General features: G+C 42.9%; 1 pseudogene; it reads right to left on the minus strand.

Annotated features, from left to right (window-relative positions):
- Nucleotides 1–2,203: 2,203 nt before the first annotated feature.
- On the minus strand, nt 2,204–51,855 carry LOC145343364 (NADH dehydrogenase [ubiquinone] iron-sulfur protein 3, mitochondrial-like; annotated as a pseudogene).
- Nucleotides 51,856–72,089: the final 20,234 nt, after the last annotated feature.

A 72,089-nucleotide genomic window follows, 5' to 3' on the forward strand; every position in this document is an offset into this window, starting at 1 on the left:
CATTACTGTGGGTACGGTACGAACTTAGAAACCAACCTCAGAAACATAGTCACGGGGCCTAAGGAATAATGAAATTAAAGGCAATAAGCCAATCTGGAAGGAGGCCAGCGTTGAGGCCACACCACTATAGTGGCAGAGAGCAATAGTTGCAAATTGCAATTGAGTTCTTCTCCTGAGACAGCAGGGGAGGTCCACTGGATTTCAGTGAGATCCAGGCGACAGCTGTCAAGCTCAAAGTCAGAAATTTCAATGCTCGCGTCTCGTCACCAATCATTTAAATGCCCCCCATTTCCAGTAAACATGCCAGGCGTACATTAAAGTCACATCCAGATGCAAGCAGAGGTCAAGGAAATAGTCGTTCTCCAAGTCGTTATGATGCTTCAGGTTTGCAGCCATGAACTGAGTTAAGGTCATGGTAGGTGGAAAACTAGATCAAGGGGTCTGAGAATGCATGTGCTAGATATAGAAAGAGAAGTTTGTGTTATTGTTCAGCAAGATCAAGAGTTGTACTCAGTCAGAGAACAAGAAAAACAACACATAGAAGATAAGTATAAAATGGGTGAAGATATAATTCTAGCACCCACAATAAGAACAAAAATAAATAATTCACAATTAACTTCCATCATTCATACAGTTACAGCCATATCCATAACCTTGAAAGGAGTGTACAGAAAATCTACCACATTCCCTTATGCAAAAAAGTACATGAATAATGTGATTCCAATCATATTATTCCAGGCTAGAGTTATTATTACAGTGCAGTACAATGATACATTCTATTACTTTTCATTGGTAGTAGTAAGAGGGAACAGAGTCTCCTCGATGGGAAGGAATTAGCTTTGGAAGGTAAGGCTAAACTGGGATCAGTGAGAGTATGCCCAACATTGAGGAAGTGCTATGTGAGCACAAAGTTGTCTCTGAGCAAGGAAGACCAAAAAAAATTATCAGTCAGTACTAAATTAGAGTAAATCAGCAGATATTCTCTCAAGATTTCCCATGGCGACTGATTAATTTTAGGTCACTGAATTACTTTACAGATGCCAATGTACACAAAAGAAATTAAAGAAGAAATTCATAAGGATGTGGTGCTCAGTGAAGTGTTCAATTGCATTGCAAATGGCTGGCCCAAAGAATATGACAAAAACAAATTGTGGGATAATTTCACATATAGAAATGAATTGACTGCAGATCAAGGCTCTCTCTAATGGGGTTTTATGTGTATTTATTCACTAAGATTTATATAGAGATTATAAGAGGAATTTCATCAAGAACACACGGATATATTTTGTAATGGATGCAATAGCAAGCTGCTACCTAAAGGTAGGTAGAGATATTGAATTGTGCTGAAAAGTTGTGAAATATGCTTGTGAATGAGAAATGATTGAACAAAGGTTATTTTAATTCCATGGTCAAACACAAGAAAACTGTAGGAACAAGTACGTGTCAATTTCTTTGACGTGAAAGGGAAAGGGTACTTTGTTTTGATCAATACCTGTAGCAAGTGGATAAATTTTGAGTCAATGCCCAAAGCCACAAATGCCAAAACTATTGAAATCTTGAGAAATTGATTTGCAATTTATGGGTTGCCAGAAGTGTTCATGTCAGACAATGGTTTACATCAGAACAGTTTGAAATATTTCTGAGTTAGAACGGAATCAAACATACTCTAATACAACTGTATCACCCAGTATCAAATAGTGCGACTAAATGAAGTGTACAGAGTGCGGACAAGTATTTGCTAGGTGACAAGCCAGGCAGTAATTTCCGTGACAACTTTCTGTGGTCTTACAGAATAACACCACAATCTACAGCAGGTTGTTCACCTTATGAGTTAGTGTTTACAACCCCTGGATAAGGATGAAATTGCTTAAACCTGATGTCAAGCCAAAGTGAAGACAAGTCATGATACCTGAGGCAGGAAACTACAGAGTTCAGTGCTGGTCAGAAGGTCATGGTGAAAATTCGCTGAGGTGTAAAGGAACCAGCTATATTTACATATCCAGTGAATACTGGAGACAGACTTCATCAGTATCATGAAAAAAGTAGAAACTGGAAGCAGGATTGGGCCATTTGGCTCCTTGCGCCTGCTCCACCATTCATTATGGTCATGGCTGATCCTCATATAGACCATTTGTATGAAAGAGGAAATCTGATAAATGGAGAACATGCTAAATCTCCTATTGTTCAAATTCCTCCTCCAACCTCAAACAGAATCAGAATGAATACAAAAGTCATAATGAAACTGGAAGTTTGCCAGTGGTATCGAATCCATCAGTAACATGAAGTGAGTGAGTGTTTTTGACTGAAACGAATCCATGAACTTCACTGTTTCAATCATTAAATGAGGTTGGTAGTCAAAGTTCATCACTGAAACAGTTAGAAATGTTGAGAAAGCAGAAACAAGCGAATATACATGGAATATGAAGAAATGCAGACAGACACAGAAAGAAGCCAGCTAGGTTAATTTAAAGTACGTACAAAGGAAGGATGCAATTGTTATTTGTTTTATTTTTTGTGAAATGATGATATTTTTGTTAAATCTATACCAGTATTAAGAAAAACCTTTTTTTGTATTTGAATTACTCTGGTGGGATTGGTCATATATTTTTTGCTTGCGATTACAGTAACAAGAAACATACAACCTAATGTGTTAAATCTTCAGATATTGGTGTGGTCATATTATATTTTGGGAACTCACATAGATGTATATTCAAATGTAAAACGGTACATGTTTTTTCAATAAGGAGGGCAGCACGGTGGCGCAGTGGTTAGCACTGCTACCTCACAGAACCAGGGATCTGGATTCAATTCTAGTCTCGGGTCATAGTCTGTGTGGAGCTTGCACATTTACCCCATGTCTGCATAGGTTTCCTCCAGGTGCTCTGGTTTCCTCCCACACTCAAAAGACGTGTGGGTTAAGTTGATTGGCCATGCTGAATTGCCTCTCAGTGTCAGGGCGATTAGCAGGGTAAATACGTGGGGTTACGGGGATAGGGCCTGGGTGGGATTGTTGTTGGTGCAGACTCAGTGGGCCAAATGGCCTCCTTCTACACTGTAAGGATTCTATGATTTCAAAATCCGAGCATTTTGTCATATTGATCCCACTGCTACCTTTGGGGAGATATAAATATAATTTATTCACTAATGGCTGCCTGCAACTGAACATGGATACTTATTTTTTTCCCAGGCAAGGCCAGAATTCATTTCTCATCCCTAACTTCCATTGTTGGTGAATTACTTTCTTGAACTGCTGCATGTGGTGAAGGTACACCCACAGTATCATTGGGGAGGAAGGTCTAGGGCTTTGATTTTGTGACAGTGAAGGAACAACAATATATTTCCAAATCAGGATGGTGCATAACTTAGAGAGGAACTTGCAGATGATAGTGTTCTCATCCATTTGCTGCATTTATCCTTCTAGAATTGAGACGGGAGGGGCCAGAACATTTTGTCCTTAACTCATTTCCATAATAACTATCTTCTGTCTATCCTTCATTGACCATCTGACTACCTTAATCGTTTTAAGCAACTCTTAAATATCCCTTAAATTGTCTCTACCGAAGAGTGTTTAGTTCTAGTCTATGCCACATTCCAACATAATTAAATTCCTTTTACCCAGCTTCATTTTGTTGTGTTTCCAAGTTCAATATATCTTCCCTGAGTGCCCAAGGTGAAAAACAATACTCAGAAAAAGGGTCCAACTGAAGTTTGATGTAATGATAATATATTTTCCACCCTTTTTAATCCACCCCTCTTGAGATAAGGTCAGTCGGTCCATAAAACTTTCATTAGTTTTACGTTCAACAGGCGCTACCCCACCTTGTACTCATAGGGCTGCTAGCTGGTGTCTTTTTGGAAGGTTCATGCACCACGTCATACACCTGACTCACTTCCTGGAACATGGCTGTGCTTCTTTCAAAAGCAACACTGTGCAGCAGGCAATATATAATCACGATTCTGCTGATCTACTCTGCTTTACACTGCGAGGTACTACACACAACAGCCTGAATATCAGAATGTTGTTAGGAGACAAAAAGACCAGCAACCAAACCAGAATATTAACTTCCCCTTCAGCTGTTCCCACAAATTAATTGTTGGGTTAAGAATTTACCTCTTAAGTTAACAACAGCATGCAGATCCATTTCTGTTTTGGCTTTTGTGTCCCCTGAATGTTCATCGCATGTTAACTCTTCTGTTAAAAATGCAGATATTGTCTACGGGTACTTATATTACTGGAAGCAATATTACTTTCTTCTTTGGCACTTGAGTGTCAAAATTGGTGTGTCTTCCTGAGTGATGCTATATGCCACCACTCCACTCATGCATCAACATGCAAAGTGAATATTTGTATAATTGCGATGAATGGATAACTACTGTTGGTCTCTGGAAGCAATCATTCTATCTCAATTGAGGAGTCTGTTCCACTTGCCCTCCTTAAGCATGCAGTGAGGATGTTTCTCCACTGGAAATCTGGTTCTTGGAGTCAATTTGTGTCCTTATTAAGGTCTTCTACATTCTCCCTGCTTAGATTCAAGCACATGGTACATCACTATACTGAAAATGCATAAGACAAATACTTATGGATTCTCTGGACCAGTTTTCTTTGTTGATCTTCATACTTCAAAATACCTGATGCAATAACTAATACTGACTTCTTTTTTAAGTAATGAATTTCCTAATCTGCACAATGATGGAAATCTGTCAGATCCTTTCCTAGTCTAAAGCACAAGTTTTCAAAGATTTCACAGATAATTGGATTACTGATCAAATGTACGATTTCATTTTGTATTTGATTACAAACAAAGACATTATTCCTGCTGCTCCATCAAAATGAATACGTTTTCCTCAATGAATGAACCATTTGCCTGGCAGTGTGTTTTAAGTTTAGAGCAGCTGTTTCAAGTAATGGGTTACTGTCTAATACAATTTTCACAGAGGGTGTCAATACCTGTATGGGTCACACGCAGGAATGAATGAAAATAATGGCATTATTCACTGATTAGAATAGGAAAATTTGATGCAATTCAGAAAGAATCTCCAGTAAATTTGAAATCTCATGTTAAGGCTGAAAAGCTGAACTCATTTTAAAGATACCTGGATCTGTTCCTGAAATGCTGTTACCTGCAAGGCTACTAACCAGGTGCTGGAAAGTGGGATCAGGATGAACAACTAGTTTTTTTTTTCTGTTTTTAGGCTGGCACAGACACAATGGCTGAATGGTCTTCTTCTGTGTTCAAAGTAGCAATTCACAAGCAGAACTTTTATTAACCCAGCCTGTGCATGAATGAGCATTCCAGGGTGTTTTTGAGGAGTGTGACTACAGGTTTGGTGTCCACAAGTTAATGCCAAAATCTAATATTCCTACCAATTAATGTGCAATTAGCATGTACTGGTTAACACGCAAAGTATATTAAACCTCTTCACAAGATCCCTTATTTTCAATTACGCTTCTGCAACCTTTGAAATGACTGAATCTGACAGCATGCACACAGTAATGACAAATGGTCCACCCATCAGATATTTACACCTCTTCCTCCATAACAAGGTAGACATGGGGGCCACATCACTGACAATCTTTGTAGGAGCTTATCATCTTAGCCCATCAAGGTTTCTGACTGATAACAACATACAAAGAGCTCTGAACCCATCCATTTTCAAGCCTCGTGGCTTTTCATCATCAATTTATGAAGATGTAACTGAATGTGTTGCAATAATCCAAATGTCAAACTGTTTTCTAGAATAGTATGGATCCCCCCACCCCCCACCAAGGGTAATGAATTTTAAACTAAGGAATATTTGGGTTCACGTGAAATCGGTTACTGATCAGAAATGTATAACATTTGCATTTTTCAGATTTTTATAAATAAATATTTCAAACTGAGAATGAAATTGCTGTTTCTAAAAGGCTTCTCAGGTAGATAATTAACGTGATATTTTCAAGGATCTTTTGATTCGGAATCATCGGGTCCACTTAGGAGTGGGCTTTGTGAATTGGATCATTTCACAGCTCACAAGCATTCCTCACCGATCTGTGACTTTACCCAGTGTTTTTGTCTTTTCTTGTGGGGTTTATGTTCAGGTGCAGAGGTAGGCTGTTAAGGAGGTCAATCGGGGCTCTTGGCCACAGCAGCGTGGCTCCTAGTATAGCTTGAAGGCTTACTAAACCTCACCTGTCACTTCCCCCCACCATCCGCCTCCCCTTCCAGGCATCCCAATGTATTTCCCATGCCCACTCACTCTGCCATACACAACCCACAGATTCCCTTCAATACAAAAAATATTGTACATTGCATGTTGCGTGGGCGGGGTGGGGTGGGTAGTGGGGATTGGAATAAACCTCTAACCATCAAATAAAAGCTTCCATCAAAAACACAGGCAACGATATTGAACTCAGTTTTGCTGCCCTTGGGAATGGCAACAGGGGCTTAAGATTCAGCAAAACCCTGGAGATCATGGATTACGTTGGCGAGATCATGACTTCCGATTCGCCGCCCTCGCCACCAGTGACATGATCACATTCACACCCATAATATAGTGGCACAGTGTTTAGTACTGCTGTCTTACAGCGCTAGAGCCCCGGGTTCGATTCCTGGTTTGGGTCACTGTCTGTGTGGAGTTTGCACGTTGTCCCTGTGTCTGTGTGGGTTTCCTCCAGGTGCTCTGCTTTCCTCCTGCTGTCCAAAGCTATGCGGGTTAGGTGAATCGCCCATGCTAAATTCTCCCTCAGTGTAGCCAAACAGGCACCAGAGTGTGGTGACTGAGGGATTTTCACTGCAACTTCATTGCAGTGTTAATGTAAGTCTACTTCTGACTAATAAATAAACTTTAAAACTTTAATGGGTGTGAAACTGTTTAAAATACATGTTAATGTATTTACATAACACTAACCATCCCCTCACCATATATTGACCACACCCACCACATATACAAACTCTTTTGATGTCATATCACGTTGACACGGTTTACAACAGGTTCACCCAGAAATGAGGGGATCCCCCAGAGGCGTATAGCCCCCAGTTGAGAGGAACACAGCTAGGCAGTGGCCCACCAGCAATGCTGCATGGCAAAGGTTGTCACCATGCCAATTTTCGCTGCCAACCTGTGGCAAAGGGCAGTGCCAGGGATGGATGTCAATGGGACCCTCATAGGGGAGGGGGAGATTCATTTATTTGTGGAGCAGGTGCGAAAGCTGGGGATGTTGGTGATGGCTGTTGAGTAGGGTTGGGGGATGGGTGCTGGCATTGACTGTGTTGGTGGGGGATTGAAAGAAGGGGTCTGATGTATGGCGGGGGGGAGGGAGGACGCCGGCACTGATTATGTGGTTGTGAGGAAGGGTTCCAATGTTTGGGGGTGGGGGGGGGGCGGGGGGGGGGGCGGGGGGGGGCAGGACGATGGTCTGCCAGCACTGACTGCTAGAGCGGGTGGGGTGGGGATGGGAAAAAGTGCTGGTCCTGCTCAGAAAGACAAGGTGGGAATTGTTGTTTGGTCTGATTGAGACACTCCTTAACTATAGCACTCCGATCTCAGTACAGCTGGACTTTGTTGACACGCTGAGACCCTGCCTCTCCCCACTTGATAGCATGAAATATGCCTGCTTGTTTTTTTGTGTGGCAGACAATGATATGATCTGGGAAAGAAGACCTGTTGCTTTTTCTGGAGATAAATACACCGTTTTTCACATTGGAATCAGCACTCTGCCATATTTTGGTAAGATTTCGCCCATAATTATTTATACTGAGAAAAAGTAATGGATCCATGAGAAGAAACCTCCTATTCTTTTGTATCAACAAACTGGGAATAAGATCAAAGGCACAATCTCTTATTGCAGCTTCTTAAAAAAATGTCATTCATTCTCAGACGGATGGACCAACTACTGCTCTGAAACCCCTTAGAGCTTGAAGCTCAGCCAAGTTTTATGATGGCTTCAGCTGTCCAAACTATAGAGTAGTCTCTGAGATGGAAGTAACAGAAGTAGTTCATTTTCATTTCAAATCAGAGTGTCTGTGAATCAATGGATAGTGGCACGTGGTTCAATTTTTTTTAATCCAGAAATTCAGCTGGGGACCTGAGTTCAAATCCCGTATGTCCGGCAATGGAATTTGAATTCAATTTTTAAAAATTCTCGAATTAAGAACCTACTGATTACCATGAAACAACTGTCAATTGTCCGAAAAACCCATCTGGTTCACTAATGTCCTTTAGGGAAGGAAATCTGCTATTTATAACTGGTCTGGCCTACATGTGACTCCAGAGCTACCTCAATGTGGTTAACTCTCAAATGCCTACTGAAATGGAGGGCAATTATGGAAGGGCAATAAATGCTGGCCAGCCAACGATGCCTATGTCCCGCAAATAAATAAAAAAGTAATCTTACTCCATTTAAATGGCAGGGCACTTTGTAACATTTTTCACTGCTTTATTTATCTTTCTCATTGGAGAAGTACTGATGCATGTGAACAATTACACAATGCTGGTCAATATAAGGGTTAACTTATCTTTGCAGGACAGATGATTCACTGCATTAAAAACACATCTACATTGCAACACAGCACCTAATAGTGACATTTGAAGGTGTGAATGCAGTGTGAATACATTTTAGAGTGTTCCAGACTCACAGCAGGCTTTCCATCTTTTAAACAAACTCTCAAATCTGGTATGCTTTTAGCGGGATTTGAAATCCCTGCATCAGTAAGCAAAACAAGTTTTTAAATGGTGACATCAGATACAGCAGTGGCAGGTGTGTCTTTTGCACTTTAGACATTCCTGACTGGCAAAAACTCCAGAGGGAAATGGCATGGGATCAGCAGTATGAAAAAAAGGGTGGCACAGTGGCACCGTGGTTAGTATTGCTGTCTCACAATGCCAGGGACCTGGATTCAATTCCGACCGCGGGTGACTGTCTGTGTGGTGTTTGTACATTCTCCCAGTGTCTGGGTGGGTTTTCTCCCGCAGTCCAAAAGTTGTGAGAGTTCGGTTGATTGGCCACGGTAAATTGACCCTCAGTGTCAGGGGGATTAACAAGTTCAATACGTGGGGGTTGCAGTAATAGGGCCTGGGTCAGATTGTTGACAGTGCAGACTCAATGGGCTGAGTGGCCTCCTTCTGCACTGTAGGGATTCTGTGAAAGATTAGATTTTGTCCAAATAATTTCAAAATGCAATGATTTGTGCAGCTCAATGCCACCGAGGTAAACATTCAGCCAATAATGTCCATCATAAAAAAAAACTTGATTTATGGTTTCAAAAATGTTAACAAGAAAACCATTTATCATTATTCCGCCCAAAATACCCCTTTCCATTTCCTCCCTTTCCATCTCATGGACACCAAATGGCTGGTATATCCGAATAAACTTAGAATAAACTGTATTTAACAAATCAATTTTGGCATCAGTATTGTGTGTGCACTCCTCGGCTTTACTCTGAGTCATAATAGAGCGTGAGCTGGAAAAGCTACTTCCTCCCGAGTGTATTTAAGATGGTTCTGAGATACATCGTGAGGATAGAATATACAGAAAGTTATCTTGTATCAAATAGTCTTCCAGTTGACCTGGAAATCTTTCAAGAAAAATAGGTGGATGATAGAAGTGGGGAAATAATGTTCACTGAAACTGAAGTATTTCACCCTGTGCTAACATGGCCATTTATCTAATTTGTGTAGAGAATGCATGGAAGATGCTATGTTGCTATTTACTGAATAACGGGATTCATAATTACCAATAGTGTGCCAATTACTTAAATTACCCAAAAATGGGAGATGAAGCCATACGAATAAATAAAAATGACAAGCACACCTTTCTAATGCAGGAGAGACTCATTGATTTTTAGTGTTTGATATCAGTAATTGGTGATAGAATAGCGCCTATCTGACCAGATCAAATACCTGGGCAACAATGTAGGATGTTTTGCTTGATGAAAGAGACAATTCATGTTCAATTGAGTGATATTTCTCCTCACTTTCAGAGATTTTGGCTGTTTCCAAATATCCCTAATTGGAATTTGCCATTTATCATTTATGGGAAAATAAATTACATCCTTTTTTTAAATTTAGTCAAACCAGGAAATTAGATAACACAAGGAAGTACTTAAATGAAAGCTTCCTGATGAATTTGCTGTGATAAAATGATCAAAGCTTTTTCCTCGTCTTTCTAGAGGACTAAATATTTCACATATACAGCTGCTGTGCTATCACGGAATGCATATTGTATCAAGTCAGTGCTGATAAAATATTCACTGCTGAGCTCCAAATGATCCTGATTTGTCCTGTAATAATTCAATTGGAATTGTTTTGCTCCTTCACCACCCTCTCAGACAGAAACAGGCAATGATGGCTTGACATGAGTCTGAATTTTTGCTAAATTTTTTATTTTTCACCACTAGTCTGTGCCATTGTATTGAAAATCTGTACATCTTCTAGCGTCTGTTCATTACAGCAAACTTAGTTAATATTTATGCGGCTTTCAGTTCATTCAAATCTCACCTGCATATTTTTGGCAAAAACGAATAGTTCGAGAGAGGAGCTTAACTAGTCTGATGTCACTTCATCTCAAAAAACATTTCTGTACGCCAGGTTCAAAGATGGTTTTGAATTTGAAATGGATTATTCTGGTGGCTGCCTGAGCATTTTCCATTTTTAAAACAATGAAAACTACTACACCCAAAATCAGTGTGTCTTAATAATGCTCATCACACAGTGAGCGGGGAAGAGGGTGGGGGTACAGGACACTTTCAATGATGCACAATCATTTTCCAATGGGACCTAATTATGATTTTTCAGTGTTGTTATTTCGGGAATGTAATCAGATTTTTCCTTTACATTCCAGATTGTATCTGCAATTCCCAAACAGTTTGGTTGTTAATTTTGTTTTGTGTGGGCCAAGGGGATAAAATGCATTGAGTGGAATTATAAGTATAGTTTGCTAAATGCTGAGCTTGTTCTGCTTGAGTCTATGTTACCTCACTTACTCATGTCTACTGTTCATTCCTCGACATCTCTGATTTAACGACACCAGGTTACGTCCTGGAGAAGGATGCACATATATTCTGCCTTCATTTATTTTGAAGACAATGAACGTGCCAGCACTAATATTACAGATCCCCTCTCTTCCCATCCCCTATCAGCTGCCAGTTCAGCTTTTCTTACTTCCCAGTATCTGCATACTGGTCATTTTCTAGTAAATTACAAGAGTTCTTGTAGCTATGGGAATACTGAATTCACCAGCATCCAAACTAGAGCTGTCAATAGGAGACGAGAAGGTCAGTTTATCGTTTTAAATAACGACTATGCTGTTGCAAAGAAGAATATAATTAATTGAAGCCATCCTGGACAAAGCCTGTGGCCAAGCACCTGAACAATGTATATTGTTACGAAGATACGTGGGGCCAGATTTTCAAAGCATCGCAGGGTCGGGACCCAGTGTGGCTGTGATTTCAAAATCACAGTCCTGGAGATTGCAAATTATAAACTGTCCTGAGACAAAGATCCCTCAAGGGGAAGGGAATGGCAAACCCATTTGCCTCCCATGAACTGTTCATTAAGCTTCTAAGCAGCTTGATTAGGGACCCGTCAAGAGAAGAATGGAGTTTTGGCCTTCTCTTGCTGTTTGGTGCATGTGAGTTGTTAGGTTTGCTGCAGGGCCAACTAAAATTCATGTGAATTGTAATTGTTTTTCACAGATTGACTTGTCCCAGTGTGGGCACTAGGGTTTTTTTTTTGCATTGACTGCTGACCCTGAAAGGAGCTGCTTGTAATCTTCAGCAAGGCAGCAGAAATCCCCACAATGGCTCTTCTCTGTCTTTGCTGCTTCTCCCAGGCAGGCAGCACCCAGTTCCTGCAGGCATTTGATGCCACTAACTGGACACCAAGCTCATCTCCTACCCAATTAGACCATTTGGACAGCACGGTGGCACAGTGGTTAGCACTGGTGTCTCACAGCTTGGGTACTGTCTGTGAGGAGTCCGCACGTTCTCCCCACGTCTGTGTGGTTTTCCTCCGGGTGTTCCAGTTTCCTCTCACACTCCAAAGAAATACTGGTGAGATGCATTTGCCATGTTAAATTCAGTGTACCTGAACAGGCGCCAGAGTGTGGCGACTGGGCAATTTTAACATTAACCTCATTGCAGTGTTAATGTAAGCCTACTTGTGACTAATAAATGAACTTCTGAATTTTAAAAGTGTTGAGACAGTGGCACAGCTGAGACATGGGGCAGGGTCCACACTTGCCCCGAAACTGGAAAATCCTGCTCGAGGTCAATGGATCTTTCCATGGTTCACCCCACACCAATTCCCATGTTGGGCGGAATGGGAAATGGACTTGGGACTCAGGATTCACCGGGTGTTAGGCTTCCGACCCTGCATTGAAAACCCAGCCCCTGATTTCTAACACTGATGGATTTGTGACATTGCTTCTCTTTCTTACAGTGTACTTTGATTAAGGTCACACTATTGCAATGAGATTGTGACATGCAACACTTCTATGTAATTATTTTTTACAACAAAAAAAGTGGGAGCCATCATTCAAATTGTGTTTCCTGTACTGTGGCCAATGTTGAATGGTGTCACAAGGGAATCACAGGGGCATAGTCAGAACTGATGAGGTTATACAGGAAAGGAAACAACATATTTGGTCCAAGATGTGGATCTTAAGGAGGATCATAAAGATGGAGGGAAGTGGAGAAACAGTAAGATTCAGTGAGGCAGGTATCAAAACAGAAGCTGGCATCTCAGGAGGAAGATAGTTTGGGGGGTTTTATGCAGTTAAAGGAAGTTATAGAAAAATTTAGGGCAAAGCCTTAAAGGGATTTAAGCACTGTGACAATACTGTACCTTTTAGAAATATATTTGTGTCATGTTTCTTGTGCAAGGTTTTTTTAAAATCAGTTCTATTCACCCAGTGCCACTTTGTCTATAACCAACAGGCCACATGTTGATACTGCAGAAACAGAATTGCTCCAAATTGCTGGAATGTTTGCTTTAATCTGGGCTAATGCAATGTTGCTATTTCCATGTTTCCCCTCGAGTCTTTTAAAGCAGGGTTTAATTAGGTTGATTGACAGGAAAAATCATGTGACTGGGCAGGACTAGGCTTACAGAGAGAAACAAGCACAGTTGCTGTTTGGATCTTTACAGATCAGTAGCTTGCACTCTCTGAAGTGGCACTGCCCACTGGCACCCTGGCAGTGTCCACCAGAAGACAGTGCCAAGGAGGAGGGCCTGAAGGATGTGGAGCATGAATGGGGGCTCATGAAGGGCAGCATTAAGAAGGCAGTGCTTAAAGCAGGGCATTACGAGGCATTCACTGGGAGGCCCCATTTCCCTGATGCCAGTAATCTATGCTTGGGGTAGGAAGGGATGATTGGGGAGGGAGGAGAACAGACAATGAGGAGGGAGGGGGGAAAATCAATGTCCATGAGGGGAGGGAAGGTGATCTTCAATTTCGCTTTGAGTCCAGGTTGCCCTTTAAAAAAGGCACCTGATCTCTACGAAGCGAGCTTGCTGGCGGGTTTAGGCCCCACCAGTTTTGCCATCCAAACTGACACTGAGTATAATTTACCAATTGCAGGAGAAAGGTGCACATATAGTATAGTGTGGGGAAATGTTAGCTACTTCGATAGCAAGGATGAAAACTAGGATACTTTGGAGAAGTGGTAGACTAGTAAACATTGGCAGAAGCATTTGATTGCCCTTGTACAATAAACACAAAGTAGCATTCAGGTACAGCAATAATTAGGGAGGCATATTGTATGTTTTCCTTAATTGCAAGAGCACTGGACTAGAAGAGACAACAGAAATCTTGTCACAATTATTTGTGGCCTTGGTAAGGCCACACCTAGAGAATCAAGTACACTTTTGGTGTCCTTGCCCAAGAAAGAATGTATTTGCATTATAGGCAATCCCAGATACGATGTGGAGATGCTGGCATTGAACTGGGGTATACACAGTGAGAAGTCTCAACACCAGATTAAAGTCCAACGGGTTTATTTGATAGCACAAGCCCACAAGCTTTCAGAGTTCTACTCCTTCGTCAGGTGAGTGGGAGTTTTGTTCACAAACAGGGCATATAAGGACACAAACTCAATTTACAAAATAATGGTTGGAATGCGAGTCTTTACAATACCCATCTCTTCAGCCTGTGCTTAACCCTCTCTCCACTCACATTATAGGTAATCAAGTTTTAAAAGTACAGACAAAGACTCACATTCCAACATTATCTCATAAATTGAGTTTGTATCTGTGTACCCTGTTTGTGAACACAACTCCCACTCACCTGATGTAGGGGCAGTGCTCCGAAAGCTTGTGGCTTGTGCTACCAAATAAACCTGTTGGACTTTAACCTTGTATCGTTAGACTTCTCAGTGTGCTATCCTCGATAGCCAGTCCCAGAACTGCAGTCTTATCTCATGAACCTTTATTTACAGAGACACACGTTACAACTATGTTCCCAACAAACACAGTTTCAGTCTGTCCCACTATATATGAGCTGACGCAAATTCCCAATGAATGCCCATGTCCTGAATACAATTAATTAAACACCGTCTTCAGTCACAATTAACACATTAGGTAGATGCAGTAGGTCAGTGCAATATATGGTCCAGGGATTGACTCCAGCAAAGAATGAGCTGTTCTATGAGGAGACATTGAGCCGGCTGGGCCCATACTTTTTTCTTGAGTATAGAAGAACGAGTAGTGATCTCATGGAAACCATCAACATTTTTAAGGGGATTCAAAGGATAGAGGCGGATAAGCTGTTTCCTTGGCTGAAGCATCGAAAAGCATCAAATCTTAGCATAAGGCTTCAACCATTTAGGACTGAGATCAGGAGAAAGATTGTGAATCTTCGGATTTCTCTAGCCCAGAAGGCTGTGGATGCTCAATCGGTGAGAATAATCAAGACTGAGATCAAAAGATTGGGATAGGGTGGAGGACGGCTTGTGGGGGGGGGGGGGGGGGGAGCGGTTTGGTGATGGGAGAGTGGAGTTCCCCTCATGTTCAACCATGTTCCTACTGAAGCTGTGTACAGTTTTAATAGCCAGAGTAAAATGAAATATAAAATAACTAGAGAGAAGACAGAAAAGATTTTCAAAGATTATTTTCCTACTGCAAGGCTCTGAAGATTTTTTTGCTACCCATGCTGATTATCGGGATGAAGTGGAAATGGTTGAGATGTGTCCTGGTCCCTCCACATCATTGCTATAATTAAAAAAGCCCACCAAACACCTTTACTTTCTCAGGAGGCTAAGGAAATTTGGCACATCTTGGAAAGGAAGAGATGAAGTGTGACCTACAGGACTTCAAAGTTATTGGAGATCTTGACAGAGCAAAACTAGAGGCCGTCAATATAAAATAATCGTCAAATGATCAAATAGGCAGTTCAAAAGAAATGGTATTGCCTAAAGAATGTGACACATGTTATCACAATGAGCAGTTGGGGTGAATATTATAAATGCATTTAAGGGGAGGATGGATAAGTTTATGGGGGAGATGAGAATGGAGGGTTATGCTGATAGAATTAGATGTGAAAGGAAAGGATGGATTTCAAGTGGACCTTAAATACTGTAATGGACTGATTGGGTGGAATAGCCTGTTCCCCTTCAAAATTAATGTATATAGATATCAATATATACGGCATGGATATTTCACACGTACTTTCCGAATGCACTAAGTTGTAAGGAAGATGGTGACGTTTTCAGAAAGTTAACATGATGAAGCAGTGCAACTCAGACAGCAACTTGGCATTTAACCTGACATCTGCCTCACACCTGCAGTGTAAGCAACGCCAAGTCCCACTGATGTGAGCATTATTTTGACTCAATGAAATTTCACATTATAACTACTGCCTACTGCACTGCAGAATGAGCGAGGAATAAGGACACCATGCTAACCATGAGGACAAGGCAGCAATATTTTATGATCATCTAAATTTTAAAATACAGCACAAGAGAACAAGAGGCCCAATCAAGTTAGGCCTGAAACACATTTTGTTGCTTGGGTCATCATGTTTACATGAGAAGTAGGCCAGATCTGTTCACACTGGAGAGTGTAATATTTCATTTCAGACACCCAGTATTTGTGGCAGGTGTTCCCAGATCAAGTATAACATTGCCAGCTAATGATTAAAGCATATTTCACATTGCCAAATGACATATTTCTTTTTTCTTCTTCATATCCAATTGTTATTTTTGCAAATGGAAACAAACAACGTACTTGAGACCCTGTGACTTTTTTTGCTACCCATACTGATTATCCGGATGAAGTGGAAACGGTCGAGATCTTCAAGTTTCTAGGTGTCCAGATCTGTCCTGGTCCCTCCACATCGATGCTATAATTAAGAAAGCCCACCAACATCTTTACTTTCTCAGGGGCTAAGGAAATTTGTCATCAATTTTTACAGATACATCATAGAAATTATACTTTCTTGTTGTATCACAGCTCGGTATGGTTCCTGCTCTATCCAAGACCGCAAGAAACTACAAAGGGTCATGAACAAAGCCCAGCCCATTAGGCAAACCAGCCTCCCAAAAAATGACTCTGTCTATACTTTTTGCTATTGAGGAAAGCAACCAGCATAATCAAGAACCCCAAGCACCCTGGACATACTGTCTTTCATCTTCTTCAGTCAGGAGAAAGGTATAAAAGTCTGAGGTCACGTATTAACCAACTTAAGAACAACTTCTTCCTTGCTACCATCAGACTCTTGAATGGACCTAACTCGCACTCAGTTGATGTTTCTCTACACCCTAGCTATGACTGGAACAGTACATTCTGCACTCTCTCCTTCCTTTTCCTATGTATGTTATGCTTTGTCTGTATAGAGCGCACATACATGTGACAATAATAAATCAAAACAAATAAAATCATCTTCACTAGGTTGCCAATTTAATATTAAATAGGAGCAAATGAGGAATGGTCTGATATCAATCATGGATAACTTCAGCTCACATACTGATTTTCAGAGAATATGAAGTAAAATTATATTTAATCTGCTTGCCAAGTGTTTGGATGTAAAAGAGTTTTGAACATACTTTGTTCCAGATACCAACAGCTGACAACTTAAACAGAAGGGTGTTTTTTTCATACACTCCTCTGAAGTGCTGAAACACTTAGAAATTCCAATTGATGCAAATCCGACAGAAAATGTCGAGCAACATTCCTCAAATTATAATTCGTGTAGGTAATAATGTACTTCTTTCTCACACATTAGAGACCCACAATGGGGCACTGCCCAAAATTACACTCCACAATAAGATTCTCTTTGAAGCAATCATGTTTTCCACGCAAACATACTGATCGGAGAGGGAAAACAAGAACTGCCTCTAATAATTTAGCAAAGATTGGATGGCACCAAGCTTCAACATGTCACTCTTTCATCTCTCAGTATTTTCTTTCTGCTGCCTACAAGGAATTCCTTCCATCTTTTTAGGTAGTTTCAGCCTTGTTCTCAAAATAATCCAACTCCATTGTAAATAATAACTTTAATCCTGCCTGATCTAGCAGCCACATGCAGAACCATATCAGAATCACTGATGTGAAGTGGAAAGATCACACTAGTGCAGGATGCTGAGGTTGATGTAAGAAATGAGAGAGGTCTTTGTAATCTAACATAACTGACATTTGACCTGTTAATGTTTGATGCTGACAGCAGAAGCAAACATGAGGAAGATTTGCATTTCCAAGCATAAATGCCTCTTCTTTTGATGAGCACAAATATTTGCCAAAAAATATTTGACAAAATCTTACCTAAAAAGGGGCAGAGTTCTGGTGTGGAAAACAGAGTTTCCCATGGCTCGCACCAGTGTCTTTTTGGACCGACTCTTTTGCCTCATGAGGAATAATTTTTATGCCCTTGCGTGTTCCATCTGATTTGCCCAACCCACAACAACTTAACTGCTCCAAGCTCTGGGGAGTTCCATCTAAACGGCTTCCCAGCACTAGCTCCACAACAACTGCAGGGGATGGCAGCAAAGAAGCCCACACTGCTCGGTTCAGAGGGAGCCTCACCAGGATGTTGGATGGACTGGAGGGAGGTGGGACATAGTCTCCTCCCGCTCCAGGAGATGGCCTTGTGGGAGGGTCACCACCCCCGCCTGAGATGCAGCAGCAGCAGTCCTGGTCACTGCAAGGCCACTCTAGAAGAGGTTTGGCCAGCAATGTCAGAAGATGATGAATGATTGCCTTCCTGCATACTGTTCACACCCCAACCTTTTCTCTCATTCAGCCACCTTGGTCTTCGTCAACAACAAGCACCAGGTCCCCTCTTCTCTCCCACAATCACCATGTTCCCCCAGTCGCAGCAATGCTCCTCACATTCCAGCTCCCACTCAAGCCTCATGCCTGCCACACCTCATCACCATCTTAATTGTCAACACTCCCACCTTTATTCTCTCATCAGTTTCATGGCAGAACAAACTTAACCAAAACAGGCATGAGTGGGCATAGCCAGCTGGAAACATGTCTGAGCTAAGAACCCTCGCACGTTTTGAGGAGCATGCTTGGGAGGAAGAAGACTGTGCCTGCACTGCTGGTGAAATGGGGGCAGCAGAGAAACATGAGAATCTCGTCATTCCTCAAGACTCAAGGGAGTAATCAGTGTTCCCTCTATAGCCCCTATAATGCACTGATGTCATGTCCCTTCTCTTGCAGGCTGGCCAGCAGAACAGGCCAGGCCCCTTAGCACCCCCTGGACATATTGGACTCCAGCAGCCCAGAGGCCTTGCCGGGAAAGATTTGTTCCATCGAGGAAAACACCTGCTCCCCGTGAATGGGCAACAATCGTGTTAGCCTTGCTGGTGGAACCAGAGGCAATTATGGCCCCCTGTGGAGGCTGAGGGCAAGAGGGGGTTACCCCTCGGGCAGTTCCAACCTGGCACCTCAACACTGCCAGCCCAGACCTGGGCAATGCCCAGTGAGCATGTTGGCACTGGGCAGTGCTGGGCCTGGGCATGTGGGAGGCTGAAGAGGTTCAGGCCTTTGGGGGCAGGGCATAAAGGGAAAGGCCATGAAGGGGTATGAATGGGGTGGTCCAACAGGGGGGTGAGGGGGGAGCCCACTGCCATTCTGGAATGGGATTGGATCGGAGGGTGGAGGGATAGAATCAGTTTGGTGGGGGTGGTTGGTTCAGGCTGCCTGCAGCAGCAGAGGCCTGACAGTTCTCTCTCTCTGGCTGTCTATCAGACCCCTGCTGCTATGATTGTGCATGCATCACATCAGAGGTCTGCACATGTGCAGTAGCTTCCTCTACAGGCTAGCTCGCGAATGAGCCCAGCCCACTGCTTACAGCAGCTTGAAAATATGGGCCAGATTATTTCTATGACTAAATGCATAAGATTGATCATGAAAACTCGCCTAGACAGACAGATCAGGAACTCTCCCATTTTCATGGTAGCAGGACACTTAGAAAAACATCACGTAAAATTCTGCCCATAGTATCTCATTGGTGAACTTCTTTCATGCTTGAATCACATTCCGTCTTTTCCCTTTACATTATTCTGCTTTTTCTAGTCCTCCTTCCTACCTTCATTACGTACTGCCTTCTGTTCTTGAGTCTACACATTTCCCACATCTCCTTTTGTTTGATCACTGTTTTTTCACCATAATGCCAGAATCTCTCTGGGTTAAGTATTACCAAAAAATGGCACTGTTGCTTCTGGCGAGAAAACCAATGTGATGCTCTCCAACAAAACAGTCAGTTTACTCTCCACATATTTAAAGCACTCTGTCAAGAAAAATCAAGACAGCATGTTTCACATCATCATACAGGGGAGGGGAGGGGCTTGAACACACTGATAAAACTCAGCTGCACAAAGATCAGGATATCATCTCTAAAGGGCATCTGATCATAACCTGTACAAACCTCTGGCCCAGTTGACCATGGAGGTCTCAGAGGCTCTCCTCCCTACCACTGTTCAGTCAGCCCCTTCTCCTCCTGCTGTTTCCTCTGATCTTCTATCCCTATTCATGTCCTTACGCCTAAAAAAACTTAGCTCAGTTTTGTGAAGGATTTAATTTGCATGCAAAATACCTCAATCTTTTGAGCTAATTTGAATGATTTTGAGTGAAAATCCAGCACAAGCTAGTGGAAAATCTACTCCAGTATAACAAACACAAAGTTCTTGAATAATTGAAACAATAATTACAGAAAAATCTAATCAAGCAGGATGTTCTGTGGCATAGTTAAAAATTTACGAAATACTCATTTCCAAACCAAAATATTCAACCACAGTAGAAGACTTTATTTAGATTTGTAACATAAATGAAAATGTCACTAATTGTTCCAATTACATTAGCTCCTCTCCTGTCAAGACTCCAAAAGGACCCCCTATATCCACGATACACTGTTTCACTCCTCTATCACCCCAACACTTCACCCCCTTCCCATGCAATTGCTGGGGGTGTACTCCCGTCCTTTTACCTCCTTCCTCCTCACTTTCCAAATCTCAATCACCATCTTCCAAGCAAAGCAGCAATTTCATTACAATCCTTTTGACTTATTCCCCTGTACCTGCTGCTCACAATGTGGTCACCACAGACTGAGAACTGCTTTGCACAAGACCTCTGCACAAGTTCGTAATCATGAACCCAACCTTCCTGTCACTTGCTATTTCAATTTACCACACTGCTCCCATACTCACATCTCTGTCCTCAGCCTGTTGGTATGTGTCGGTGAAGCCCAAGCAAGCTGGAAGAACAGCACCTCATCTTCCAAATATACTCTTTCCAACCTCCTGGACTGAACATTGAGTTCAAAAACATCAGACCAAAAATCTGTCATACATTTTGTTACTACCACAATGTCCCTGTTGCCCTCAACTCCCCAGTGTGCATCTTGTTCTCATGTTTTTGTTTGCGGGCGCTCATCTCTACTTTGCTATTCAGACATTCTGCTATGTTGCTTTAAGACAGTGTTGACCTTTATTCTGCTGTTAACACCTACTCTGGGCTAACATTTTGTGTCTTTATTAGTATCGTTACTATTCATTTTGCCTTCCATCCTATTACATATTTGTCCCATGACCGCTAATCTGTCCCTGACTTCAATTTTGCTGCGCCTGACCCACTCCACTTTTTTTTAACAGCATAAAGCCCATCACATTTCAACCTCTCTTCAGTTCCAAAGAAGTCATATCTGGCTAAAAAAAACCTTGGAGCTGATTTCACAAGAAAACTTCAAAGTGTCCAACTAGAGTGAAAATGAGAGTTTCAGGTCCATTTGTTAAACAAGTCTTTACTCCCAATCTTTTGCATTTAGTACGTGAAATGACGGGCTAGACTGTTTCCAGCTACTCAAAGCAGTGGGCAGGGCTTAACCCACCAGCCAGCTTTATCAAGCTGTAGAGGAAGATATGGTGCATGTGCAGAACTCTGTGGCTGCACATGCACAATTGCAACAGCAGAGGTCACACAGATAGAGAGAAAGAAATCTGTCAGGCCTCTGCTGCTGGACCTCCCGCCTCTCTCTCCCCCGCTACCACCCCCCCCCCCCCAAACTATCACAGGGGCCCGCAGCCAATCACAAGCCCCACACTGCTTGAAAATACTACCTCCACTGCCCCCCTGCTACCCACCCCCCACCAATAGCAATGCAGGGCAGTAGCAGACCCCCTCCCTCCCTCACCAATCGCGATGCAAAGCAGCAGTGGGCCCACCATCCCTCTCCGATCAGGTTGCCCCAGCTTGGCCCTGCCACCTTCGTGCCCCCCATTGGCTCCATCTCGTTCAGGCCCTGCCCCAGCAATGCCAAAGACAATGCCAAGGTGTCTGATGGGCAGTGCTAAAGTGCCCATTGGGCATTGCCAAGGTGCCAGGCTGACAATGCCAAGGTGTCAGATCGGCACTGCCAAAGGGGTGCCCCTCCTTTGTCCTCAACCTCTCCAGGGTCGCCTCTCACCAGAAATAGGTGAGATGATGATCACACAGGATATCTGGTGCCAGTAACATCATCCCGCCCCAGTAAAATTGCAACCATTAACTCTGTTTCTCTCTCTCCACTGATGTTGCCAGAGCTGTTGAGTTTTTCCAGCACTTTTGCTATTATTTCAGATCTCCAGCACCTGCAGTACTTTGCTTTTATCATTATACCATCAATTCTTTCAGCATACCCAGCAAAATAAAACATCCATTAACATTAATTTCAGATATATAGATCAAATTAAGTCAGAAATGAGAGAAGCCCCGACTACCAGAGGGTGGCGAGTGAGTGGAATCGGCTGCCGTTGGTGGTGGTGGAGGCGAACTCATTGGGGTCTTTTAAGAGACTTCTGGATGAGTACATGGGATTTAATGGGATTGAGGGTTATAGGTAGGCCTAGTAGGTAGGGATATGATCAGCGCAACTTGTGGGCCAAGGGCCTGTTTGTGCTGTGGTTTTCTATGTTCTTGTACCAGGCTGGGCCCTTTGCTCCTGTGCGGCTGGAGTTCTCCAGTCTTCTGCGCCCAGCTACTGCTGCTAACGAGAGTGAAGAATTTGGCGTTTAGCCAAATCTTCATTCTCAGCAGTGGGACCAAAGAATCCCAGCTTGGATCTTTTCATTTTGGTGCTGAATGGATGGACAGGGTAATTGGATGAAACACCCACAGATCCATATTTTAGCCATGGAAAATTGCATACAGCTTATGAGATGCCATATGCCTAGTCCTGCCTCATAGAAAGGGAAATGTTTTTTGCTAACCTGGACCATTCACAAATCACAGTCCCACAAATTGCCATTCAGTGGCCTGCAAATCACATGAAAAGTTTGATGAGCCCCTGAAATGAGCGAGCCATCCTATTAGTGGCGATGGGACTAAACAATGAGGCTGTGAAAACTGTTTTCATCTTGTCAGGGAGTTATCGAGACAGAACAATCAGATACCAGTCCTTAGGGGGGAAAATGCACAAAGAATTGGTAAAACAGATCACAAAGAGGTCAGATGGAAGACATGAAATAGAAACAAACATTCAAGGAGAAGAGTACAGAGTCAGAACAGATAATCATTCATTAACAGTTTGAAGATACTGAATAAAAATGCATTGCTAGCATAATGCAAAATGCCCTGAGTAATTATTCGACAATATTGCAAGAATCTACAGCCTCAATCTGTTTAGTAGGAGAAGTGGAACATTTTGTGCAGATGGTAGGATGGCAAGAGTTGATCAATTATATCCTCCTTGCAGTCTTCACTAGTGTGAGTGCAATGCATCATTTTGTGCACCACTGTATATATTTTGCTGAGTTTTTTTTTGCAGTACACAAAGCAGTTTACTCAGGATGCATTTATATCCATGTCTTCCTGTATGGAATGCTAACGGTGTGGGGGATTTTTCTCTGCTGCTTTCAGGGGACAGGATTGATGGCGGGGGACAGACAACTGACCCCGCACCCCACCTGGAGTCCCAAAAGGGATCTTACACCAGGCCCAGCCTGGTAGTCAGAGCTTCTCTCATTTCTGACTTCATTTGATCCAGATATCTGAAATTAATGTTAATAGATTTCTTTTTTTGTTGAGTATGCAAAAAGCAGGATTTCCAGTTGTGCTTGTTTTAGTCTCCTACCAGTGATTTAATGGTTTTCCCCATTTGACTATATTCAAATATCACTATTCAGTCTTTACACATGAGAGCCAATCCCCCACTGTTATGCTGTCAATGCGTGCCCTCACGCTGATGTGAATCACAACAGGTCTCCCATGACATGCATCTGACAAGCAGAATTTGCCTGAGGCACACAGGTAAGTATGGCTCATAGAGGGGAGATGGCCATCCCTGAGCAGTGCCCTGGGGGCAGTACGAGGGGTTGTTCAATCGAATGGGGGCTGTTGGATCGGTGAGTATTCTGTGGGCAGAGTTCCTTGGGACGGCCTCCATGTCCACGGTGGTTGGCGCGGGGGGTGAGGGGCAGTGTGGGGGGTCTTCCTTGCTGGTGTGATCGGTGGAGGGGACAGAGTTCTGAGTTGGCGGTGGGTTGCATTTGGCAGGGGGGGTCCAGGAAGAGTTTCTATATTCCTTCTTTTTAAAAACGGCACCCAAATCTTTTAAAAACCAAGGCTGCTGATAGGACAGGCTTGAGCAAAGCTTGCCCCACCAGTGTGATCTCTGTGGGTTAGATCCCTTAACTTTGTTTTTGATTAAGTGGCAAAAAGTAAAAGTATATTTATTAGTCACAGGTAAGACTTACATTAACACTGCAATCAAGTTACTGTGAAATTCCCCTAGTCGTTATAGTCCGGCACCTGTTCAGGTCAATGCACCTAACCAGCACATCTTTTAGAATGTCAGAGGACCTGGAGGAAACCCACACAGACATGGGGAGAACATGCAAACTCCACACAGACACTGACCCAAGCCAGGAATTGAACCCAGGTCCCTGGCACTGTGAAACAGCAATTCTAACCACTGTGTACTGAGGAAACTGTACTTCCAGCCAGTGGCTTCCATTCTGGTCTTTCCTGCCCACTGTGCCATTCTGTAGAAAAATGAGAAAACTTCACCTATTGCCTCTGAAAATGGCATGGAGACGTCAATTGCCTCAACTGAGTGGATGGACTGGAGAGGCTGGGCTTGTTCTCCTTAGAGAAGAGCAGGTTAAGTGGAAATTCATTAGAAGTGTTCAAAATCATGAGGGGACTGGGCAGAGTTGATGGGGAGAAAAAGCTTGACCAATGGTCAAGAACCAGTGGACACCAGGTTGATTGACAAATCAAGCAACAATGACATGAAGAAAAAGCTTTTGAGTACAAGTGGTCTGTGGAAGGTGGTAGTGACCACTTGAATTGTGGTTTTCAGGAGGGAGTTGGGTATGCACCTGAAGAAACACAGCTTTCAGGCTGTGGAGAAAGGGTGGGGGAGTGAGACCAGCAGCATTTCCTCTTGCAGAACGCTACCATACACATGAGGGACTGAGCTGCCTCAGTTTGTGCTGCAGCCATTCTGTGAATCTATGGGACATTTGTCAGTTCCCACTATTTCTTCTTTTTACAAATGTCACGTAGATTAATAACAATGCCACCCGAGTTGGGCAACATCCAAGATGTCAGTATAAGTAGCGTGAAACTGTGACCACCACGGCACCACAAATGACATGAAGTAATGTTGGCAGTGCCGACAGGAATTAATTAATACCGTCCCTATCCTGCCATATCAGTGCTGCTAATGGAGGATCAAAATACAATGATTGATTTATGCTGCACTGAACTCCACTGGCTCCGCAAATGATGGTGCTTGTACAATTTTCCTGCAGTATCACACTAATAAATAAATAGTCCCTGGTACCTGACACAAGCTGCAAATTAATATATGGTTACTCTGCAAAATAAAACAAAGCGGAAATCAAATTTAAGCTCACAAAGCCACAGAGGGAGCACTATGATTTAGTTCAAGGCCAAAATAACCAACGGAGTGTGTGCATCATCTTTTTATTTGTAAATACTGACAACTTGATGCATGTTTGCTGGACAGAAAATACAGAACAAAACAGGAAATCTTTCAATCATGTACTTAAGTTCTGTCCCAAATCCTTTTTAAAAAGATAGAATATTAGAGTTGCAGCTGCCAGAACTTTCAGTTGTGTAGTTCCTTTTGTAAAGGATGGACTTAAGTTTCATGCCTGGTTGCCCTCCACGCATCACCTGATAGATATTTACGACAACCAATCCAGTATTTTTTGTCGTGATGCATCCGTTTGTGTCTCAATTAAAATCTTAAATTTAGAAATGGTATTTTCCATTGTAAAAGTAATAAAAAGGTTGCACTAAACTGAGTTTATAATTGCACAGTATATATATGTATAGATATATATATATATATATAGTTTGGAAGGTTGAGTTCATTTTTATTCTTTCATTTAGGCCCCATTCATCCAATGCAGATTGCAGCCTTCATTCTGTCTTATCTGTTCATCTCTAATCTTTGCTGGTCATAGAATCCCTACAGTGCCATTCAGTTCATCAAGCCTGCACCATCAACAATCCCACTCAGGCCCGATCCCCATAACTCCACTTATTTACCCTCTTAATTTACCCTGACACGAAGGGGCAGGTTAGTATGGCCAATCAACCTAACCCTCACATCATTGGAACGTGGGAGGAAACTAGAGCACCTGGAGAAAACCAACACAGATGAGGGGAGAATATGCAAAGTCCACACAGTCACTCGAGCCCAGAATTGAATCTGGGTCCCTGGCATTGTGAGGGAGTGGTGCTGCCATCGTGCCACTGTACTGTCCATGTGGTTACTGCAGAGCAACATGTAGGCATGATATAGTGTCACCTCCTTCTCTGTCATCCCTTTCTTAATTCTAAAAACTCTAGACTGTCACCCCATCAATATTTTTTGTCCAACTATTATCATTTCTTCAAACAGCACGTGCAGCCAATTTCTGTTTGGTTTCTTTTACCTACAGAATGACATGCTGAGCCCTGGATTTTCGGATGTATTTAACTGTACCTAACTTTATCCCAGATGGATATGTGTAACATCTGTCTCCCCATTACTCCCCTGGGCAGGGCGGTGGGGGAAAATGGGACAATGATGGTTGGGCGGGGGGGGGGGGGGGCGGAGAAGGGGCCAAATATCAAAATGGGGGTGGGGGCTTGGAGAGAAGTGCTGACCCTGATCGAGGGTGTGGTTGGAAGCCGCTGAAACCTTTGTGGTGGGCTGTGAGTGAGCTGGGTGGAGAGGTTTATACAGGTTATGATTGGAGCACTCTTTAAAGATGGCACCTGACAATTTGAGCCCTACTCCCATGTCTGGTGGCGTGAAATGTGTTCCCCATGATTTATTTAGTCAGAGTGTGGTAAGATCTGAAGACAAAACCGACTGGAGAGAAACACATGGGTTTTCCGGCCAGAAACAACACAACCATTTTTTGGTAAGACTTAGCCTTAAGAGCCTGGGAAATGTGCTCAATTCATTTCCATTGACTTGAACAACCCTTACATCAATCATACACACACAAAAGTGCATTCACAACAAAGAATGAGAGAATGCACAGGGAAGAACTGAATGGCCACCTCAGATGAGTTTGGAATAAATGCATATTTAACCAGGTGTGAAGGTACCAGGTGGGCACTGTGGCACCTTCCTGTCTCTGCCACCCCATGTCAGTCAAACATGGGAGGGTTCGTGGACAGCTTTCTCACCCTGACACCAATTAAAGCCCCTAAGTGGGTTGAATACCAGTGGCAAGCAGGGAAGACATCATGCTGTAAGCCTGAAAAGCAAACCCTGTGGCACTTAGTGCCTGGGCGGGGAGGTGATGGCCTCGTGGCATTATTGCTGGACTATTAATACAGAAACTCAACTAATGTCTGGGGACCCGGGTTCAAATCCTGCCACGGCAGATGGCGGAATTTGAATTCAACAAAAAAAAAAATCTGGAATTCCAAATGTACTAATGACCATGAAACCATTGTCAAATGTCAGAAAAACCTATTTGGTTCACTAACGTCATGTAGGGAAGGAAATCTTCCATCCTTACCTAGTCTGATCTACATGTGATTCCAGAACCACAGTAATATGGTTGACTCTCAACTGCCCTCAGCCAACTAAGGGTGGGCAATAAGTGCTGGCCAGTCAGCGATGCCCATGGTGTCCCATGAATGAATAATAAGAAAACATCAAGTGACCCAGCATTGGGAAGAGGGAGGCCTACTGTACGCCAACCTACTGCCTTCTCACATTCCTTGCAAGAAAATTACCCAAACAGCCTGGCCCATCCACCACCAGGGATCCTGTGCCAAGCCATGACACTAGTTCAAAGGAGATGTTGGAGAAGGGCACAGATGGTTGCCATGGCTGTTACCAGTACCATCCACCACTGCAGAGATGCACACATTTTTAAAAGTAAAGTTTAAAGTTTATTTTTTAGAAATGCTTACATTAACACTGCAATGAAGTTACTGTGAAATTCCCCTGGTCACCACAATCTAGTACCTGTTTGGGTCAATGCACCTAACCAGCATGTCTTTCAGAATATGGAAGAAAACTTGAGCGCCCAGAGGAAACCCACGCAGGCACAGGAAGAACGTGCAAACTCCACACAGACAGTGACCCAAGGCGAGAATCGAACCCGGGTCTCTGGCACTGTGAAGCAACAGTGCCAACCACTGTGCTACCGTGCCACCCCCGCCCCAGTGGGTATTCTTAGCAGGCAGGCATCAGGGTCACCATCTGATGAGCGCTACACTGCTGCTGATGCAGATCAGGCAGGGGCATGAAGATCCCAGGGGTCTAAAGTCCGAGGTCTGCTGGATCCCGGGAGTCAACAGTATCCCAGCCAGATGTTGTGCCTCTGGGATCGCTTCTCCCTCAGCTGCTTGAGGTACAAAGACAGAGCCAGAAATAGCAGGAAGGGTTGTTAGCAACATTCCTGCAACTGCAAGGATGAGGGGGAGTGCCAAAGCATTCAATCACAGGAGACTGTACCTGCAATCTGAAGCATCGAGGTCACCTCTGCAAAGATGGTGGCTGCAGCGGAGAACCTGGGGCTTGAAGTCAGATCCATGGCGGGAGATGCCTGAAGCATGGCTTAGTCCGTGAGCTCCATGTCGGAGGGCATCAACTGCATGGTGTAGACGCTGGCTGGCATCCAGTGTAGCTGCCCTTCAATTGCATGGAGTGACTCAGGGGGCCAAAAGCACTCAAGGTGGAGGAAGATCTGCTAGTGCACAGCCCAGGGCCTTCCACCCAGAAGATCTTGGGAGGGCCTTGCCCATCTGACTCCCCCCTTTCACTGCCCAGTATCCCTCAGGCTCAGCAGACAGGGTGGCACTACAACACCAGTCTCACCCAAAATTAGGCTGGGACCCTTCATGTTCCAGCCCTTCAGAGAACACCCACCAAGGGCATGTCAGGCATCAGGGCATTATAGACAGAGAAAGATCAACTACAATAATGATTTTAACAATAATAATGACAATGGTGGCTTTAAAGGGCTATCCTGGCTGAGTTAAGCAGGCTGGGATTCTTGATCAACTTATATTTTAAAACGGATGTGGGTTGCTGGGAATCATGACCGGAAGCTTCCTGAATTGACCAAATATAAGAAGTTGTTCAGTTTGAGTTAGAGCTGATGGCAACGAGCTTTTATTGGTTTTATGCGATCTGAACTGAGCATAATGGAGCAGTTTACAAATAATTTAGTTGGCTGTTCGAGCCATGAGATCGATTTCCAGTTACACCATTGGCTGGTTTCCAGAGAATTTTCTGGAAAGTTGAAACATTTTTGAGGATAAAAGACACATGCATCTTTTGTCTGTTGCAATAACTCCTGAGATTAACCATCACAAGAAGAAGTGTGCCCTGTGGAACATCTTCAGAGGCTATGAGGATGGATTCTACATTGGGAATGGACTTGACCATTACGTTCCAACTGCATAGGGTCTATTTTCAGTTAAAGTTCAGTTAGAACTAATGTCCAGTTCAGAGTTAAAGTTAGTAAAGGAGATGAAGTATTGCAATTGTTTGAGTTGGAACTTAAAGTGTTAAATAAAGGAAGCTTGTTAAGAGGATTAAGGGTTGATGCCTGTCCTTGTTTGTCACATCAAACTGGAATGTTTGAAAGAGCTTGAACCAGTGGCCAAATAATAACATCGTATACAGCAAGTCTCCTCCAACCCAAATGTGCATCCTGGGGACAAACCAAGATGCAGTGGGAGGGTATGTAATGTTGAGAAAGTGTAGATGCACAGCATGGGCACAGTGTGAAGTGAGGAACTTGTAGCTCTGCAAACTGCCGTCTGTCCAATTCTGATCCACCATTTTATTAAAGATAACCGATGCTCACCACTTTAAGACTTTAAATTACTTCTTAATGGAATTGTGCTTCTCACCATCGGGACATATTTGGTCTTACAGGGCCGACATGCCCTCCAAGTAATGAGGTCTTCTCAGTGCAACTGTTTCATTCTCAGTGACTGGATTCAGTCATGATGCGGGGGACCTGAGATCTTCACCCCAAATCCCCCTCTTCAGCATAAGGGCAGAAGAAGAATGTATGCGCTCATCCTCGCTCTGACGTGAGCCCAGGGAGTTTGAATGCTGGCATCAGACTGACAGGAGTCAGACATTAGCAATATCTTGCAGGAGAATCATGGATCTTTCCTCACTAATATAGTGCAGGGCTCTACCAGACCTGTCTCAGGAGTGGAAGTGCATCTTCAGAAGTCCAATTCACCACTTGATCACTGAGTGTGTGGCATTGTGTGCCTTGCTGTTCTCTGGAGAATTCTGTGGCCTCTGCATTGGTGTCATCAGCCACACCCTGACGGGATAACCTTTGTCCTCAGGGAGCCTTCCCTGTAGCCTGGGTATCCATCAAAGAGTCTAGGGATCTGGAATTGGCCAAGGATGAAGCTGCCACGTACATTCCCTGGGAATTGGGCACACACATGCATTATGTGCAGCTCATAGTTGTAGACCAGCTGCACATTTAGGGAGAGGAGCTCCTACCTGTAAATGAAGGGGACCCCTGGTGCTGTGGAGCATATAGAGCCACATGGGTGCAGTCAATTGCTCTCTGCACCTGTGGCAAACCTGTTATGTGGCCGAACCTCATGAATCTCTCACCCTGTCTGGCTTGATCCTGATCAAAATGGCTGTCGTCATTTGTCCTGGCACAGACTGTATCCATCACCTCATGGATGTACTTATGGGAGGATGCCTGTAAGATTCCACACAAATCCCCAGTGGAGCCCTGGAAGAATCCCAAGGCACTAAAAGTCAGGGCTGCTCTACCCTTAGTGCAACAGGTGTCCTCCTGGGCTGGGAAGATCACAGTTGGAAATCTTACCACAGCAAATCCCATTTTTGGCCTCTTGTGAGTTTTACCAGCCATTACGGGATTGCTCCCATGGATAACATGGCCACTAGATCATGCGCATTGTTCCATCCAGCTTAGAATTTGTGGTCCTTTGAAGTTCCTTCCTGACTCCTGTTCCTTCAGGAAACAAGGGATTTTCACATTTATTTAGAGGATACAACTGGAGGAGTCTTTTGCATTTCAATGACTCTTTGTAGCCAGCTCTAGGGTCTGACGAGGAAAGATGCCACGTTGTCCGCCCATACTTCCACTTAGAAAAAGGCTTTTAAACTCAATATAAAGATCTGAAGACAGTAATGAACCTTTAAAAACCATTGACCTTAAATCTGTAATCACACAACTCCATGTTTGTGAAAATTATGTTGCTATAAAGTTAGGCATTTGGAAATTGAATTGAAGGGCTAGAAACTCTTTGGTTTCTGCAAGTAGGTCAAAGAAGACAAACATAAAAAGAGTTGCTTCTTATAAAACGCCTACCTGAAAACGAACTGAAGCACCCACTTATGTTAACCTCAATAGCAGCTTTTTATGTCAAGATGCACAACTACTTGCTTCCTTCCTTTTGCGTTGTGATTGAGTGCAAAATATTGTATCAGGAGAACAAATCCTGAAAAGATTTGATTGCTATCAGGTCTCTGAATAATTCTAGAGCGACTGCCATTCAAAGATCATGAATCAGTTCCACTGCTAATAAAAACAAACATTGCATCACTTTTATCCTGGCTGATTCTCATAATTAAACTTCCAAAAATTGATCACAATTTTTACCTTGCTAACTGCACAGTCTTTCCAGCAAAGGAAGGGTAAGTATTTCACAACAGTTGATGAACATCCTATTAATGGAACATATAAATAGGTGCTGCGATCCATTCCGTATATTGTTCATCCTAAGGCTTTATAAAACAGCTCAGAGTAGGTGGCAGTATCACAGGCAGTGTTCTGTGGCAGTCTTGAAATTGATCCCACATGAGAATAGCAGATCTACACAGGAACAGTTCTGTCATACAAAACATTGTATCAAAACTGAAATGCACAACTAAGTATGAATCATCGGGCGTGAGACTGTATCAAATACGCATCTCCAACATCAGCCAATGATAATCAATAAAACTAATGCAATATCTGCAAAACCAGAGAAATGCCTGTGGGCAATTATAGCATGCCGAAATTGCCACCAGGTATTCTAAAAAAAAGAAACAAAAATACAATTTTATATGTTTATTGCACTGCATACTAGAACAATAATCCAAAATTACAATCTCTGTATCCTTCTTCCACTATGATCTTTGTCCCAAATGTGTAATTAGCTGCCAAGTGCAAGTGTGCAATATACAATATAATATATGGTTAAAAATATTGTTCTGCAATTTTTACATAAGTTACTTAGACTAAATTTGTCAGAAACAGACTCAAAGTGAAACATTTTATTTAGAATATTGTTGTTGACAAACAATGAGATTAATGCAAACATAGTTTGAACAGCAAGTGACACCAACTCTTCAGCCGATGTTAACCATATCTGTACATCCTATTCTGCTTAATAGCTGCAGTACCAGGATAGGAAAAACATCTGAATATAGTTATTAAAATCTCTGATCGCTGCAGGATATTACTTTTTTGCAGTTAATTTCAAAGTTTAAATGGTTACTATTTAAAGTCAAAGGAAACAGAGACACATTAAAATCGACCCATTTTGTATACAATATGAAACTAGGTGGCAAGGCAAATATTTCAAACAAGAAACTGGTCAGAGTTGCATAAAAGAACAATGGAAGATGTAATTTTATGCAGAAAGGTTACAGTATGTCACATGTTCACTGGATGAGAGAGAATTAGATGGTGGAATTTGAATTCAATAAAAAAAATCTGGAATTAAGAATTTACTGATGACCATGAAACCATTGTCGGTCGTCAGAAAAACCACCTGATTTACTAATGTCCTTTGGGAACATTACTTTCTCAGATGACTAAGGAAATTTAGTATGTCCACTATGACTCCCACCATCTTTTACAGACGCATGATAGAAAGCATTCTTTCTGGTTGTATCACAGCTTGGTATGTCTCCTGCTCCATCCAAGACTGCAGAAAACTACAAAGGGTCACGAATGAAGCCCAGTCCATCACTCAGTCCAGCCTCCCACCCACTGACACTTTCTGTATTTCCTGCTGCCTTGGAAAAGCAGCCAGCATATACAAAAGACGTAAAGAATCTGAATATTATTGCTTTTTGTGTGATGATCATTTTGGAATGTTTGCAATGTTCTCACAGATTTATGAATAAAGTATGAAAAAAAAAGTAGCCTCTAATTTAAAATTCCACCAGCACCCAATAACCTTTCTTCCATTCCATTTATCAGGAATTGATCTAGACCTGCCTAAAAAAACTCAAAAGCTCTTCTTCCATTGCCTTTTGATGCAGGGAGCTCCAAAGGCTCACTAACCTCAGAGGAAAAAAATCTCATTTATTTCTGAAATGAGCGATCTGTTAGTGACCCCCCCCCACCCCCGCATTCCAGATTCTCCCACAAGAGGAACCATCCTTTACATTTCTCTCAAGACCTTCAGGATCTTATCTGTTTCAACAGAGTTGCCATTTACTCTTCTAAATTCCAAGACAAGCTGGAACCCATCCATTCCAGTTTTAGTGTGGAAAACATTCTATGTCCAATCTTCTGGCCTGCCTCACATCTTTGAGCAATTAGATGCTTTCTCTAGTATCTAGTTCGATACTATCTTGAACTTTTTTTAGTTAACCACGGATGGTGGGATCTCTTCTTGGAATTTTTCTTTGTTGGAATGCATCCACTCTGTATATTCGGAAATATCCCCTTAAATGTCTGCCATTGCATCTCTATTGACCTATCCTATAATCTAAATTGCCAGTTCACTTAGCTAGCCCTGCTTTCATGCCCTCATAATTGCTCTCATTCAAGTTTGAAATATGAATCTTTGATCCACTCTTCTTGCCCTCAAATTGAATGTAAAATTCAATCATATTTTGATCCTTGCTACTGAGGGGTAGTTCAATATGAGGTAATGAATTAATCCTATCTTGCTGCTCGAAACCAGGTCTCACATAACCTGCTCTATGGTTGGCTCCAGAATGTGCTGTTAAGAAACTACCCTAAAAGCTTTCAATGAATTTCTCATTTAGCTTACCTTTGCCCATCTGATTTTTCCAGTTTATATTTAGATTGAAATCCCCCATGATAATTGCCATAGCTTTCTGACAAGTTCCCATCTTTTCTTCTTTGATATCCCATCCTACCATATGGTGACTGTTGGAGTGTCTGTAAACCACTCTCACTAGTGACTTCTTCCTTCTATCATTCCTCATCTCACACAAACCACTTCAATATCCTGATTTCCTGAACTTAGCTCATCTTTCTTTAATGTGCTATATCATTTTTAATTAATTTGATTTGACTTGTCATATGTTTTGGGATCCAGTGAAAAGTATTGTTTCTTGTGCGCTGGACAGACAAAACATACCGTTCATACAGTACATAGAGAAGTCTTGTAGGTATAGATAGGGTGAACAGAATGGACTGTAATGGGCTCTTATCTTTAATTAATAGAGCTCCTCCCACCTCAATTTGTCCTAGATTCCAGTCCTTCCAAAACGTCCAAATGTCACAATACTCAGATCCCAATCAATGTGAGTGTGCAGCCTTGATTCTGTCATGGCTATCAGATCACATCCATTTATCTCTATTCCACCATCAGATCATCTGTTTTGTTCCAAATGCCACATGTATTCAGATACAGAGCCTTAGGTTTTGTCATTTTTATTATTTTTGTAATCCCTAGCCCGATATGCTGGTTTATTCTTTGCACTCTCTGTCCCTTCCTGTCACAGTCTATCATTCCTCATATTAATATCTTTCTCTCTGGCCTTGTCTCTACTCTTTGAAATACCACACTTTCCCAAATTTGATCTGTTGCCTCCACTACTTAGTTTAAAATCCTCTCTGGTTCCCTAAATATGTGGCTTATTTGAATACTTGACTCAGTACAGTTCAGGTGTAGGCCCTCCCAAAGGTACAGACCCCACCTCCTCCGATGCTGCTGCTAGTTCCCCACAAACCTGAACACACTTCTCCCACACCAATCTTTCAGCCGTGCATTCAGTCTAAATGTATTTGCCTGCGGTTCATAAAGGATTATTACATTTAAGACTCTTCTTCTTAATTTAGAGCCTACATCCTCATGCTGAGAATGCAGTATCTTGATCCTTATCCTGTCTATGTCACCTGTACCTATGTGGACCAACCCTTCCTCCTGTTCCCACTCTAAATTCCTTTACCCATGAGCAGATTTCCCAATCTTACACTGTGTAGGCAAAACTGCTTCTGGACTCTCACTCTTTACATCAGAGCAGCATGGTGGCGGAGTGATTGGCACTGCTGTCTCACAGTGCCACGGACCCAGTCTTGGGTGACTTTCTGTGTAGAGTTTGCATGTTCTCCCATGTCTGCATGGGTTTCCTCTGCGTTTCCTTTGGACTGTGGGGTTTTCTTCCATAGTCCGAAGACGTGCAGGTTAGATGGATTGGCCATGCTAAATTGCCCGTCAGTGTCCCAAGGTATGTAGATTAGGTGGATTAGTTGGAGCAAATGCACGGAGTTACGGGGTAGGGCAGGGGAGGGCCTGGGAGTGATGCACTTTCAGAGAGTTGGTGCAGATCCAAATGGGCCAAGTGGCCTCTTTCTGCTCTGTAGAGATTCTATGGTTCTATAGAACAGTATTGCTCCCCCTCACTACATTGTCCAATACTATCATTACATTCCCTTGCTTTTCCCCCGTTTGAATGGCTTCCTACACCTTGGTGCCATTGTCCGTGTGCTCCCTGACACTGCATACCTCACTTTCATCCACACAGACTGAGCACCCCAAATCTGGTTGACAATTGCAAAACCTGAGGCTTCTCCACTCCTGTCTGCTCGGTCCATTTACCTGCCTCACTACCAGTCATATCCTTCTGTCCCCCACCACTGACCAAAGCTGGCAACCCAATTCTAAGAGATGTAGCTGTCCTCTGGAATGCAGTGTCCGGCTATTTTTCCCTCTCCCTGATATTACAGTTCAGCTTCAAGATCAATAATCTTGATCCAGAATTCCTTTACGTGTTTACACTCCCGACAATCGTTGTCTGTCCCGGATTGCCTTAGCATCCAGAAACACTCACATCCCACTGCTGCAATATAACAGCTGCCCTACCATTATTACATGTTATTTAGTTAAGTTAGTTTCATATGGGCTCTCTCTCTCTCTCTCTCTCTCCAAACACTGCACTGCTTTATGGACTCTCAATCTCTGAAAGCTTTGCAGCTTTACGTTCTCTCTCTATATCTCCAAACTCAGGGGGTAATTTTCCCACTCTGCCGCGCTAGTTATTGAGCTCAGCACGATGGGAGAATCTCGCATCCGAGCATGCACGCGATTCCCACAAGCGTTCCCACCACGCGCGCATCTCCCAGCTCCGGATTCCTGGTGTTGTCAGATCCACGCTGGAAACCGGCGGGAACACTAGATAAATAATTTACATCAATTTTTAATGTTATTTCAATATGATTACTGAGCCCAGGACTGAATTCTTTGGGCCTGCTAGCCTCTCCCCCCCCACCCCCCCCCAGAGTGTTTCACTCTAGCAGGGTTTTACAGTAGGTCCCTACTTTCGAGGAACTAGCGGGACGACCCCACTGGAGTGGAGGGGGTCAATCGATGATCCAGGGGATGAGGTGGCAGGGAGGTGGTGACCCAGGCATGGGAACTCTGGCAATGCCAGCCTGGGCCCCTGGCACTGGCCAAGACACAAGGTGCCCATGCCCAGAGGACATCTTGGCACTGCCCATCAGGCATGGGCCAGTGCCAAGGGGGCAGGAGTTATAGGGGCAGACTGTGAGTTAGGGCTTAGGGAGCAATTGGTAGAGGCGGGGGGGGGGCGGAGGTGGGCATGCTGCCTCTCTGCATGGGGATTGATGGAGGCAGGAAGGAGGCCGGCAATTGGTGGGTGGAGTTTCAGCTGGGGAATTGTGCGCCTGTGCAGAGATTTGGGGGGGGGGGGGGGGGGGGGGGCACAGGGGTCAGAGCTGGGCCAGGGAATGGTTGGGTGGCCGCAATTGGGCCATGGGGGTTTGGGGGTGGGGGGGCGGCCCAGCAGGGTCCTGGGCTGGCTAGCAAACAGGAAGATGACAGTTCGGGGCCATTGCACGTACGCTGAGGCCCGCTAGTTTCAGCCTCTCAGGTGGCTATGGACCCCACCCCTGAAATTTAATCATATTCATGCTGGTGGTCTGGGCAGTGCAGAGTATGGGAGACTCTAGCCTGAACTCCCACTGAAAAGAGCAAAGTGACTTACTCCAGTTTTCCCACAAATTTGACACTGAATTTTTTTGGGAGAAACACAACCACTACCCCCCCCCCCGCCATGTTATTTTCTGATGGTCTCAGTCAGTTTCAGAACTTTGTGCCTCTTTTTAGTTCCCTCTTTTTATCTCCAAGCTAGATGCTACTTTATGGTCTCTTTCTCACTCTCTTTTTGAACTCTCTGCTGCTTTGTGCGTTCTCTCTCTCTCTGAACTCCCACTGTATGGATTGATGAAGTGAACTAGTTAGTACACCTGATGGTGGTTGCTGGAACCACTCTAAAAATGCTTAAGTTAGGTTTTATGAATTATATTTGCAGGGCTAGGAGGTCAGTGTGCTTACAAACATGCATTATCACTGGGCTCTCCTCACTAACACCAATCTGCCAACTTGCCTCTATGGATGAACCAGGAGATATTGTTCTTTAGTGGGCTGCCTGTCTCTTCACCAATCCAATAGTCTAGGATTCTCTGTTGACTTGTAGCTAATGAAAGATGGGAAAATTTCTGCTCAGCTTACATTATTTTAACATTCCCATACAGTGAGTGAGATCCAATTTCTATTGTACTCACCTTTCCCACCCCACACTTTTTTTTTTCATTTCTCTTTTTATTTACATGAATTTTTCTTCTGTTTATTTTCATAGGTTAATTTTGTACACCATGCAAGCCAGGTTGGAGATTTACAGTTCGAAAATCAAGTTTGCTCTTCTGAAGCCTTTGTCAAATTTTTGTTTTTGATCTTAATGAGGCAGCTCGATCGTACATTAAAATGTTGCCTGGGAGATTAGATGCAAGTGACAACACATTAAACAGAGGATAAGAAGGAAAACAAAAATCAGTAAGAGTTATAACTTTCTATTTGCAAATTATGGTTATGCAGCAGCCTGCCAGATTAAGAAGCAAGTGGTACCTATAAAAGATTAAGTTAGTTTGGGTTCCATTTTCTTCCACTTGTTGTTTACAAAATATAATTCATAGAATCCTATAGTACAGGAGGTGGCCATTCGGTCCATCGAGTCTGCACTGACCACAATCCCACCCATGCCCTATCCCCATAACCCCATGCATTTACCCTAGCTAGTCCCCCTGACACTAAGGGGCAATTTAACATGGCCAATCCAACTAACCCGCACATCTTTGGACTATGGGAGGAAACCAGAGCACCTAGAAGAACCGCACACAGACAACAGAAGAACGTGCAAATTTCACACAGAGAGTGACCCAAACCAAGAATCGAATCCAGGTCCCTGGTGCTGTGAGGCAGCAGTGCTAACCGCTTAAAAGGTCTTTGTGCTTTGTATTCACAATTTTATTGCTACCATTAGAAAATGGAAGAAAATATACCCTCCATGTGCAGCTCAATCCAATGATACATTTGTTTAATTAGCATCATACTCTCGGAAGCTGAGTAACAAGGACACAGCTCTAAGCTGTGAATCTCATGTGCAATCCAGTGCCTACATGACCTACTCCAATCTAATGATATTCCAAGTACTGAGAAACGGAAACACTGATCGACTTGTCACTAGCTACTCAACTACATTATCTCCCTAGGTCCTCGTAAGATAGCAGACTTCTGTACATTTGCATCACATGCATGGAAAATGGGCTGTAACTTATTTCCTACCTTGCATTCTGATCAAATTAACCCTACCACAATTAAAAAAAATACCTCTTTGAAATAACATAAGTGCTTCTGTAAACTGTGGATCCTGCAATGTGGAACTCTATGTCACTTTTAAAAAAAAATGCAGTCTAGTTGAAATTTGTAATGAGATAATTGGCTGAAGGTGGGAGAGAAATAAAAAAAATGCAGAATCCCAGTGGGGCACAAGAATTTGGCACAGACACGAAAAGGGTTTCAGAATCTTTGACTGAATACTAGCAGCACAATTCAGAAATAGTATGGTGGAATAAAATGACAAAATCTTTGAAAGTGAAGAAAACAGATTGGCAAACTATTCTCCATCCTCAATTAAAAAAAAGTCACAATGTCACGATTAATCAATCGGTTACAGCCATCAATAAGATTCAAGAGAATGTGGAGAATATACATAGCAAACAGGTAGAAAGTGGATTTCCCAAGCTGTAAATGTATTAAACTAATGTCACTAGTTTACTCACAGATGTTCTGATTTATTTTGTTTGCTATTCCAAAGGTTGTTATAGAAGAACAAATCTCTCCCTCTATAGTTTTTTTCACAAGCTTGTCCAACACTTTTGTAGTGTAAATATTGTTGTAATATATGATTGCTTTACTTCTTAAAGGAAAAAAGATGATTTTGATTATAGACCATAAAAGAACCTATATTTGTGGGTGGCATGGTAGCACAGTGATTAACACTGCTGCCTCACAGCGCCAGGGACCCTGATTTGACTCTGGCCTTGGATGACCATCTACGTGGAGTTTGTACATTCTTCCTGTGTTTGAATGAGTTTCCTCCGGGTGTTCCAGTTTCCTCCCAGTGTCTAAAGATGTACTATGTGTCGTTAAGGGGCTGTCACCCCTGTTAATTTTTTAATTGGTTTATTTCTTTTTTGGTTCAAAATGAGCAATGAACAGTGAATACGTGGGAAATTAGGTGAGATGGGAGGAGAGCTGTGCAACTGAATAATTATTCTCTTAAACTCCCTTGATAAGGGAAAGGTTTGTGTCTTGGTCTCACCATCATCAATTGCCTTGGATCCTATGAATATCTTTCACTATGATATGGTAGCTTTCCCTTGGTAAATACAGGTACAAAGCATTAATACCTCAAACATGCCCTTTGCCTCTATGCATTGATCTCCTTTATCAGTAGATTAAGGAGATCAATTGATAGTCCTTAATCAGGTCCATCCTTAGACCATCATTTTATTATTTATATGCCTATAGAAGACTTTTGATTTTCTTTTAGGTTAGTGTCAGCCTCTTTTCATACTCTTTCTTTCTCTCTTTTGTTTCCTTTTCCACTTATTCCTTCAGTTGCATCAATGGCATTACGACTTGCTGATAAGCAGAAGGCAGAGATCCACAGTCAAGGCTGGAATTTTCCGGCCATTCGCGCTGGCAGAATCCTCCAGTTCTGCTGAAGTTGCATCCCTGCCATGGGTTTCCCAGTGGTGTGGGGTGCAGTCACCAGAAAAGCCTATTGAGCAGTGTGCTGCCTCCCACCGCTGAGAAAGATACGGCAGGGTAGCCAGAGAATCCTGCCCTAAATCCTTTCATTGTTAGCCATGATTCAGCACTCTAACCCCCAAGTTACAGATTCGCGGTTCAAGTCCAACTCCAGGGCTTGAGCATAAAAATCAAAGCTGGCACTCCCATGCATTACAAAAGGAAGCCATGATGTGGAGATGCCGGCATTGGACTGGGGTGGCCACAGTAAGATGTCTCACAATATCAGATTAAAGTCCAACAGGAATTACAAACTCGTGATTCCAAATAAACCTGTTGGACTTTAACCTGGTGTTGAAGCATCTTAATGTACTAAAGAAGAATGTGAAAGTGCATCTTTGGTTGGATATAAAAGTTTTCATTGGACGATTTTGAAGAAGAAGAGGCGAGTTATCCCCAGTACACTGGCTAATGTGCATCATTCAAGCAACATCATACAAAAAGAAATATTGAGTGCAATCTCACCTGCCATTCACTCCATACTCCCACCAGCCAAATATCTGCTCACTACGGCAGGAAGGGAAAATCCTGCCAGTGTGAGCAATGGTAACATTCAGGCTTTTATCCGGACACTATCACATTGCTGTTTGTGGGTGCTGTGTATATATTACCTTTCATATTTCCTACATTGCAATGGTAACTACACTTCCAAATTGTGCAGTTTGTGACACCTCGTAGTCATGACAAGCACTACTTGAATGCAAATGTTTCTGTCCATTTCCCTTTCATTCAACCTGGTTTTCATCAATCCCACCTCTGTCATATCCAACCTCTTTTCTGCTTCCTCTTAATGCTTTCTATTTTGTCTTCTTGGGAGCTCTGACTTACTTATCCTGTCATTATGGATGGATCTGGATTGTATGAAGCCTACTTTCCATTTCAGATTTTCTGTCAATCTGATTGCAATTTATTTGGGCCAGATGGATTCTCATCCCACTGAAAATGACCCTCTTCCAATTCAGTATTTTCATTCTAGGTTGCTTCTTGTTATTTTCCATTATGTCCCAGAAAGGAGACAGGGAGGAAATTTACAGATACCTCTGCCAACCTGGCTACCCTATAGATTACCTTTTTTGTTAAATAGACAAGGCTTTATCATGACTCATACCAGAGGAATTTCTAATCTTCAGATAACAGGCAGGGACCTCATTGTACCGTGGATTTGAACCTGGGTCCCCCAGACCATTACCCTGGGTCTCTGGATTACTAGTCAAGTGAAAATACCACTATGCCACAACCTTCTCTATTTAATTACAGCCTTTGATGCCCTTCTTGGCTCCTTCAAATGAGTTAGTTTCATCCCTCTTTCATTTGTCGTTGGTACTGATATGGGACCTGATCTCTGGCCATTCACCCTCAGAATGCTCTGCAGCCACTCAATGACATCCTTAGCCTGAGCATCATGGAAGCAACATGCCATCATGGGATAGAGTATTCAAGACAACAGCATTTCACTTGCGTAAGACCTGGTGAAATACAGAATACAACTTTGGTTTGACACAGTCAGGAGAAATCTGAGAGAGTAGAAAGAGTATTGCACCAATGCATTCAGATGTTGCCTGCTATCTGGAAATTAAAAATAGCAAAGAAAAAAGGACTTGCTTTTAATGATGGCATTAAGAAGGGGATGGATTTGATAGAAGAATTTAAAACTTAGAAAGAATTGAAAAGTAGTTTTCAGTGATGGTGAGCTGTAGAACAAGGGATATAAATACAAGGTTAAATGGAAGAGACTTAGAGTTATAGAGTCAGAGAAGTTAACAGCAAGGAAACAGGCCCTTCAACCCAATTTATCCATGCTGCTCAATTTTTACCATTAAGCTAGTCCCAATTGCCAGTATTTGGCCCATATCCTGCTATAAAAAATCTTACGTAACTGTCTAAATGATTTTTAAAAGACAAAATTTTATCTGCCTCCATCTATCACCTGGCAGCTTGTTCCAGACAGAGTACAGGAAGCAGGGAGGTGTTGTTGCAATTATGCAGAGCCTTGATGAGGCTACACCTAGGATATTATGTGCATTTTGGTCTCCTTTTCTGAGGAAGGATGTTCTTGCTCTCGAGGGAATGCAGCAAAGGTTTACCAGGCTAATCCCAGGGTAGGTGGGACTGATGTAAGAGGTGAGGTTGACGTGGTTAGGATTGTTTTCGCTGGAGTTGAGATGAGATGAATGGGGTGGGGGAGTCTCATAGAGACTTATAAAATTCTAACAGGACCAGATAGGTTGGATGCAGGGAGAATGTTCCCAATGGTGGGGGAGTCCAGAATCAGGGATCAGAGTCTGAGGATTTGGGATAGACCATTTAGGATGGAGATGAGAAGACATTCCTTTACCCAAAGAGAGGTGAGCCTATTGAATTCATTACCACAGGAAGTAGGTGATGCCAAAACATTGAATGTATTCAAGAGGTGGCTAGATATAACATTTGGGGCAAATGAGATCAAAGATTATAGGGAAAAAGCAGGATTAAGCTGCTGATTTGGGTGATCAGCCATGATTATGATGAACTACTGCCCATGTGGGGAATAAACACTAACACTGACTGACTGAGCTGTTGGTACAAGCAATTTCCACCCAGGCAGAAGCACAAATCATCTGTGAGTAAGAAAATTAAAACTCTTGAAAAATATATGAATGTGTGTCAGTAAAACTAATATAAATCAACAAACAAAATGATTCCAATCTTCTAATGACAACACACATTTTAATGATTTGCCCCTGGTAGAGTGAAGTCAATCAAAGATTTTGGAATTGATAATAAGCAGCTTTGGTATCATAATGTGAGCTACCTGCCCTACTGACATGATATACGATGAGATGTCAATCCTCTTTAACAGCACTGGTTCAGGATCTCTGAGAGTGGCTTGGATTGTTCAGTTATATCTGTGGTGTGACCACAGAATCACTACAGTACAGAGGAAGCCACTCAGCCCATTGAGTCTGTGCTGACCACAATGCCAGCCAGGGCCTATTCCTGTAACCCCACACATTTATCCTGCTAATCCCCCGACACAGGGGTTAATTTAGCATGGCCAATCAACCTAACCCAACATATTTGGAATGCGGGAGGAAACCGGAGCACCCGTAGTAAACTCAAGCAGACACGGGTATACTTGATACAGACAGTGACCCAAGGCTGGAATTGAACCTGGGTCCCTGGCGCTGAGAGGCAAAAGTGTTAGCCACTGTGCCACCATGTGTTCCCATTACAGGTAAACTACCACTGAGGTAATATTAATTTCTACTTTGTTATCACATGTCACAAGCTTGCAACTGATGTGATATTATTACAACAGCAATGTTTTGCTGCTTTGTCACCGTGGCACAAAGATACAACAGTGTACATTCTTGTGGTTTTTCCTGTCTGCCAGTTCCTGTATAATGAGGCGGGAAGGCGCATTAATAACTGGTGTCAAGTGTATCCATTCCTTCATTACATTTCAGCAGAATATCTGTAAAAGTGGGAAATAATTTTTTGTTGCCCTTTTGTTTTACACCAAATGGCAGATTGCTTTGGAGGATCACATTATGCGGTTAGCAATGATCCTGCTGGTGGGAAATGTGGTTCAAAATTATATTGATATCCATGTCATAAGCAACACTGGTGACTTCAGGGCTAGGTTTGAACTGTATTATGTAGTTTTTTTTAAATGGGACTTTGTAGTCTAATTAAAGATGCTATCCATGTTGTTCAAGGTGGTAATTAAGCGCTCAAGAGCTCACTGTTAGGAACATCGGTGATTAAAAATATCCATTCATTTTATTCAACTCAGCTTCTGACTACAGGAATGATAAAGTTACCAAATAGAATAATTTTCAAAAGGAAATATTGTGAAGGGCTTCAAGCTGGTGATAATGGAACATGCAATGCAAGAAGTTGACAATAAATATCCGAGAGAAGAATGTCCACTGTTCAATATCGTCTAATTCTGTATCACTTTCTCTGACTAATACTAGTTACCTTTTGAGTTTTCTGGCTGTATCCATTTCCCCTGGCCTCAGTAGCTTCCTCCATATTTTCACTGCATTCTGCTAAGCTGTATTTTAATTTCAACTTGAATTTCCCTCTTATGAATGTGATTCTATGGTTCCATGTATTGTACCAACCACTGCTGTTTAAATGGATTTAAATCACAGCCAAAACATGATGACAAAGACTGACGGGACTTTCTTTTGTGCCTTTTTAAAACATTATGAAACTTTTGAATTGCAAAAGTATTGTAACACATGACAATAATTACATTGTGATGGTCGATGTGAGGGTTAAAAAGATCTTAATGATTTAATTTGATTTTGAATTGATTTATTATTGTCACATGTATTAACATACAGTGACAAGTATTGATGAATCATTGCATTAAAAATACATTTACATTACAATACAGCACATAATGGTGACATTTGAAGGTGTAAAAACATTTTACATTTACTTCAGAATGCTCCCAATTCCCCAACAAACTTTTCCCAGTGGTCATGAACTCCAAGGCAATGCACTTATTTTAGTGATGACAAAATCCACATTGGCCAACAAGAAGCGTGCATTGGAGGAAATGTGTGCGTGCGTGTGTATATGCATTTTTTTTTGCATCCATGGCCCCTATCCAACCCATCAAATGACACGGAAATGTATGGGGTCAGGAAGCAGAGGAAATTGTGTTTTCAAGCAAAAAAAATTCCGTGACCCAATTTGCATCTCCACTGGGAACTGGAAATCCGACTCCAACATTAACCTTGTAATATTAATAAACCTTTACGTATTTTGTACTTGTATATATATAATTGCAGATAATAGGAAAGATAATACTGTAACAGTTCATTACTGAACTCAATTTGTTAAAATGCTTTGTACAAATTATTACATTTGTTGTACCACCGGTGGTGTTACAATTGACTTATACTAATACATCTAAATGACCAAGTTATTCTAACGATCCACCGGAGGTTTGGACTTTATCCACAAGCGTGCTCTTCATTTGTATACTGCATGTATATATCTGTGTGTATGTGGTGTGTGTGTGTGCATATATCTGTGCTGCATTGACCACAATTCCAACCAGTCCCTATACCTGTAACCCCACGTATTTCCCTTCCAATCCTCTAACACTAAGGGACAATTTACCAAGGCCACTCCACCTACCTGCACATCTTTGGACTGTGTGAGAAAACCAGAGCATCCAGAGGAAACCCACGTAGACACAGGGAGACCATGCAAACTTCACATAGACAATCATCCATGGCCAGAACAGAACCTAGGTCCCTGGCTCTGTGAGGCAGCAATGCTAAGCACTGTGCCATCATGCTGTCCCATTTTTGTAAAACTGTGCATTGTTCCAGTCTGTCTTCAAAAGATTCTGAGCAGGATTTTCCATTTGTGTTCTCCCCAAAACTGGAAAATCCTGCCTGAGGTCAAAGGACCTTTGCATGGTCTGACCCCTGACCCTATTCACCCTCTACAATCCCTGTGGCAGGTGGGACGGGAAAATACCCCCTGTTAATTGTATATTTATGGCTACTTTTAGTACAGTCAGTAGGAGACTATCATTGAATAGAATCATAGAGCCCCCCTAGAGTGCTGGAGGAGGTCATTTGGCCCATCGAGCCTGAACTGACAACAATCCCACTCAGGCCCTATGCCTGTAACCCCGCATATTTACTCTTTTAGTCCCCCTAACACCGAGGGTTAATTTATCATGGCCAATCAACATAACCCACAGGTTTCCCCCCACGGCTGCATGGCTTTTCTCCACATGTTCCGGTTTGCTCCCACAGCTCAAAGATGGACAGGTTAGGTTCATTTGCCATGCTAAATTGCCCCTTAGTGTCCTGAAATGCATAGGTCAGAGGTATTAGTAGGGTAAATATGTTGGATTATGGAAAAAGGACATAGGTGGGATTGTTGTCAGTGCAGACTCAATGGGCTGAATGGCCTCCTTCTGAAGTGTAGGGTTTCTATGTTTCTACCTTTGGTGTGGGAAGAAACCGAAGCACCTGGAGGAAACCCACACAGACAGAGTTTGTACAAGCTCCACACAGACACAGTCACCTGAGGCAGCAGTGCTAACCACTGAGCCACCATGCCGCTCCGCAAGTGACTGATCTGCTTTTAGCTCTACAATAGCATTCCATCATAAAGAAGAAAGTAAACATGCACCAAGGATCAGTAAGTATGAAGTATCAAGGAAAGGTCGCACAGGAGAACCATCCTGATAGTTTGACATTTGATGATATTGATGGAAATTGTGTCTATTGTAAAGATGCAGTTGGTACAGAGTACTGTTTGCTCATGTATTTTAATGTTAAATAACTTTTCTGGTTCATAACCTGAGTAGCGGAGTGTGATGGAATGTATACTTACTGAAGATGAGGTGGTTATGGGGCATTTTCCAATGAACCAAAATACAGTGACAAGATTTCCCTGTTCATCCCCTAGGTCTTTGTAGATTTATTCAGTTACTGAGCAGATTGAAAATAAAATAGCTTGTGGCACTGGTCACTGATGCTGAATGCACATGCATATCAAGCATAAAAATTCAAAAAATGTAACAGACTAGATCAGGAAGGTGAATATATTCTTTGTGATGCTATGCAAAGTTCTCCATAATACCTTGTTCACTGCTTATTATTCAATCCTAGGCCTGAATCCTTAAATACATTGTATTTTGCTTTCTACAGAGTGATTAATGCAAATACTGCTGACCTTTTCTTTACTCTGTCTCTTTTCTCTTTTGTAGTGCAACATATTCAGTCTCTCCACTTACCACTAAATGATCAAATGGCTGTTACCAGCCTGATCAATTCTTTGATGACTCAAATATAGCAAGTAAGGCTTTCTGTGTTATACAGGAAAAGCCAAGAGGTACAAACAAGACCTTGCTTTTAATGGACCAGCCACACAAACCACAGCACTCAATACCCAACTTCTATTGTGTGCAGAGTATTGAATTCTGGTGTGAACATAACCTGCATCTGTGGAAATCTAAACATCCCCGCTGCTTCAATCCACTGCCAGAGTCAATGCACCAATAAAACCCCATAAAGACCTCAAATAAAATCTCTCATCGAGAGTGAGGAATGCTATGAGGTATAAGATATTGGAACACCTTTGTTACAAGGTTCAAAAAGACCATGTAAGAATGAAAATAGATGGTGAGCTTCCTCGTCGGCACCAAAAATAAGATTTGTGTTCTGACAATGGGCTGGATTTTCCAAGATGTGGACTTGCAGATGTTGGACTGGGGTAAACACAGTAAGAAGCCTCTCAACACCAGGTTAGTTTAACACCAGGGCTGTTGGACTTTTACTTGGTGTTGTGAGACTTCTTACTGGATTTTCCAGTCAGCAGTAACACTATGGCTGATGCCACTGGCTGCATTTAGAAATGCGTTGTTATCATTTTCATGGCTGCCATAGGAAACCCCTCCCCAGCTGCAGAGTGCACCCATCGATTGGATGAGTAGGGATGGCCTGTGGCGAATGCCATGATATCTTTGACATCTCAAGCTGAAAGAGTGCCTCTTGGGGTCTGTCTTCAGAAGCTTAATGATAGGCAAGTTTTTTTTTACTTTTTAATCATCAATCTATTTTGAATTCTGAGAAACCACCCCCCCCACCCCCGCAACTCCAGTCCCCTACCCACAACTCTGGCTCTGCTTATACGCCCTCCCACATTTCACAGAAATTATAGAAATCCTATAATGCTGAAGGAGGCCATTTGGCCCATCGAGTCTACACCGACCACAATTCCACCCAGGCCCCACCCCAACACATTTACCCTCTAACCTACACATCTCAGGACACTAAGGACAATTTTAGCATTGCCAATCAACCTAACCCACACATCTTTGAACTGTGGGAGGAAACCGGAGCACCTGGAGGAAACCCACGCAGGCACGAGGAGAAGGTGCAAACTCCACACAGAGTGACCCAAGCCAGGAATCGAACCCAGGTCCCTGGAGCTGTGAAGCAGCAGTGCTAACCACTGTGCTACTGTACCACCCAATCTGCCTCTGTTGATCAACTCCTACCCCTCCATCCCCCATTTCTGGCCTATTCCACCTTTACTGACACCTCCAGTTCTGCTCCAATGTTGACAGGACTAAGGAACTGAGGGGCAGCCTGGAGTACAGGGGGAGGAGGGGCGGGGGTGCAGGAGGGGAGGGGTGTGAGGGCAGCGATGAGCCAAGGGTGCAGGTGATGGTTGTGAACAGGGCCGGTGGTGTGGAATCGTATATGAACAGACCTGAGGGGGGGGAGGGATAAAGATGAGCAAAGGTTCCACAGATACCCGGGGAGGGGTGAGATTTTGTTTTAAGTATCCCAACAAATCTCTATTAGCATTGGTCACAGTTAAATCAGAGGATGTAAGCCTTATAAAGGATAGGAATATTTAGCTATACAAGATGGAATGCGTGTTGCTTTCAGTCCAAAAGTGAAATTCATTTAAAATGGATGGTGATTTAACTCCAAGGCAGAGTAGAACCTTGGATTTTTTGTATTGATCATTAGAAGTTTGGGAGACATTTTATAATGTTTCTGTGCTTGGAGAAAGACAGACCGTGTAAGATTGTTTGGTACCTTTTGCCCTTGTAATTAATTAAAGTAGTGCACTGCTCCAAAGGGAGCTTTAAGACAATGTGGGTGCAGTCCATGATGACCTAGACTTGGGTAAAGTCTGCAGCCTGTCCAAAGCTCAGAGTCCTGTCTTGCTGCTGATCACTGTAGAGTGGAAAAGGCCTGATAATACAAGCATATGCTCTGGCTGACTGGTGCCCCTGATATCCTCAATTACTGACCAGAAGGAACTAGATCAGGGCTGCAGTGATCTTATAACAGGCAATGCAATGCGGCAGAGAGATGAAACAACTCAATCACAGTTTCTGTAAAGTCCCCTACTATTTGAGGGCGAGAACATGGAGATGGCAGCTCTGAATGAAACAGAAAATCTCATCGGGGTCCTGATAAATTTCCATATTCACATTTTTTAAACAGGCTCAATGGTTTCTGTTGTGCTTACTGGATGTCAAAATCAAAGTCTGTCTGTAACTCAGAACAGGTGGGTGCAATTCACTATTGTTTTGTTATTTTAGCTTTTCAGTCTAGACCTCACAGTTCTGATGAAAAACTATCAACCTGATCCATTCGTTGCCCGTTCCACAAATGTCACCTGACCAGCGGAGCACTGCCAGCATTTACAGATCCCCAGCATCCAATGCATTAGTCTTACGCGAACTTACATCGTATGTTGTTTGCCAAATAATTTCAACTGGTGATGCACTGCATGTTTTAACATCTTAGCAACCACTGCGTATCCATTTTTAGTGTTTAGTGTTACCACTAACCAAATAATATACCATAAGATATGGGAGCAGAATTAGGTCATTTAGCCATCGCGTCTACTTGGCCATTCGATCATGGTTGATAATTTTCTCAATGCCATTTTCCCTGTAACCTTTGATTCCTGTTACCAATCAAGAATCTGTCTGTCTTAAATACATATTTCATCTAGCCCTTTCTTTAAAGAAACAGTTTATGCCATACACCAATAGCTAATCTTCTGGGATCTTGCCCACAAAATTACTACTCTATCAGGGGAAAAAAAAGTCTTCTTAATTTCAAGTTTTGCATAAGGTTCATTAATTGCGTATACATGTCTGCACTCATGCTCCAAGTTAAATTATCTGCTAGCATTTACATTACAGTCTTCTTGGTGTTTAATTTTCCCCCATTTTATTCTATCAAATTGATGCCAATCCATGCCAAGAACATCTCACACTGAAAATGCATTGGAAAAAGCTCTCATTTAATTCAGACTGCTTAATTCAAAATCTTAGATTACACAAGTATAAATTCCTGCTGGAATCAGGATTCAACAAAAGCGACTCACCATTCTAAATTAATTCAGCATGCAATCACCATCAGTTGCATAGGGCAGCTAACTGAGTCCTACTTAGTGCAATGGTCAAGGGGAAGACACACAGCAGTTAGAAAACATGACCAGCCAGAACTACAAAACCCTTCCAATTGCTGAAAAAGGCAGCAAATTCGATGAAGAACATTCAAGAATATTGAAGTGATACCATGGAAATGAAATGCCCCTCCCGTCGCTCTCTCAGGCTACCTGAAGGACAAGGAGAGAAACAGTGGAGGATGCACACTTGAGCTTACCAGACAGTCAAAGCACTTTGCTGAGCCATTTCTAGCAGGTGAGAGCAGTTACACCTGGTCAACTATCCAATGTCAACTTGATAAAAAACCTGAGTGAATGTGGTGAAAATTTGGGAACAGACACTTTCCACATCAGAAATTGAGTCCTTCTTTTCTAAATAAGTTGCCCCCGAACAGCATTTTTCTTTAATCCTATAACTGTAATTTATTTACAAAAGTTTTATACAAGCCATTAGGTTTTACAGAAAACCACCATTTTAGGTCCACATTAAAATTTACATTAGTCAAGATATTCCCAAAGGATTCAACTGCCCCTTCATTACGTCTCAGGTCTTTTTTCTCTCCTTCCTCAAGTTTAGGCAGTTCAGTTGGCGCACTGTGTGAATATGGAATCATACAGTGCAAAAGGAGGCTACTCGGCCCACTGAGTCTGCATCAACCACAGTCCCATCCAGGGCCCATCCCCACAACCCCATAACTCCATGCATTTACCCTAGCTTGACCCCCTGACATTAAGGGGCACTTTAGCATGGCCAATCCACCTAATCCATGCATCTTTGGATTGTGGGAGGAAACTGGAGCATCCGGAGGAAAGCGCCGCAGACACGGGGAGAATGTGTAAACTCCACACAGACAGTGGCCTAAGCTGGTAATTGAACTTGGGTCCCTGGCGCCGTGCCACCAAAGCTTCCCATGGATTGTTGAGGTCAAATTTGTGGAATTCTTGGACAAATTCAACAGGCTCAGTTACAGCATGTTTGATCTCATCATCATAGCATATCTCAACGTAACCTGAGAGTGGGAAACCTTTGTGAAAAGGATGGTCTTCAAACCCGTAGTCTTGTGAGAATCTGGGTGGTCAGCAAAAAACACACCTACATATCCCAAATCTTTCTCTCATACCAGTTTGCAGCCTTGAATACAGGTACCAATGAATCCAGTGGCATCAGTTCATCTGAGAGAGTCTTCACACAGATATGCCAGTTAAACTGAAGTGAAAACCAGTTATATACAATCTCAGATCTATATGGATGAGAACGAATATCCACTGCAGTCTCATTTGCAAGAGATTTGAACTGGGCATTGGGGTGATCCCACAGAAATGTCAACACTGGGAATTTTGCCATCCGGATGGATAAAAATCTCCAACTCATTGAAACAGTCATCTGCTGGATGTATTTGGGAAGAATCTCTGCAATATATTCACAAAATGTAGATAGCTGGTTGTTGCTGCAGTTCACTCCTTGGTCAGTCTCAGAAACAGACCCCTCAAACCTACTTGGTGATGCTAAAGTACTGTGGCCAGGAGTAATACTCTGGAAAGCACTCTGGAATCCAACCAAGCCATACTCACCAACCTGGCCACCATGGTAATGGAATCTCACACCAATGAAAATAATCAGGTAAGAAAATTGCTGAACACTGAATTACCATCAGTGAGGAAAATGAAAGCTACGGACTACTGGATACTTCAAGACCCCTAATGTTTCAGTGGCTTTGATTTGCTCTCTAACACAAAACAATAATTCAGCATGGAGTCTGCTGTTCCTTGAAAAGATGGTGCACTTTGATTGAAATATGGCAATGCAAGGCAGAAGTGTCACCTCAGTTACAGATAACTAAGGGGTCCAAGTGCTTGTGGCAAAATGAGATGGAACCAATGTCATGCCTGACAACTGTGAACCAATCAATTCCGGCGATTTACAGAAACAAAGGAATATCTTGTTTGAAAAGTTACTGCTGCATGCGACTTAGATGTACCACCTTTCTTGGGTGTTCTGAAAGTAATTTGCATGATCTATTTCTCATGGAAGGAGTTCAAAGCAAAAGTTCCTGCCAGCTCTTCTTGGTGATATTCATTGATCTCATCAGCAGAGGCAACAGCTGTAACAAATATAGTCAAGGATCCCAAGCTTATGCAGGCAGCTGACATTTATGGAGAAAACCAGTGTATGAGTTCTCAGCTATGACTGCGAGCAGACCAAACCTTTGCATTTGCCCTCCATGGCAAGGGGAAAGTCCTGGCATTCAAGTCATTGACTTGTGTCAAAACAGTCAATATTTTTTGTCACTGGCTGAAAAAATATCGTGGCTAATGGGAATGTGTGCGAAGAAAGACACAAGTGAATGGATCCTATGAATGCATGGACTATGAGGAGCCCACTGTCCCCTTCCCCATCCATCCACCCACCCCCACTCTTGTCATGATGTCCTTTACATACCAAGGAAGTCTCTCCATAACTAAACTCATCTGTGCTGAAGGAATGTTGTTCTGTGACAAGTATAAAAATTGACAATCTTGTGGATGGATATGTCCACAGTGGGAAGAAAATGACAATCATTGGCTATGTTTAAAAATGGCTCATCATTGTCTGCTTTAGCTTGGATGGTGTTGAAATTTCAAACACAAGCTTTTTGTTAATTGTATAATGCCTCCAACACTTATAATATCCCTATATATAGTATGCTGCTTTGTTGGAAATATTCATAGTATGGGCAGTTTGCCCAACATTTTTGGCAAAGGACACCTTCCAAAGACGGTTTCCAGTGAAGCCCAATGCAACTTGGAGGAAATAGGCACTTTACAGCCTTCCAGACTGAACATGGAGTAGAATGTTTTCTCTCTCCTCTACCTTCACTCCAGTTTCGAGGCCGGAATTGAACTCAGGTCTCTGGCACTGTGAGGCAGCAGTGTGAACCACTGTGCTACCGTGCAGCCCTACAAAGTTTATTTGACAGTCACAAGTGCCTTACAATAACATTGCAATGAAGTGACAGTGAAAATCCCCGATCCACCAGAGTCTGGTGCTTATTCGGGTATGCTGAGGGAGAATTTTGCATGGTCAATTCACCTAACCTGCACATCTTTGGACTGTGGGAGGAAACCAGAGGACTCCGAGGAAACCCATGCAGACACGGGGAGAACATGCAAACTCCACTCAGGCAGTGACCCAAGCCAGAAATTGAACCCAAGTCCCTGGCGCTGTGAAGCCACAATGCTAACCACTGTGCATTTTTCAGCAACGGCCTGAAATCTTAACTCTGTTCCCCTCACCACAGATGCTGCCTGATCTGCTCAGCGTTTCCAGCATTTTCTGCTGTTATTCTATATTCCCAGCAACTGTAGTGTTTCATATTTGTGTTGAAATCTGGGCATACCTGTTAGATTGTTTCAATTTACTTCCAATGTTATTAATTTCTCTCCTACCCATCATCTGGCTGTAAAACATGGTGACTTCAGCCAGTTCTATAATATTGCAAGCATGGCTTTTATATATCACTGATGAGTTGCGCTACTAACAGCAGGCAACTAAGAACAGTCCCTGAACAACTCAATTTATCACAATCCCTCAAAGTTTATATTTTTTGTCAGCTTGTGTTTTTTTAAATGAGCAATCATCAGCATCAAACAGCTCACAACCACTACAACAGATAGAACAACAATGAATGTAAATTCTTGAGAGACATTTGAAACAAGATAGTCATTTTTAAACCATTGACTAATACATTGGTTGCACTGGGCCCATTCACAGATCAAGGGATGGGCATTCAAACCATGCATGCAAAGTTTATTCAGGCTTAAATTCATGTGCTTTCTTGGACACCCATTTTCTTTCAAATTCCCAAATTTTGGAGAATGAGATCTCTGAGCAATTAGGGCTTAAATGCCAAGTTGTTAACATTAAATTCAAGTAGCAACTCCAAATTTGAAATTTTGATGAATTCTGGTTATCTTGTTAGTTTAAAATGAAGCAGTCTTGCTTTTTGGCATTATGGAAAGCTACACCTTAATGGAAAATGTGACATGCTAATATACAAGTCTGCAAATCAATAAAACTCAATTCATTAAATGAAGTAAAATATAATTTTCTGATCGGGATGATTCATCTGTCAGGTCCATTTCCTTCTGTGGAATTTTGCTCAGTTTATTTAGCAATGGAGGTCTTTTAAACCATTTACTGAAGTCCAGTTTTGGTACTTGAAGTTAATAACAATAACTAAGTGACAAGTAGTCAACGCCAGTAAGAGAAAGCTCAGCATTCTAAGTGAATAAGTAAGTGCAATGCACTGTTATTTTGAAAGCATCTAACACCTGACATGTTTTCTGCTGCAGCTGTGGCTTAATGCGTTATCGATTAATTTACCTCATGGATCACATCACAGAAGATAGCAGAAAAACATTCTGCTATCTGTCCTGGTGACACAGATAGATCAAAAAACGCATGTCGAACGTTGAATGCTTCACAAAAGCTGACTTTTCTTTTTACAGTATGAAGACGAAGGGCAGGATACTCGTTACCATGGCAGGTATCTCGAGTTGAGATGCATTCAAGCCAGTTTTTGCTTTGGACAGGCAGGAAGGAAATAGAATAGAAGCTACTAACCTCAATATCAGATCATAGTTTAGTTTATTTATTGGTGTTATAAGTAGACTTATGTTAACACTGCAATGTGGTTACTGTGAAAATCCCCTAGTCACCACACTGCAGCATTTGTTCGGGTACACAGAGAATTTAGCTCGCCCAATGCACCTAACTAGCATGTCTTTTAAACTTTTCACATAGGTGACCTCATGGGTGATTGATTGCTGAAGTGAGCTCATAGAAAGGTCCACCTCTATTATCCGGGACTTCATCTCAGATGTTTTGGAAGCTGTTAGAAAGCTGTTCTCTCTCTCTCACTATCCACTCTCCATACCCTTTTCATGTTAACTCATGCCCCCACAACTATCCCCCTTTTCCCTGCATGCCTACCATGTCCCACACGTAACAATTTGTGCCACTTCAGGCCTCTGCTTGCCCTCTCCATGTCATCTCCTGCCCATGTCACTTCCATAACTATACACCCAATATCCACTATGGACAGACTTACATGAGCCATGTGGAAAAGAAGAAAAATAACTAACTGTCTAACAATCCAAGAGAGCTCTTGCTAAGACATAAATGATAGTAAAAAAACTCTCAGTCCTGAAACCCATTCAAAGATTTCAAATCATGTCAAGTATTCAATCTGCTGTAACAACAAATAAATTTCTAATCAGGTACCACATTGAGGAGAGCTAATCCCTTAATACACTCTAAATTAAAATGAGCTCAAAACACAGACCCATCTCTCCCAACCCTGCCCCTCTGCCCCAGAGATCCTGACTGAGATAAGCATTTCTGTAGCTTTTTGAAACTCAGCCAAGCATTCATGATGATGCCAGCAGTAACAACAACACTGGAGAAATATCAACAAAGAAGCCAATTGAAATTGTAAGAACAGCTGGTAATTAGTTTGTCTATCTTACACCAGATCACGTGTCAATCAAAGCATTCCAATACTTTTTTTTTTAATCCACCCGATAGCTTCAACCTGTTTTTCTTCATACTTAAACAATTTCAAATCAGGACATTTAAACTGACCTTAAAGCTTATTCACCATTAAACAGCATTTACATATATTCTACAAACTCATGACTGTCACACTTTGGAATAGGAAAAAAAATATTAGGTTGGATTATAATCAGTCATGGAGTAAGGAGGAGGGGAAGGGATTCCGTTCTCTTCAACTGCTCACTTAGCACCAGCTTTTTAACACAGCACTTATTTCAAGTTTGAGCCTTCATAGAAAGCTAGGAGCTTCAAACTGCTGGAAATCTTTGTTTCCATTCAAGTTCAGTTCAGTCCTTTTAGTAGCTGCAGGCAACTTCAAAGCAGCTAAGTGCTTTTCAGTTCCTTGCTTGTGTAAATATTGCAGTTAGGAAGAATGGGAGGTACTTGAGATGCATTCAAGAGTGAAGGGAAAGGTAAATAAACACAACTGACTAGACACTGAATAAAAACTATTAAGCTATCAAAGAGGAGTTAGAAGGATTTAACTGAAGTTGAATGTGAACAGAGATTTTAAAAGGTGTTTCGATGGCTCAGCTTTCTATGAAGGGTCAGAGACTTGAAATTAATGCTGTGTTAAAAGAAAGGGGATAAGTGAGCAGTTGTGGGTGAGGGTATATCCCTTCCACCCTCCTTGCCCCAGTGAATGTGAGTGACGTCTGTCAGATGATAATTGAAAAAGACCTTCTCACATCTGCAACTTTCTTGACAGAGAAAAGGGGATAATTTCTACTGAAATATGTGCTGCAGTGATTTGGAAGCCCAGCTGTATAGGGGGCATGAAGATTAAAGTGACAGAGACAATAATGAGTATTTCACCCCAGAATGGTGTTTGAACTCATCATCCTGAAACAAAACAACACCTTTCCCAGGGCTAGTGGGGACAGTCCAGCCATGAGATCCCAATCCTTGAGGAAGGGGGTGGTGGTGGTGGTGGTGGTGGTGGTGAGGAGAATCCCTTGCCCCTGCCCCACCCACCCCAGGACCCTTGAGGACTGTCTGCAACCTAACAGCAGTAGAGGGGCACATGGCCATTGGACCTACATCCTTGACAACCCCTCTTGGTATCCAAGATACCAACTAGGTTGTCAGTGCCAGAATGCTAGGGGGCAATGAACCATTGGCACTGCCAGGGGATGGGGCTTGAGAGGGAGAGTGGGATGAGGGGGGCTCAAAGGGGAGGAAGGCTGACGGCAGGGGGCGGGGGGGGGGGTCCCTTTCATGCCAATGCAGTGAGGGGGTGGTGGTGACCCATTATTTCAGTGGTGGGAGGAAGATGCCCCTCTTTGCCAAGGGGTTGGACTGCTCCCCTGGTCAGTGGCATGAGTCAGGCTAGCCAGTGTGTTTATCAAGATACACTGACTTGCATCTTTCAGGTAGGTGAATCCCACTTGGCACACACTGCCAGTGCCAATGGGAAACACTCCGGTTTCATTGCTGGCAACTTTGTTCTGATTTGGGCAAATCATACCTGACATCTCTTTATCCAGCTGAGCTGCAGTCACCAGATCAAATTTTTCATCATCTTCTCTTGTGCCTGAACTCAACATCTTGCCAATGGTGACCTTCCCATTTTATGCCAGCAGGTGGCACTGCTATGGCACCTTCACTGTCACCAATTGTCACTAACATCTTTAGGGAAGTGTTCAAATGAGCAACACTTCAACCAAACTGTAACTTTGATATGTTGATGACAATTTCAGATGGCAACATGATTTGAGAGAACTTGAGTGTCCTACAACACTGCAACTAGCAGCGTTTCTGCATTAATTTTAATGAGGATGGAACAACAACTTTCTGTACCATTTCTTGGTGCTCTCATCATTAAATCTCTCAATACACCAATATATCAAGTCTATCATAAGACACTCATGCTGACAGATACCCTCCACCTTCCAATTGGTTTCCAACACTCATTAAAATACCCTACTCCATCAGTGACAAAAAACATACACAACAATAACTTTACCATCTTAAACCGGCATGTTAATTCAGTGGGTTCCTATCACACAAGGTTAACGCACAGCCCCCAGTTACTCTTTCCATAACAATTTCTTCCATTCCAACAAAGTTCAGCCTCCTATTCCACCACTCTTGGCCCGCTGTGCTGCTCGAGTAGTGCAGTGAGCTGGGAAAAAATGTCAGCCGGAGACCAAAAATGGGAATCGCGACTGACATCTGGCCAGCCAATGGGAGGCCTGCGATGTTGGTGGGGGGAGAGTCACATGTCAACCAATCCCCCAGTCTGCTGGGAGATTGAAGCATGTGCACTGGCCACCTTAGCATTCTGCTGCCTGCATCAAGCGGGAACCACCTTACCCTCCTCCCCCCACAACAGTGTGAATACCCTGTTGGCCTCTCTGCGTTGCAGAGTGCCAGCTTCCCACTGAAGTCAAAGAGGAACCAGAGAGCAGTGGAGACTGGATCATTGAACGGATTCAAAGCTCAGCGAGACCAATTTTTGATTCACACAGGCAGGAATGTGGAATTAATGTTACAATCAAATCAGTCATGATCTTATTGAATGGTGGAGCAGAGTCAAGGGGCCAGATGGTTTATTTCTGTTCCTATTTTTTGTTACGTTCAAACGCAGGAAGGGATGGTGGCAGGCTACCATCATAGCAGTGATGACTTGTCAATGGTGTAATGAGGATCCCACTATGATCAGTTATCACTGCCCCCTGCCTCCCCACCCCCCACCCTGTTGGACTTTATCCTGGTGCTGAGAGACTTCTTACCGTGTCCCTCCCTCCCCTTTCCACCCACCAATGGTGTAATGAGGTTTCTACCATGCAAGGAATCATCTGGCAATGTCCCGTGAGTAATCTTGCACAGCCCCAGGCTCTCCACCCACTCCCACCCCCAGCAGTACCAGGGCATAGTGACAGAGGGCAGTGCTGGGGGCTTCATTTGGGGAGATCTTTGAGGGGAGGCTAGATGTCCTGTGCCATGGGGGATTAGCTGTGTCTGTGGCGGGGGTCCCCATGTGTGTTGGGAAGTCTCTGTATGCATTTTTTGGGTTCCCTGTGCACTTCAGGGATGGGTTTCTGTGTCTATGAGGGGGCATCCTTGTTTTTATTTTTATTTTTTTGGGCCTGCTGATCTCTTGAAGGCTGGGGTTTGCGGGTGGGCTGAGTTCACTCAGAGCAATCCCCCTCCTCCCACACCTCGACCACCAGCATGACATCATGTGACCCACTTTCCGACTAGCTTTAAAAAAAATATGGTGGGAAATGGTGGTTTGTGGAGTTGCTGGGCAGCACAGCACATTTCGTGTCCGTCTTGACCATTAATTAAAAACACAATAACTTCCACCCAGTGAATGAGACAAATTGGCTATGTTAATATGCTCAAGTTAGTAACCACCTCCTCCAATGGCTCAGAACTAAATTTATCCATCAGTGACACACAAAGGCCATGTTCAACCCAAGGCCAGAAATCCCGTGGTCAGCAAACCTTTGCACGTTCCGCTGAATTTTCTGCCCTGCTCGCTACGATTCCCTGGTGGCCGGGATGGAAAATTTTTTGCCCAAAGTGTAAGGCATGACCGGCCAACACCGTCCCCCAAGACAGCCACTTTCTCACAAGTTATATTTGGCTATCCTTACTAAACAAAGGCATGACCACCCTTTCTACACAGACAACCAACTGGCAGCAAGAATGTTGACATATTAAAAACACAACTGCCTGTTTACACAGCAGTAAGGTCCTGTCCATAATCCCATGTTCCACTGTATATAACCACCTCTTTCAGTTGTTGCAGTCATTCCTCCGAACAATAGGCAGAGTACGCTGTTCAATATCAAGATCTTCTAAGGCACTCTTCAAAAGGTAACAATGGCATGATGACACAGTGCTGGGAACCCAGGCCCGATTCTTGGTTTGGATCCCTGTCCGTGCAGAGTCTGCACATTCTCCTCGTGTCTGCATGGGTTTCACAGCCCAAAACCCATGCTGGTTAGGTGCATTGGCCGTGCTGAATTCTCCCTCAGTGTAGCTGAACAGGCACTGGAATGTGCCGATTAGGGGATTTTCACAGTAACATCATTGCAGTCTTAATGTAAGCCTATGTGTGACAATAATAATAGAACACTTCAAAGCAAATATTATGCTGTGTACCCATAGAATCATCTTTCTAAAATACAAGGTTGTGGCATCTGTTTCTATGATTTAAAGCGATTAAATAACCAAAAGGTCATCACTGAAAGTTCACTGAAGAGGGATCAAGATTGATCTTTGCACCTCATCTCGTGGTGGTCTTGATGGCAAAGGGTCTGAATATGTATGTCATTTTGATGCCTGTGGAACTCTGGTTGAAGGGCAGCGACTGTCAGATGGGAATCTGAATGGTGTGAATGGTGGTTAAAGTCTTGAAGGGAATGAGCTGGAATTTGATCAGAGGAAGATGAGAGGCAGCTGAAGCAGAGGAACAAGCAAGCTGGCTTGCTCAAGCCACAGGGGTAGCGGTACATAGGAGTGAGATGAAAAGGAAGAGGAATAACTTATTGTGCAAGGGTATTCACTTGGGAGTCTAATACTGTTCAGCTATCAATCTTACCGACAATATTTATGCACCTAAACTTTATTCAAGTCTCTGTTGTCAAGGCAACCCATTGTTGCCTGTCACCTGCCAAGAGGAGGTGATAACTAATGAGTATCAGTATGATTACTGAATGTGGTTATGATTTGCAATGGGGCCTGTAGGTGTTGGGATGGGGGTGCTGATGGGCAATGGGTGGTGACGGGGTGGTGGCTTCACAGTTTCAGCACTTGTACACTGCTTAGCTGAATCTTGGGCAACAGTAGCACCCATGTGAGTGACTACAGGTACCCCCCTCTCCCCATGCCACCTATTGCTTCTTCCTCAAATTTATGAGTGGTCATGACTTTCTCCTCCTGGTGGTCATGATTTTGTCCTCCTGTGCCTTCTCTGCTGCGTGAAGGCATAGCATACAATGTCATTCCTGGCGTAATAATATGAAAAAATACTGCAGATACGGAAATCTAAAAACAAAAACCAAAAAAAATAAAAAAATCGGTGGCATGGTGGCACAGTGGTTAGCACTGGTGCCTCACAGTGCAAGGGACCCAGGTTCAAATCTGGCCTTGGATAAGTGTCTGTATGGCATTTACACATTCTCCCCATGTCTGTGGGGGTTAGCTCGTGTGCTCTAGTTTCCTCCCACTGTCCAAATATCATGCCAAATTGCCCTTAGTGTCAGGGGGGTTTAGCAGGGTAAATATGTGGGGTTAGCTGGATTGGGCCTGGGTCGGATGCTTGTCGGTGAAGGCTTGAAGGGCCAGTGACTTCCTTCTGCACTGCAGGAAATCTATGAATTTAGCATCTGTGGAGACAGAGTTAAAAGTCCTTACGACTTTTCTTCGCAGCTTTTAGCAGATCAGTAGAAGAGCTTAAGGCAAAAAAATAAATCAGGCTGTTGTTAACCTTGATCAGGACACCATACCCAGGAACTGATCATAACTCCATTTAGTCATAGGGTTTGCGGTCTCTGTTCAACAAGAATGGGTATGCCCGAATGCCTATCCCAGGTGTGGAAAAATAACATTCAGAGTAAATGGCAATGTGGCAACGCATGCCCATCTGGTCAACCGAGAAAATCTTTGCTTAGAATGTTTCAGATGTTAGTAATAACATGACATTAGAGTCTGAGTTTCCTGAGGGACGGGTGATTGGTAATATCCAGAAGGCCAATTCCACCCCCATGGTTAAAGATGCAATCCATTGACACTCAGCTCATTAGTAGCAGACATCCCTGTCTCAGAGGGGAATCCCCATTCTCATGAATGCACTGGAGTTAAATGTGGAAGTCAGCAGAATCCTTCTGGCTTCTCAACACACTGGCATTTTTTTGATTTTTTTTTAAAACCTCCAGTATGCAGAAATTTGCCCAATATACTTCAGAGCAAAACCCGTCATGAACCAGCATCCCATCGGGCAATGCATTAAAAAACAATTATTTTGAAAATAGTTTAAAAAACCATCCTTTATAACTGGGTGAGTAATAGATCTGAAAATGGGATTATCATAGGAAAAAAAGTATTTTAAATTCATCCAATTTTAAACCATTGAAAACATACACAACCCTTTTCTAGTCAGTCTTGTAGTAAATCAAAGGAAAAGCATGCAACTTTTCAAAATGAACATATTAGTGTCCTTGTATCCATAAGTTCCACTTAAAAACTTCATGGACTATAAATGAGCATAATTTGCATACATTTCCTATGGCAATTAATTCATCACGGAGGCAAGGTCACTTTTTTTTTGCGGACAAGGCTTGCTCCTGGCAGAATATTTTCACAACTAGTGCAAAACACTGCAGAAACTCACATTGTGTACAACCTAACTTGGCTCCTAAAATTCCACGATCTTTCCTAGCAGCCAGGCTGACGGCAGGGGAATTGTTTCAAACGTGAGGGTGCAATTGGATGGAAATTCCAGGTCAAAACTGTAAAATCCACAGACAGGCCGATGGTTCTCCTATCAAAGACTTCATAGTCTTTGATCAAAGTACTGTTGGCAATCAGATCCAAATAGGGTGGAACTGCCAAAACAAACCTACTTCAATCTGACGCATTGATCACAGCAGTCCAGGAGCCCATACGAATCGCTGGTTGGGAAATGAGAAGTGGGACGTGTCCTTGTGAAGTTAGAAGAATACAGAGAAATTTATTCTGGGATAGAAATTCAGACACGCCCCATTTTTGTTGTGCACAGACCATAGACCCTGCGTGGGATTCTCCCAGAAGAATTCTCTGTGTCGAATTTGCATAAAAACTGGAGTAAATCCCGCTGGTTTTTGTAGCGGGAGTTTCAAAATGAATCTCATCACAGAGTGCCCTAGCAAAGACTCCAAAAATCAATGGCAATCTGCGTAGCACTGAGCAAACTACTGCGCACGTGCTGATCTGTCAGCACCAAGATTGGCACATGCGCTGTGGCCCTGCACTTCTGGTCTCCCAATCACTGGCCAGCTTGATCACTGGATAGTTCCTTGCTCCCAATCGCTGGCCAGACCCATGACCCCTGCAACACCAGTCCTCCAAGCCCCCCATGGCCCGATCGCTGGGCCCGTGAACATGTCCAAGCAGCTTCGCTCCACCCCCCCCCCACCCCGCCTTGATCTACTCTCCTGATTCCCCATCTCCCCATTCCTCCCCCTCCACTCCGATGCCCAGCCCAATCACTGGCCTCCCTCCTTCTGCTTGCAACGTCAAATGCAAACTGGCTGCAGGACCACCCACCCCCAAGAATGCCTCCACACCCCCGTCAGAGGCTCCACCCCGTTAAGCCCCATCTCAATGCCTAGTGGCAGTGCCAAGCTGCTCCCTGGGCATTGGCACTTTGCCCCTTAGGCAGTGCAAGGGGTTTAGGCTGGCACTGCCAAGGTGGCAATGCCCAAGGGGCATCCTCCCTTAACCCAACCCTTTGGGGAGAGCCTCGATTGCACTCCTTTCACTCCAGCAGGATCGGACCACCAGCTCACAAGTGGGGAGATATAGTAATCACTGCTGGAGTGAGCCATTCCTGACTGAGGGGCGGGGAGACACTAGCAGGCCTGGAGACTTCAATCCCTGGCCCACTAATGATATTTAAATATATTAAAATTAACATAAATTATGTACCTCCATCCCAGTTTTTGGCACAGAGTTGATGGTGCGGGAAAGCTGGCTGCCAGAGACTTCTGGAGGCCATGATGGCCAGTGGGCAGCCTCTGCTATACTGTCCCAGCCTGCTGCATTGTAAAAGCACCACAGTGGGCTGGGAGAATCACTCCGCTCCCTCTGTGGGAGTCCCAACATGTTACGATTCTGTTTGGGATACCCCTGCGTTGTTCTGCTACCAGAGATGAGGGATGACCTGGCCCCCTTTCATTATTTAACTCCCACCAACTTTTACAGGTGCACCATAGAGAGCATTCATTCTGGTTGTGGTATGGTTCCTGCTCTGCCCAAGACTGCAAGAAGCGACAAGGGGTCATAATGAAGCCCAGTCCATCACGGAAACCAGCCTCCCATCCACTGAAACTGTTTATAAGAACTTAAGAAATAGGAGCAGGAGTAGGCCATCCAGCCCCTCGAGCCTGCCCCGCCATTCAATAAGATCATGGCTGATCTATCATGGCTCAGTTCCACATTTCCGCCCTCTCCCCATAACCCTTAATCCCCTCGCTTATCAAAAACCCATCAACCCACGTCTTAAAAATATTTAGCGAGGCAGCCTCCACCACTTCAACGGGCAGAGAATTCCAGAGATTCACCACCCTTTGAGTGAAGAAGTTCCTCCTCAACTCTGTTCTAAACTGTCCCCCCTTTATCTTGAGGCTGTGCCCCATAGTCCTACTGTCCTTTCTGAGCAGGAAGAGTCTCTCCACCTCTATCCTATCCATCCCATTCATCATCTTATACGTCTCAATGAGATCGCCCACTGCCTTGGAAAAGCAGCCAGCATAAATAAAAACCTCACAGGTCCAGGACATATTCTCTTCCACCTTCTTCTATTGGGAAAAAAGATACAAAAGTCTGAGGTCACAAACAACTGGCTCGAGAACAGCTCAAGCCAGTTGTGCCAAACTTTTGAATGGACCCATCTCCCACTAAGTTGGTCTTTCTCTGCACACTAGCTATGACTGAAACACTACATTCTGCATGCTCTCCTTTCCTTCTCTATGAATAGTATGCTTTGTATACCGCACAAGGAACAATACTTTTCAGTGTATACTAAGATGTGACAATAATAAAATCAAATCAAAACTGTTGGGTCACAATAAAATTAATTTAAGAAAGCCCCCCTCCCTTCTCTTGGATACTTCTTCTTAGTCCAAATGTGCTTATCTTTAAAAGGGGTCAAGTTAAATCAGGCTTAGGGAGTTTAGTGGTTACTAAAAACAGGAGAAAAATGGTACACACACACACACACGAAATGAGGTGCGTTCATAAATAAAAGTTTAAAAAAAAAATCAGCCTTTGACTTTTCCGTGAGCAGTAGATGGTGAAATATTGTAACCATAAGGTTGCATGGATCTAATAGCTCCGAGTTCAGTAGTTGGCTTTTGAGATTTCTGGTTCAACAGTTTAGCTGAGAGGGGTTGTCCTGTTGCCTCTACAACTCTGGCTTTGCTGACTAGATTTGTTTCCAACAATTAGGCTGAGATCTTTTATCTGTAAGAGCAGGGGTGCCTCGAATATCCTCAACTCTGACCTCCAGTGGAGCAAGAACACCAGGCAAGCCCACAGAGACCAGAGTTGCAGCTGATTTTAAGACACTAGACTCTGCGGTGTAGCTGGAGAGCTGTCTGATTTCCTTCTAGCTTTGACGTTTTTGTTGAGCTGTCTTCCATCAACAGAGAGAGAGAGAGATCTTTTTTTCCCAATGCTGCCTTTGCAGGGGTGACTGCTGTCATTTCTTGTTTCTGCGTCACACACTCTAACACCCCAGCAGTGGTCAGTGGGTGGCACAGTGACACACTGGTTACCACTGCTGCCCGACAGTGCCAGGGGCCCCGGTTCAATTCTATCTCTGGATGACTGTATGGAGTTTGCACATTCTTGCTCCGTGTAGGTTTCCTCCAGGTGCTCCAATTTTCTCCCAGAGTCCAATATGTAGGTTAGATAGATTAGCCATGCTAAAATTGCCCCTTTGTGTCCCAAGATGTGTAGGGCAAGGGTATTAGCAGGATAAATCCGTGGGGTGATGGGGATAGGGCCTTGGTCTACAGAGATTCTCTGAATACACCTTGACCAGATCTGCAGCTGCTTTCTTTTAATCTATTTCCCTAGAAGGGGAAAAACCACAATCAGGTGTGGGATATAACTGTAAGGATATGATTCCTGCTGAGATGATAATCAGCTTCCATTATCTCCACATGAGATAACAATTCAGTCTGTATTCCTTCTTCCTTTGAAATGTCTTTGAAAGATTGCTGAGAAAGAATTGAGTCTAATCCACACAGGAACTTTTCAGACAGTCACTGAACTATGTTGTCAGAATTTATATTGCCAGTCATCCTTGGCTTGTGTGACCATTTCCAAAGCATAGGTAATAATTAAAAGTTCAGTGTGGCTATACCAATTCAGGATGGTGATCCATTGTTATGGTAGTGCTGAAGTCTCAGGCAGTAATGATATTGCAGCTCAGATTTACTTCCATCAAGCTGGTGAGCAGGACAATCAAGACACTGTTCTTGTTTTGGCGGTGATGTGGGTTGACTCTCAACTGTCAAGGGTATCTAGGGCTGGGCAATAAAAGCTGGCCCGACAGCAACACCTGTGTTGCATAAATAAATATAAAAAAGGCTAACAAATAATGACTGGTTGGAATTAGAGACTGGGAGACAGAGATTGTAAGCCTAGACCAGCAATTGTGCTGAATGGTAATGAGGTGGGAGTAGGCCAAGTGAAAGCAGGGGCAACAGAACATGTTCTTCAGCTGCAGAGTCTGGTAGAATGCAGCTGTCATCCCAGTTCAATATTCTGGTACGTACATCAGTAAAAGGTGGCCCTGAGGCACAATTTACCTGAGGGGATCCCGACGTTGGGACCACAAGTGGGTGTTGCACCCTCACTTGCACAGGCATCTCAAAATAAATCATGTGCCCCTTCTCTATTATGTGCATAGGAGGGCTGTCAGTATTGAAAGAGAATGTGTGCTACACAGCTGAATTTATCAGCCCTGATACAGCGAACACTCAGTACTGAAACAGGATGCATGAATAAAATATTACATTCTGTGGTTCTCACCTTCTTTGAATTGATGAGGAATATATTGACTAAAATATGAAAAAAAATCCTATCTGCACTAAAAATAAAGTGAGCGAAAACAGAGCAGATTACAAAGCAGTTTTTTTCAAGCATTTTCTTAAATATTACTTTTCTTTCTTCCTAATCCCATAACACTAGTGTTGTTATACAGAACATTAACGTCAGCGTTTTTTTATGAACTAAATTAGAATCTAACTGTGCCACATGTGGCAGACAAAACACATGCTGATGTTTGTTTCTGTAGCTAGATTTTCCAGAAACAGGTCACCAGTCACCTCGAGCCTGGCTGACCAGAAAACTCTCCTGTTCTTCCAGCCTACCAGAGGCACATTTGGAGAGGTATTTTGTGATATTATGAATGCACCTTCTGTGGCCATAATTTCCTGAAATGGGATTTGAATGTGGAGCTTCTGGCTCAGAGAGGCACAGCCACTACCCACGGCGCCCCAAGACATCCTTAACTGAATTCACAGATTAACAAATTAAGTGGTTATTTAAAAAGGAATATCAAAAAGATGACATAGGAATCATGTTTCATCTCCGCGCGCATGCGCGCGCGCACACACACACACACACACACACACACACACACACACACAGGACCATTTCTGTGGTTGTGACACAGAGTAAGCTATTTAATTCAAAAGGAGAGAGAAATGAAGAGAGAAAGAAAACAAATAGATGAATAGAGGAAGGAAAATCCTAGGGATGGCATGGTGGCACAGTGGTTAGCATTGCTGCCTCACAGTGCCAGGAACCTGGATTCGATTTCCAGCTTGGGTCAGTGTCTGTGTGGAGTTTGCATGTTCTCCTCGTGTCTGCATGGGTTTCCTCCCACAGTCTGAAAGACATGCTGGTTAGGTGCATTGACCCGTGCGGACACCGGAGTGTGGCTAGGGGAATTTCACAGGAACTTCATTGCTGTGTTAACACAAGCCTTACTTGTGACCAATAAATAAACTTTTTACTTTTACCTTTAGGGAAGAGTACAAAGATACACAGTGGAAACGGAAAGAGAACCTGATCTCTGAAAAGGGAAGAAAATCAGGAGAGGCAGAGAGAAAGAATGGAGCTGATAAACAGAAGGAAAACAGCAGAGAGATGGGGCTGGATTTACTACCCCCCTCTTAAATATATTGTCAGAGTGGTTGGGTTGGGTGGGGGAGGGGGGAGGAGGAGGACAACTAAAACATGTCAGGTGTTCATCTAACTTACTTCCCATCTACCCCTAAATATGTTCCTCATAGTACAGACGGGTGACAAGTCACCCACTGGGCCACCGGCCTTTAGGCCAACTGAGGCCCTTAACTGTTCAGTTAATTGACAATTAAAAGGTCTCTACCTGCCTCCACCAACCTAAAAACACTAAGCAGTGGCAGCAGGCCAGGTTGTGAAGACTGTTTTCAAAAGGGCTTCTTTGAAAAGATGGGTAGGGAGAAGTAGCACATCAATAGGGGAGCAACCTTATATGCAACAGGTGAACCTCCTTTTCTCCTTCCTTGCTCCCCCAAAACATGTTGCTCTTGACTTTCCCTCCAAACCCAGCTCCCCAAACCCCTCTCCCCACTGTTGAGTTTTCTGAAGCCTCCCACTGTAAAACAGCTTGACTGAACTGTCTCCAATCACCACTCTACTGCCTGCATCTCCTTGCAACCCTTATAGTACCCACTACTGGACTTTGGCACTGCTGGTTAATCTGAATGGTTGGGACTTCCTGTCTAACGGGGAGGGGAGGCCGGGGGGAGCGCAAAGTCCAACAATGAGCTTGTTTAGCCCACGTCACACCACCACCAGCCTGTTATCACTGCAGGGAAAACTCTTTAAAAGGCCATTCTATTTGGACGCACACGGACACCCCCACCGCCAGCCATCTCTCAGCCTCCCTCCCCCAACCTGCCTCCATTAAAGTCAAGGCCATGGCAACTCAGAAGGAAAGAAGGTAAATGGAAGAGACAGCAGAGAAACAGAAAGGACCAAATAGGGAGAAACATGAAGTAACAAAGAAGCTAGGAGAGATGGAAGAAGAGATATGGTGATGTGGAAGAAACAGAGTTCACAGAATGCCAACAGTGCAAAAGGAGGCCATTTGGTCCATCAAGTCTACACTGACCACAATCTCACCCAAGCCCTATTTCCTCAACCCCTCACATTCACCATGCTAATCCACTGACATGAGGATCAATTTAGCATGGCCAATCAATCTAACCCACATATCTTTGGGCTGAGAGTTGAGAAACAGACACAGAGGAGACAAATGTAACAAAAGTTGGGAGTGAGAGTAAAGCTTATGAATGTAAGCAATGGAGAAGTGTGAAGACAAATGTGTATTAAAAGGAAAACTCATTAAAACCTGCCTGAACTGGTCTTGGGCACATTAAAATGGAATGCCAATATTTCTGTTCCAGTATTACTGATTTTTTTTGGGGGATCTGAAAATGCTTATCTATTGTTTCCTAGTGCTTCTCAATCTTCAAAACGCATAATAGCCAATGAAGTACTTTTGAAATGTAGTCACTTTTGTGATGTAGTAAATATAAATTGACAATGTGCAGGCAGGAAAGACCACAACAGCAAGGTAAGAGAATGACCACATCTCATGATGTTGATTGAAAGATCAATATTGGCCAGGACATCTGTGATAACTGCCTTGCTCTTCTTTGAAATTGTGCCATGGGATGTATTTCATCCATTTAAAGAGGGCAGTCAGCACTTCATTTAACATTTCATCTGAAAAATGTCACCACCAACAGTGCAGCAATTCCTTAACGTGGCATTGCAGTATCAGCCTAGCCTTTTGTTCTCAGGTCACTAGACTAGAACTCCAACACTCAGCCTTGTTAACTCAAAGACGTGAGTGGTACGAACTGAGCTATGGCTGACAGAGAGCTGCACGAGATGGTTGATCAATTTGTGGGACTGTTACAGAAAAGAGGTGGTGGATGACAGATAGATACCAAATTAAATAGTTACAAGGTTAGTAAGGAGAGAACTGGCATGGGAGCAAAGTAAAATCAAATGTAACAAATTTACTCTAAATGCACAGAGGAACACATACTCATTGCACTTTTTAAAGTTATTACTGAATGACATGACATTTGCAATTCCTTTGAATTTACAAGATGCAATTTTAGAATAAAGGCAAAGCAAGGCCAGATGCTTTCATCCTGTCAAAAAGTGGGGTATTTTGTTCTTGTGGATCGCTAATCTAAAAAGGTGCAGGTGACAATTGTTTAGATCCATTGAATAGCAACAGCAAATTAATATTGGGGCATATTTCCAAATCACACAAGCAGCTTAATGGTTAAGGAAGATAGACCAAGGGGTTCTCGAGTGAAGGTTGCAAAATTCAGCCTGACAAGCTTGATTCATGTTAGTTGGCTGTAAATTGAACATTCAGGATCAGGGAAGAGCATTGCATACAGATATTTACATACATCTGCATGGTTAAACTTTTAAATGCATTGAGAGCAGGCAGAATCATTTGGAGTCATAAAGATTTATAGACACACATCACCCTCTGTGAAAAAAATGCCCTTTTAGACTCTTTTGCATCTCCCCCCTCTCACCTTAATCCTATGCCCTCTAGTTTTAGACTCCTCTACCTTTGGGAAAATATCAATGCCCTTCATTACTTTATAGACCTCTATAAGATCACCCCCCAGCCTTCTACACTCTAGAGAAAGAAGTCCCAGCTTATCCAGCCTCTCCTTATAACACAAACTGTCAAGTCCAGTAGCATCCTAGTAAATCTTTGAACATGAAGACCTGCCTAAATTTATCAAGGAAGTTTTTTTTATACATTATAACTTACCCATTAAGGTTGACTGCCACATATAGCTAAGCTGCAAAAAAAATGCAATATTTCTTTCCATTTATACACGAGAGAAAATAATTTTTAAAATGTGCTGATAGTGTTGAATAAAAAAGTAAGGGGAAGGGATAAGCAGTATAAACATTGGCATGAACCAGTTGGGTCAAATTGTCTGTTTGTGTGATGTGCAATCTATGTAATCCCATCCATTGCTGCCTTAGCCTTGATTAAAAATTTACTGGCAACATTTTGGATCTGACTGTACCTCTCAATTACATTTGAAAGCTGTCAGCTCAGCTTTGTTATCTGCAGTCTCTACTTGATTTTCATGTTAGAATACAATTATTGTAACAATTGACACTAGTAGAATTTGAAGAACATATCTAAACTCCTATATCTATTTGGCTTTGACTGCCTTTGGTACATGATTTCCCTCCTATTAAAGGGTGCTTAAAGTATCTGACCTGGAGAGTGCCTAAAATTGATCTTTTTTTGAGTCATTCATGGAATGAGTGTGCTGCTGGCAAGGCCAACATTTATTGCCCATCACTAAATTGCCCTTGAGAACGTGGTGGTGCGCAGCCTTCTTAAACCATTGCAGTGCATGTAACGCAAGTACACCCACAGTGCTACTAGAGAGGGTGTTTCAGAATGTTGACTCAGTGACCATGAAGGAATGACAATATATTTCCAAGTCAGGATGGTGAGTGGCTTGGAGGGAAGCTTCATGATGATGGTGTTCCTATATGCTTGCTGTACTCGTCCTTCTAAATGGTAGCAGCCATACATTTGAAAGGTGTTGCCTAAGGATCCTTGGTGAGTTTCTGCAGTGCATTTTGTGAATGGTACTCCTTGCTGCCATTGTGCATCAGTAATGGATGGAATGAATATTTGTAGATGGGGTGCCCATCAAGTCAGCAACTTTGTCCTGGATGGTGACAGGCTTCTTGAAAATTGCTGAAGCTTCACTCATCCAGGCAAGTGGAGAGTATTCCATTACATTCCTGAATTGTGCCTTGTAGATGGTGGCAGACTCAGGAGGGGAGTTACTCATTGCACAATTCCTAGCCTCTGCCCTGCTCTTGCAGCCACAATATTTATATGGGTCATGTAGTTCAGTTTCTGGTCAATGGTAACCCTCAGGACATTGGTAGTGGGGGTTTCAGTGATGGCAATGATATTGAATGTCAAGGGGTGATGGTTAGATTCTCTTATTGGAGATGGTCATTGGCTGTTACTTGCCACTTGTCAGCCAAGACTGGATATTGCTGCATTTGAACATGGACTGTTCAAGTCATCTGTCCTCTGCCTAGCAGGTTCTTTTTTTGAATGAGATGTTGATATTCATCAGCTTTCATTATAGGTCACAACACATTTGTCTTTATTATTTGATGGGCTGTGGGCATCGCTGGCAAGGTTTGCAGTGATTGCCCATCCCTAACTGCCCTGGAACTAAGAGTTATTGGATCATTTCACAGGGATTAAGAGTCAATTACTGTGGATCTGGGATCACGTATTAGCCTGACCCGATAAGGCCACTGGATTTCATTCCCCAAAAAGAAATTAGCAAACCAGGTGGGATTTCACAACACCAACAATGATTGCATGGCCACCATTACTGACACTAACTTTTAATTCCAAATT

This window comes from Carcharhinus amblyrhynchos, chromosome 5 (assembly GCF_965287045.1).
Source record: "Carcharhinus amblyrhynchos chromosome 5, sCarAmb.v2.hapA, whole genome shotgun sequence".
NCBI classification, from domain to species: Eukaryota; Metazoa; Chordata; class Chondrichthyes; order Carcharhiniformes; family Carcharhinidae; genus Carcharhinus; species Carcharhinus amblyrhynchos.